General features: G+C 46.7%; 1 protein-coding gene across 1 annotated transcript; it reads right to left on the minus strand.

Moving 5' to 3' along the window:
* Positions 1–37,043: 37,043 nt before the first annotated feature.
* On the minus strand, positions 37,044–40,630 carry LOC144805692 (uncharacterized). The gene has a single exon (XM_078672199.1). It carries the CDS (start codon positions 40,045–40,047, stop codon positions 38,305–38,307), a length of 1,743 nt encoding a protein of 580 aa, XP_078528325.1. The 5' UTR covers positions 40,048–40,630; the 3' UTR covers positions 37,044–38,304.
* Between the last annotated feature and the right edge of the window lie 31,459 nt (positions 40,631–72,089).

Here is a 72,089-nt window from a genome sequence, read left to right on the forward strand (position 1 = left end):
ATCTGGGCTCCTGATGAGCCTCTGGTTCGCTGCCACCATTAGGACTCCCTGGCGCACTCAACTGCAATGCTTGCAGCTCCATTTCCTTGAGCTGCAGCTCGTGCGCCAGCTTCCTTTCCTCCAATGCTAATTTCTCTCTCTCCAAAGCAAACTGCTTATCTTCCCTTTCTCTCTCAAAAGCCAGATTCTTATCTTCCCTTTCTCTCTCCCTCTCGTGCTCTAACTTGGCAAGCTCCCACTTCAATCGTCTCTCCTCCCTCCTGTCCTCGTACTCCTGCGGTGACACACTCTCCCTAGATACACTGCTTCCTGACCCGGAACGTCTTCCTGGCAATATATTGTCTGACGTGTCAATGTTGAGCAGGCCTGGGTCTTCCTGAGTGTCCGCCTCCCCGTGTGTGACCTGTTCCCCATCCTCTTCTTCCTCTGGGTGGGCCCTTACCCATGCCCTCAAGGCGGTACGGAGCTCTTCTTTTACAGCTCTCGTCCCCACAGGCACCACCATCCCCTGACAAAACTCCCTTAACAACACTACAGTGTACCTATTAAGGTCAGCCAGCTGGAACTCCATTCTGTCAGGTGAGGACCTAGATAACCTGGAAGAAAAATTCTAAGATGTGGGCAACAATGCTGGTTCAACACACTTTGCTGCAGGCTAGACAGTGGTGGGCATTTGGGTTTGCTTGAAGCACGACAGGTGTCCAATTAATTGCAGCACACTCTGTCCCACTGGAGGGTGTTAGGTAGCTACAGGTCCTCCTGGATCCCACCGCTCGCCAACAATGTAAGAACTGGGACCACCAGTTCTCCGGGGGGTAGCATGGCTCGAGCAGGAAGGCAGCCAGGGGCTTGCGTGTAAAGCAGCCAGTTAACACACACATCCAATGAAACACACAGTGGCGCAATAATGGAGACCACACCAGTAGTTGTATTTGAAAGAAATCAAGATCTTTTATATAGGCTTTCAAATAGAGCGATGCAATAGTAATTCATTAGTATTTCAGATAAGCATTTCATTAAGACATTTCATGAATCACGTTCAGATTGCATTTCCTGTAAATGGGTGAACATTTCATTAAGCATTTCAGTAAGACTTTTCATTAAAATAATAACCAGCTCATCTAAGCAATGAAACATTAACTAACCCCGCCTGTCGCATCAGACTCTTTGGCAGGCAAAGGGGTAATTGTATAAACCTGGAGGATCCTACAAGAAGCGACTATAGTATTGCGTTTAAGTAACACATCAAACCTCTCATGGACGCTTTTCCTAGAAAGTAATAAAACATTCCAGCAAGTCTAACAAGGAACGTCAAAGAACACAGCCTTTAGTCATCAACCACAAGCCTTTCTTCTTGTGAATACAGATCGGTTTGCGACCCAGATCAGATCATCAGAATATTATGGAAGTCCACCTCTGCAAGAAAATTCAGTACAGTGAAATGACTCTCCCTCTCATTAACAGGCTGGTAAATATGGTACACTTTAAACATATCAGGCTTGTAAATACGGTACACTTTGAACATATCAGGCTTGTAAATATGGTGCACTACGATATAATGAGGAAAGTGTCTGACCCTCCAGCCTCCAAATATTCGAGGCACATTCAGAAGGGGGCCAAAAGGACCCAGTCTCAGCTAACCCCGGGGGAGGGGCGACATCGGGCCTCACTCGGCCTACCGCCCTCCTCCCCAGGGGGTTACCTTGTGTTCTTCGGCCCTACGGGGCCCTTGCAAAGTGTCCGCTTCGGGGGAAAGGAGCTCCGGCCCTGTGCGCCTCGGGGGCAGTTCTGGAGCCCCGGCGCCGGGGCGAAGCTGGACCAGCGTTTGGGGCGCCAAGCGGAGGGGGCTCTCAGGCTCAGCGGCCCCCCATGTAGTGAAGTGCAGCTCTCTTTGGCCGCCGAGCCGTGTCAGCGGGGCCCGCGGTGACGGCCAATGAGGGAGCAGTGTGGGCCGGGCCGCGGGACCAATCGCGGCACAGGGAGACGGGGGCGCGGCCAATAACGAGGCCGAACGCCCTCGTCACGTGATGGAGGCAGTGACTTGGCTTCAGGCCTAACGAGGCCTGACTGGACTACGCGGCGGCCTTCCTCATGCTCCGGGGGCCGCCGAGGGACCTCCCCTTAGTCGGGTGGGGCCCGGCCACACTGCGGCAGCCCTCTTCTGGTACCGGGGGCCACCAAGGGGTATCACATCGCTTCCGTGGGCTGCGGCGGTGATTTGGTGCGCTGAGCAACAGCGCCTGAGGGGCAGTCTCGGCTGGGCAGAAGGAGGGGGCCACTGGCGCCTCCAGGCCCGGCGGGACAGCGGCAGACAGCAACAGGCTATCGCAGCGCTCGGGGACAGCAGGTGAGCGCTTGGGGGTAAATGCAGCGCCTCGCTGACAAGATGATTCCTGAGGGGGAGAAGCGCTTTAGAATACCAGTGCCTCACAGGGGGCTTCAGCACTAGAGTCTCGAGGGCAGTTAGCTCAAGGCAGGCAGGATGGGAGCAAATTGTAGTGCTTGGCCCACAGTTCAGTCAGGGGGAGACAGGTAGGCCCAGTTGTAGGCAGTGGATGCGCAGGGCAGCACAGTGCAGTACCTGGTCCCAGGAAGCAGGTTTCTTGGCACTTGGATGGTTCTGCGCCCTTAGTTGCTTGTTTCTTGAAGTGGAAGGGGGGGGGGGTGATGGGTTGAAGGCTTGAAGAATTTCTCCTCAGTCACTGCAGATGGGCCCTGGGGTTCCCTACCACTGGGCCAGATCAGAGGGCTAGCTTTGGACACCTCACCCAGCTTAAGAGGCAGCACCTTAATCCTGTCACTGCCAGTAGCATAGGTTCCTCACTAGGCCCTCCCGCCTAAAACTCCTGCGTGGGTTCCCCAGGTCAGTGATGCCCCAACTGACTAGAAAAAGTTCCCTCCCTTGCTTATATATGCCCAGGTCAGGTGACCACTCTCTAAGGCGGGAACAGTCAGGTCCGCCTTTCTTCTGGAAGGTTCCAGGAGCTTCCCCACTCTAACTATGGACAGGGGCTGGGTGGCTGGTGTTGCAACATTGTATGGGGACCCAGCCTGCTCCTGGCAACTAGGGTGCTACACTAAAAAGACCTCGCTGCAGTAGCAGGGGCCAGTGCCATCCATGTTGGAAGTAGAGAGCACCTGCACCCTAACACAGATTAGCTATGAAAAGGTGCCCGAAGACCTAAGGGACAACAAAAAGAAGGTGGGAAAAATGAGGCAAGGGCAAAAAAATCACGGGGAAAGACCACCCTAAGGCTGACAGGTCTAACAGATCTGATGTCATCTGCGGCTTTGATCAGCGCAGTCTCCGTACCGTGGAATCGGCGGAACCCAAATTGAGTATCATCGAGTAAATGGTGTTCCTCTATGAAAGCAGATAGTTGTAAATTCATTGCTTTTTCGGCCACTTTGGCCAGGAATGGAAGTCTTGCAATTGGCCTGTAGTTTTTCAATTCATCCTTATCAAGGTGAGGCTTCTTTAGTAATGGTTTAAGGAGTTTTTTTAGGGCATCTGGATAAATACCTGATCTGAACATGGTGTTGCAGATTAGAGTAATGGCAGGTATAAGCACATCGATAATAGGTGGAAGAATTTTAAAAGGACAAGGATCAAGTGCAGAGCCTGTTTTGATCGTGGTGATGATTTTCACAGTTTGAGCGTTGGTGATATCTGTAAAATGAGTAAACTTGGGTGCAGAGTAAGTCGAGGTATGGGTAATAGAGGGGGTATTAGTATTATTTGAGAAAGCCGAGAAGATGTCATTGACCTTCGTGAAAAAGAAGGTAGCCAGGGCATCGCAAAGAGATTGAGAGGGAGGTGGGTTCAGATCAGGGGAGTAACTGTAGTGTAGCTCCTATTTTCCCAATAGGCTCTGCGCATTGGAATAGTACCTACAGCAGTAAAGGCCTAGGCCAGACGTTAACTAGGGCTACTACTGTCGATACTAGACTTAATTTTTGGGTTTGCCAGCTAAGCTCAGAGTTCGCTAGAAACTTTCTCGAATGTTCAAGGAAGGATTAACTCCCCTGATTAGACAAGAAGGGATTTAGTTTCTGACAACCATAGAACATGACAACTTTGCTCTCCCCTAATCAAGAGTCAATCTCAAGAGTCGTGTGAGCACAAGGCAATTATTTTACTCAGTCAGTACGTGCATTCTTAGTCTCATCAGAATGTAGAGAAAAGGAAGAGACGGGCGTGTTCAATAAAAGATGTTATTTATTGATCAGTCTCTTTTCTCGTACAAGAGAAATGGATCGATATTATTGCGATACTTATAGTTAAGTAAAGTGCATACATTAGAAGCAATAGTATAAAATAATACTGTAAAAACATTGATATGGTTTCTGAGCCATACGATGTTTAAAATGATTAAAATATATTTACATACACATATACATTTGACTAAACGTACTCAACTGGTGTTTCTAAATACGCCTACCCTGTGTACCTGACCTAAGTCTAATGCGTGGGCGGGAATAGAAAGTTACAGTTTAAGTTAAGTTTGTTTTTGCCAAGTGAATAACTAAAGAATTCTCTGTGAGGGGTTATTCAGTTCTGTACCTGGAAGTTAGGATGAATGAGGAATGGTATCTCTTTCTCTGCTCTCGATATTCCAGGCTGCCTGCGAGGGCTGCCCAGAAGCGCCGGTGCTGGGTCTCTCGGCTTGAGATAGCAGCGCGTCTCTCAGCGCGTCAGGAAGGCGGGGCTGCTGCCTGTGGGGTCTGCTTCTGCTCTCGGCTTCGGCAAGTATGGCTGCTCCGTCTTGTCACCACGCGTGTGTTTGCATAGGGCAAGGTCGGCAATATTTATACCTTAAAGGTGCCGAGATTGACGTAAGGATGGACATAGGTACGTCAATAAAGATGTCATACGACTTGCTCGTTAGCACATTCTTTTGCAAAAGTTCTCTGTGAAATCAAAACAATGGCCGCACGGATTTTCCAGGTTGTCATAGGTTTGATTTGTTATGAGAACGTCGTATGCCTTATCAGGGGCTGGAGGAATGTCGCTTGTCTAATTAGATCTCAAGCGTTATGACCTAATCAGATAACACGTTCCTGTGCCGTAGTGTGACTGCGTCAGATAACGGTATCTGCATCATGGGGGATTTCTTGCCTCATGGGCTGACTGTTAGTTAACTTGATAGTTAGTTTAACCAGAATAGGGTCAGGAATAGGGGGATCGATTCAGGACCTATAGAAATACACGACACCCACTCCACGCTAACTATGGTCATATCTACTAATCTATGCATAGTATAACATAGTACAACATACTATAGAGTATAGTGTATACCTTACCACCCCAAAATACATAAATGCATTTCGAAATTTTCAAATATACTGAAAAATTGCAGTCATATATATTGTATGCACTTAAGCTATGAATTAAATGCAAAAGTAAACACGCATTGTAATGCATTATTGCTTTTTGGTATATGAGAAATACACATGAAATGGCTCTTAATATAGCTATACAGAAAGGAAGGTCGAGACCATTTCATCACATAATAAAATATTTGTGAACATACCAGCGGGCAGCTAAAGTCTATATATAGTATCTAAAATAGAAATCTTAGTTCTCTAGGAATAGTTTCTTACTTTAAGCAGAAGATCAGTGTCCCGGGGAAAAAATATATAGAAAAATATTTTAAGGGCTTGCTGAAAAAAGTTGCTGTCCGTGAACTGGATTGTAATTGTTCATGTGACTTTATTTTTAAAGTTGAAGGCCGAATTCAGGGAACGCCGTGTGCGAGTTTACTCAAAAGTCTCTATTTCTGTTCCGGAGAGAACATCATATCATTCAGGCTTTCGAAAAAACTGTCAACAGCTTCATGGGAAAGTTCCACTAAGTCGGAAATAGGGGTAACCATGCATTCATGTGCACGATTGTCTCCATTGACATTCTGATTTGCATTGCTGACAGAAGGTCGTACCTGTTCGATGTTGCTTTCATCTTGAACTTCACTACTCTTCAATCGCAGTGGTGAAGATTCCAGGAATGCCGTCATCAGAATTGGCAGCCTTTGAGGGCAGCACAGTGCGTGAACCTTGGTAGGAACCAACAGTGTATCTGCATCCACCGGCGCATCCGATTGTAGCGTCAGACAGGTGTCTAACACGCATTCTTCTCCGCATAGCAGACACCTTAGTACAGGTAAAACACACCTTTGCCACATTGGTCGAAATGATAGAAACCAAGTCATGTTTAGGTCTCTAAGCCGGGAGAGTCCCAGGATTTTTGATATCCGGTCCCGGTATCCAATGGCTAGGATCGTATCTTCCATTGTCGCGAGAGTTTGATCTGTGACATGGGTTGCCATAACGAAAAATAAGGACTAGGAATAGGATTCCTGCAATTAGTCCCAGGATCAGGGGAAGTCCGCCAAAAATCGAATGGACGAAATCTGGAAAAATACCCAGTATGGCTTTGAATGGTGTTAATGCCATCGAAAATACTGTCTTAAATACCTTTGAGACCCCAGTGGTATCAGAAATATTTAAGATTTCGCTCAGGATTTCCGCGAAATGTACGGGGGAATTAGTTGATAATAATGTATGTATCTCTGCAGTCGTCCTTGCGACTTGTAGATCATACGTTTCTTTAGATGACGTGAGCCTTGTAGGCGTCTGAAGAAGCACTGTTTTCATTCTGCTTAAAGTGTCTATTCGAATAGAAGTAATTTTCAAACCGGGCCATGCCCTTGCCTCCCTGTCTGGTAAGGAGCTGGGGAACAAAGAACGTCCACAGCACTTGACCTTCGCCGTCGTGGTGACGAGATAAGGAGTCCCGGGCATAAGACTACAACATCTGCGGTCTACAATAAGAATGTAACTCCCATTATAGAGTCTTTGAAAGAATGGTTCTATTTCAGTTGCAGGTGCGCCTTGCTGGTGACATGAAAGGTTGTATGAATTCCCTTCACAGGCTCCGTGCAAACTAATACCGTTACACAGAAGCGTGCCGCTTAGTGACATAGCACAATTGTTGCCACTAAGAAACACTTTCTGTCCTTTGTTACTGACACATGCATGTGAATAGGGCAGGTTCCAAGTTGTTTTAAGGTACCCCTTTCCCAATTTCTCGTACATGCCAGCCTGTATATATTTTTGGCAGTATTGAAACCTGAAGGTTGAGATTGGAATATTTATGATTCCGTGGATTATCCATTCACTGACAGGTCGTTCTGACATTGTCATTGGTAATCTTTCTAGTTTTTCAATGCTCAAGATTGTATAATCAGCACCCTTCTGCGCCATACCGATTTGTCTATCAGTAAGGTTAAAGATTTGGAATAGTGACGTTGTGTTGATTAAACGCCAAGGCACATAGCCTGAACGCAGATTTTGTAACGTCCAGCCAAGCTGTACAATAGAGCGCAATTGTGACTGACCATGTTGTAATAACAGTAAGTCTTGCGATAATATATCGATTGCTGAAGACACAATGCTGTCCAATGAAAAAATTCTGGAGGACAGAGTCATTAACCCATTGTCCACTACAGAAAGTGATTTTTCCAAATTAATACGATCAATTTCACGTATTCTCTCTGCTGTTTCAATTTGAGTAACCTTCCAGGCCTCATTGTATGCTGCATATACAGAGGCTGCTATGAAACGCTTTTGACGCTGTTTGCGTGGTCCCAGTATGAAATCACGCAAGTCAGCACCATCAGTAAGTAAAGTTAGGTGTTGCTTAATTTCAGGCAGTGTGGAAGTTTGTAGCCATTGAAGGCATAATTTGCCCACACTGTAGGTTGTTATTATCCCTGGGTGATGTCTTTGGGGATATCTAGGGTCTGGCCTGGTCATTTTGAAACCCTGTGTTTTATTCAGGAATCTATCTTGACAGTTATTTGTATCTGTGGGCCAGATCAACCATTGTTTCCAATCAGGATGTGTTCTGTTTTGGTTAAGTATATGGTTTATGTCTATTCCTTCATCTGTATCAGAGTTATTGCTAAACATTGTTGGCTTTGGAATAGACAGGTTATTTAAATCTTTGATTTTGGCTAAGCCAAGACAGGTGGTTTGTTGAACAATGTCATTTAAAAATATCATTTGTTCTGGGATCATGCAGGCTCTAAACAAAGCTTCTATACCCTGTACTTGCCATTCTTTTGTGCCCCAAACACTTTTCAAATCAACATTTTTGTCCCAATAATCAAATCCAAAAGTATTCATTTTTTCAAAGAATGAATCTGAATATATCAATTTTGTGTTGGTTATCATGGTTTTCATCCCTGTCTTGTTTGACAATTTGTAATAAAATGTTTCAGCATTAGTTATGTTAAAACCTGAAAAATATGAATATTTGTCATAAACGGTTCTAGAGCTCCCTTTTGGCGGTGTAGCACAATGTTCCCATTGATTATAATTTAAAACATTTCTAGGTTGTGCAGATTTATGCAAGAAATGGTTACCATAATGGTTATAGCAATACATACTATCATAATTTGTAGAACCTTGCAAATAATCATGTTTTGTAAATTTAGCAGACATTACTAAGTCAGACATCATATTGTTTATACTTTCAAAGTCCCAATCATCAGCAAATGAGTTTGGTTTTGCAAAGTCACTCAAGGAGATCTTGATTTGGTGTGGATCTCGACCGGACCATAAATTTCATAGTCAGTGTTGTCCCAGGCTACCCCACCAGGTATTGGAATTGCTGTGAAGTTGGCTGAAGAAAGTTCTGAAGAAAGTTCTCGTTTCTCGACGTGTGAAGATGTGTGTGGTTTGAGGACCAAGTTGATGTTCTGACTTGCTGTGTCCATTTTAGCATATTTTCCCTCAATGAAGCGTCCCAAGGTAAATACCATGATGAGCCAAAGTATGAGGATAAATGCACCAAAACCCACCCAAAATTCAATCCATGGAGTAACCAGATATGTTTCTTTCAGTTGTTTCAAAAGTTCCTTAGCTTTGTATTTAAAGGATTTTGATGATGGCTGTGTCTTTTGTTCGCTGAAACCTTCAGAGGAATCATCGAAGTTGATGAAGTAACCAGATGCAGTTCTGTCAATTGTTCCAATTGGTTCAGGATTTTTGTTTCTTGCATTTTCACTTGGAACTTCATTGTAGATTGGTGTTTCTCTGCTAAATGTCTTTATTTGGGTTTTCAGAGGTCTGAGTTCTATTGCATTGTTGCATAGTCCTTGTTGTTCTTCTTTAGGCGTTTCGAATGTGATGAGCCTCTTTGTTAGGACCTCTGTACTGGTAGCAAACCTTGGTGTTCTGCTACTTATTGGGAGTCCACTTGGCCTACTGTTTGTTATCGGCCACATGTTGTGGTTTTACCAGGTCGATGGATACAACTCGGTTCTCCTTTTTTCCAGCAAGTGGCGGTAGTACAACTGATCTTGTCCCGTTGACAGACAAGACAGGAACTGCTTTTCTGTAAGAAGGCCCAAATTCCTTCTTTACCGCGATCTTCTCCCTGACTAGATCCCCGACTTTTGGAATCCAGACAGGTCTTGCTGGGACAGGTGGTGATTCTTCAGTGGTTGTTGGCTGTTGTTTCAACTGTATGTTGCTCAGGTCTTTTCTTGTTTTGTTTAAGTCCTGCAAAATAGCCAAACGGTCTTTGACATCAAAGGTTTTTTCTATTACCACTGAAGTCTGACTATCAAGGTCAGAGATCAACATCCTAGTTCCGAATAATAATTCGTACGGACTGAATCCCTTCAGAGAATTTCTTGGCAAGTTATTTAGACTACGTTGGACACTTATTAGATGTTTGACCCACCCAGCTCCCGAACCTAATGTCCTTTCCATTATAGATTGCTTTCTGCCTTGGTTTTTTTCTTTACACCATCCCATACCCTCAGGAAGGAAGTGAGAAGATTCCCGCTGGGCTGTGCTCATTTGGCCATTCTTTCCCCCCCCAGGCTGGATTGCCTGAGTGAAAAAAAAAAAAAATGGTCGAACGTAGCATGCTCTTAGCGTATATGCCATTTAGACTCGCAAATCTTGTATAACAGTCCGGACGTCAGCCGAGTGCTGTGGATCTACATTATAAGTGGAACTAGCCTGTGTATGTTAATCGCAAGCCATTCTTTTTGTTGGTAATATTATCTGCCTTGATACGACGAGGTATTAAACTGCTTCTCTCCCCACTGCGATCTCTGTTGCAGTTTGGGCAGTTTTTTACAAACATGGTGTAGTGCAGGCTCATGCCTGGCCACCAGTACCGTGATTGTAATTCTTCCAGAGAATCTTTTAATTTAAGGTGTCTGAGACCCTCGCCCATGTGTGCGTCTGCGATTAACAAGTGTCTCCTGTCCATGTTTGGAATCACTCTATCCCCCACTCCAGGGATTCGAGCAAAAGGGACGGAGTTTGCATCGATTATGTATGTATAATTGAGTGGATAGTTGATCGGTAACGCTGAGCAGTCGCCTTTTGATGACGTTTTCACCGCCAGCATTGTTTCACCGTCAATGTATTTTAATGTACGCTTTTTTCGATCTACGGGAGCCGATTTAGTGGCTGCCGCTGCGGCTGTTTCAGCCAATGAATTCCCTACAACGTGAACGCCATCACGTTGATGACTCAGTGAGTGAGTCACGTGAGTCTTTGGTAGTTCTTTTTTCAAAAGAGCTACTTGTTCCCAGAGAAGTCTCTGCTTTATTGGTGCATCTGTGTCATCTTTGTAACTGTTCTGAATCCATGTCTGCAAATCCTTGTTATATGCTTTGACGCAGAAATATGAATCTGACACTATAAGCGTCGGGAATTCGTGATCCGCATTATCTAGCGCCATTTTCAAAGCTATTATTTCAGTTTGTAGTTCTGAATTAGTTTCTACTGAGTGTGATTTTGTTAATAGAGGTTTTAATATACCTCCGCGCCACACTTCTTTTGTGATCTCACATGTGGGATTGTATGCATGTTCTCCCCAAACGGAGGGTTGAGCATGTCCGTCTGTATAGATTACACAGGCGTAATGTCGTAGAGGCAGAATGTCGATTGGCAGAGGATACGTCTTTTCATATTTTAGATTTTTTAATTCTTCTACTTCTTAAAAGACTGTCAACCAGGCAATACTTGATAATTCATATCCTCCGTACTGGATTTTCAGATGGGCAATTCTGGATTTTTTGAAGTTGAATTTGTAACCCTCTGCAGCGAAACCAAGTATTATGGTGTTCACTCTTTTCAAGTGAGTCTCCAAGTCATCATCTGTTAAGTAAATGTCATCGACATAAGATAATGCTTCATCATCATATAGTTGTAGTAATTCTGTTACTCTTGCTGAGAATACCCCCGGGCTGTTCTTGTACCCCTGGGCTAACCGACAGAATTGTTTTTGAGTGCCATTTACTGAGAAAGCTGTTAAATATCTGCTCTCTGGTGCTATGTTTTGACAAAAGAATCCATTGGAGATGTCCAAGGTTGTTTTGTATTTTTTGCGCACTATGTTATTCATTAGTGCAGCACTGTGTGAGTTTTGCACTGCAAAAGTTTTGCAACATGTGTTAAGGTGTCGGTAATCCAAAACTAGACGGTATGAATTGTCTGGTTTGGAGACCGGAAACAAAAGATTGTTCATTTGTGAGGTGCAAGTTTCAATCACCCCCTGGTATTCTAGCTGATCTAGTATTTCATTTACTTGTTTTTTAGCTTCTTGCTTAATTGGGTACTGCCTTCGTGCAGTTGGTTGTGATTTTAGCTGGATTTTGTGAGGAGGAGAGTCCTCATCCCATCCTACATGATTTTTGTATAAAGCAGGTGCTAAGGCCACTGCCCACTTTCTAGCAAGTGTGTATTTTTTATGAATCGGTATTTGATTCGAGAAGGCAGGCATAATTACTTCTTCGCCATGAGGGCACTCCTTGACAAACTCTGGTGGCCAGTCTTTTTCAGCTAGAAGGATGTCATAGCCCTTGGATAGGTTATCCCAAAATAGTCCCCTTATTTTCCTAGTCTTATCTCCCTCTATACGTAATGTTATCTCGTATATTTTGTGGGGCTTGCTAACTCTGGTATCTGCAGTTTCTACTTGAAGGTATTCATTCGTGTCCACTGTCTCCAGATGATTCATAAGGACTTTGCGAGCTATGCTCACCTCTGCTGCGCTGTCTAGCATTGTCTGAGCCCACTCTCCGTTTTTCAGTTGTGTCCTCAGTATTCTCGGCATTGTTAACTACCTTGATACTGGCTACCTTCTTTTTTGGAAATTGTGATTTCTTTTTCAGTTGAGCAGGTTCCTTGTCTTTGGACTTGGCGTGCTCTTCTGATCGTCCTCTTCTTTCCGATTTCTGCGAGGAATTCTGAAAAGATTGAGAGGGACGTGTATCAATGTCTTGATATCTATCAGGTTTTTTAATATTATCCCTATTTCTAAGGTTATATCTATTCCCAGAGGGTTCACTCTGGGGTGACCTTTGTCTCGGGTTTGGAGATTTCTCTCTTCGCCTAGGAGACCTTCCTCTGGACTGGAATTTCTTTTCTTTAGGATTGGATTGTTTGTTCCCATCCCAGTTCTTTTTTGGTGAATTATTATTATTATTAAAAAACATTTTTTCTGGACTTGTAGTCAGTTGCGGTTTTACTGGTATTCCACCTAGACTATCTCTGCCTAGTTCTTCATAGGATTTTTCTATGATTCTGGCAATTTCAGCTGGTTGGTCTGCTATATCTGTCTCTTTTAACCTCTGGCGGATCGCCACGTTTGCTGCTTCACCCTTTATGTTGGCTAGTAATATAGCCGAGACCTGCTTGAAGTCTTTCAGTAATTTCATACCAAGAGTTAAAGCAGGTTCTGGACCGTATTCATCTTGAATTTGTTTAAGCACATCTGGTATTACCGAAATGGATGGAACACCGTGCGTTTTTGTATAGATGGAAGCAAAGACTGTACCCCAAGTGTCACAGTCCTCAATGTGTGGTGCGATTCCCATTGGGAGACATATAGTCAGAATCCTGTGTTTTTCCAGCGGGGTGGTGTCGGGAAACACCGCCTCTATTTGGGTAATTTTCTGTGCCAACCAGAATGGTATCTGTTCCCGTTTAGCTGGAACTTTACCTAGGCAGGATTGGATGTTCTGTGGTGTAATTTTATTTGTGTTCCCCTGGTGAGGGGTCAGCTGTGGAAGTTTAATCGCTGGCTGAATTGTTGAAGTCCGCATTACATACTGAACTAATTGTCTGTGAATTTTTAGTAGTTGTTTTAGCTGTATTAACAGCTCTGCTGCAGGCATTCTTTCGATGTCTGGATGTGGTGTGTATCCGGCTAAGACCGGCCACGTTGCTCCTGGTCTTCCTAAAGGACCGAGCCTTGTAATGTGATTGTTATGTATTAGGGCGCCATCAAATAAGAGCAAATGCTCTTGGAATTTGAGTGGTACTTCCACCTCCTCGAAAGGAGTGTACGTTTCAGGAGGTTCCTCTACTTTGTAATAGTGGAAGTACTTTGTTACAGCATTTGCTGCTGGAAAATGTATCCATGTATAGTATACCTCTGTCTGCCGATATTCGTGTGCCTCAATTACGAATATGACTGTGCCACCTCTAGGTGTGAGTCCATTTTCTATAAGTTTTAAGGTTATAGATCTCCTTTTAATGACCGGAATGAGTATTATATCCGCGTCTGCTGCTTGCATGGTAGCATCAGCATCTGCTATTTCAGTAGCTAATCTAATTGCCTCTCTTTCTCCATCACTGTCTCCCATTTTACTGACAGGATGGTATTATTTTTATTTGCAGATCAGGTTTCTTATGGAAACAGAGATTAGATGCACAATATTCTGGAACTGTTTTATCCTTCAACGTTGACTAGACCAAAAACCATACATAGGAGTTCCCTCCTGCGAGGTTTTGGAGGATATAATAACCTTTCACCCACTCCAGACGTCTTTTGAGTATTTGGGAAAAGGGGTCTGAGTGAGAAAGCACGACTGAGTTACTCTAAATGTCTTACGTTAGTTTTATCGCACTTTCCAAACGCGTTGGGCGCCATGTAGTGTAGCTCCTATTTTCCCAATAGGCTCTGCGCATTGGAATAGTACCTACAGCAGTAAAGGCCTAGGCCAGACGTTAACTAGGTCTACTACTGTCGATACTAGACTTAATTTTTGGGTTTGCCAGCTAAGCTCAGAGTTCGCTAGAAACTTTCTCGAATGTTCAAGGAAGGATTAACTCCCCTGATTAGACAAGAAGGGATTTAGTTTCTGACAACCATAGAACATGACAACTTTGCTCTCCCCTAATCAAGAGTCAATCTCAAGAGTCGTGTGAGCACAAGGCAATTATTTTACTCAGTCAGTACGTGCATTCTTAGTCTCATCAGAATGTAGAGAAAAGGAAGAGACGGGCGTGTTCAATAAAAGATGTTATTTATTGATCAGTCTCTTTTCTCGTACAAGAGAAATGGATCGATATTATTGCGATACTTATAGTTAAGTAAAGTGCATACATTAGAAGCAATAGTATAAAATAATACTGTAAAAACATTGATATGGTTTCTGAGCCATACGATGTTTAAAATGATTAAAATATATTTACATACACATATACATTTGACTAAACGTACTCAACTGGTGTTTCTAAATACGCCTACCCCGTGTACCTGACCTAAGTCTAATGCGTGGGCGGGAATAGAAAGTTACAGTTTAAGTTAAGTTTGTTTTTGCCAAGTGAATAACTAAAGAATTCTCTGTGAGGGGTTATTCAGTTCTGTACCTGGAAGTTAGGATGAATGAGGAATGGTATCTCTTTCTCTGCTCTCGATATTCCAGGCTGCCTGCGAGGGCTGCCCAGAAGCGCCGGTGCTGGGTCTCTCGGCTTGAGATAGCAGCGCGTCTCTCAGCGCGTCAGGAAGGCGGGGCTGCTGCCTGTGGGGTCTGCTTCTGCTCTCGGCTTCGGCAAGTATGGCTGCTCCGTCTTGTCACCACGCGTGTGTTTGCATAGGGCAAGGTCGGCAATATTTATACCTTAAAGGTGCCGAGATTGACGTAAGGATGGACATAGGTACGTCAATAAAGATGTCATACGACTTGCTCGTTAGCACATTCTTTTGCAAAAGTTCTCTGTGAAATCAAAACAATGGCCGCACGGATTTTCCAGGTTGTCATAGGTTTGATTTGTTATGAGAACGTCGTATGCCTTATCAGGGGCTGGAGGAATGTCGCTTGTCTAATTAGATCTCAAGCGTTATGACCTAATCAGATAACACGTTCCTGTGCCGTAGTGTGACTGCGTCAGATAACGGTATCTGCATCATGGGGGATTTCTTGCCTCATGGGCTGACTGTTAGTTAACTGTAAAAAGTTCAATCGGGTCGGGGACAATCGATATTTGCCCGGCGGTATTGCCTCTGTGACCCTCTAGTTATTAAATCAAATGAAGAGGCAGGCGCTGGAGACTGGAAAGCAGGAAACAAGGTTTTTTTTATTCTCTCCGGAGGAGAACACAACGAAACGGACAGAAGGTATCGTTCTGAGGTGCTCTAACTGTATTCCTCAGGCCTGGCCTCTTATACACACATTTATGACTTTATTGTAGTTTACACATACATGTTAAAGCTTTGATGTACGGAAAAGACATTCTCGGAACTCCCCTTTGGGCCCGTTCCCACACACATTTACAGTTGAAGTCCCCACCCTAGTCACAACAGGTGATGAGCATCGCGCAGCTGGATAATCCGCCGATTCACGGAATGTGGGGGGTTTGATCGGATCTCATGGGGTGGGGGCTTTGATCAACCCGGGGATTCTTTGATGGGGGAAGCTTTCTATTGTACGGGGAGGGGCAAGGATGGTATCGGCAGAGCTGGGTGTCGGCTTGGGAACGGGGAGGACAAAACGGGCACACGGGGAAAAAGGGGGTTTGCATCTAAGGGCCGGAGATCATGAAAGGAAAGCAGGGAGGTGTCGCGCTGGGAACAGGATGAGGGCCTGGGGCAGAGCAGCACCGAAGAGGGGTTTATGACTCAAGGCAGGTGCAAGCAGGGGGTGGTCAGCGTGCAGGCTTAGCGAAGGCAAAGGGCTATGTCAGGGGCCAGCGGCATGCAAAAGGGTTTGTTCTGATCGGGGCATCTTAAAATGGCGGGCGCGCACGACAAAAGTGTGGCATCAGGGGAAGAGGCAAGATGGCGCAGATAATGTTCACCAAAACGTACTAATTTTCAACAGTCCTCCCTTTAACATATTCAAGACATCTTGCTGGTTCATTTTCTACTCGGGTCTATTGTGGTGGGCATGAGAAGGAAAACGGTAGGAACCCTAGATGAAAAAATTGTAAACAATACATTTTGAGATTTCTAGTTTTTAGGGGGTGGGCCTATTTGATAAACTTTGATAAACTTGTTCAGCAGGAAAGTCATAGGAATGTAATACAAAAAACGGTTCTGTAGCGAGCAGCAAGTACATATCATAACGTGAACTGGCAGGTTATTACATATTTCAGATTCGGATTGGAGCAGGATCAATACAATGGCGGCTGGGAGAGAAATGAGGCATAGCAAAAACGGTGATTGTGGATGTCAAATGTTCGAAGTTTTACGAGTTCTCATTGTTCTTTGTGGTCTTTCGTTGGCGCTGTTGAGCACCGGCGGTGGAGCTACGAGTCCAGCTCTGTTCTAAGTTCTGCGTTGCAGGGCACGACCCTTTCCTCGCGTTTCTGGTCGGTAAGGTCCTTTTCGCCCTGTGTCCTTTGAGGTGATTGTCAGAAAGTTCCGATGGAAGAAGAGCGTTCAAAACAGTCCATAGGGTAGGTCAGAGGAAAAAGGGGGATGGAGCAAGGCAAAATTGGGAACAAACTAGGGGAACGAGAGACTTCAAATAGGCGGGCGTGTGACAGAATTCAGAGAGCGGGGACTTGTCGACAGGCACTGGACGTCGAGCAGGGGCATCAGGTCGACCCTTTCTTTTCATGCTGTCGAAAACAGTGCCTCGTCCTGCAGCTCTTTTCTGTCGTGGTCTCGCCTTGGCTAATGTCGCAGGTGTTCCTTAGTCTGCAGTCAGGCCTCGTGCTCCCACATCCGGTCCTTCTCTCCTCCAACAGCAGTACCCTTAAACAAGTTTGAAAAGACAGTCTTTAGAAAATTTGCAGATGGAGATAATCAAAAAAGTCTATTTCTCTCCCAGCTCCAGGCAAAGAATGAAAATGCTCGTTCTCACAACTGGCATATGAAATGACCGGTGACGGGCCTGTTGGATTTACTTATGACTTTCCTTCATAATTAGTTCACGACAGTTCATCTGATGGTGACCCACCTTCGTGAGACGAACCTGGCGAAGATATGCTGTTCTCTAGAGTTTTACATTTACAAAGGGTACTGTGAGTCATCAACATGGTACTACACAGGTATTTTGCTGAGAGACGAACATGACTAAAACATCTCCTTTCTATAGATGCATCCTGCTTTTAAACTACTACGGGGTTCATTTCGGTTATTTCTTTACCTTGGGCTAATCTGTTAACCTTGTAAAACATCATTCTGGATCCTACGTAACCTTTTACAGCCCGATTACTTAATCAGGAAGGACAGGGGTTTTATGGGAAACAACCAGGGACATATACAGGGGAGGTAACGGGGGTGATCATTTTTTTTTTTTTGGCTTGGGTATTGCGACAATTCGGGGAGGGGAGGGTCGCGTATTCTGAGGTCCTTGTTTTATACTATAGGAGCCGTTGACATGTAGTTCCCTTATTTCGGGTCAGATTAGGGAACCTCTGTCGTCTTACCTGTCCTTTCCCTTACGGCCCAACCTTGGCTCATTGACTTCTAGCGGAAAAGGAGAGGTAATGACGCGGCCTCAGGGTGATCGTATTAAAGACAAGTTTTTGTGCAAATACTGACGGTATTTGAAGCCAATTAGGTGGTGTGCTAGGGGTGGCAGTCTGCCAATTTCGGGGCTAACCACTCAGAAGAGTGGGAGTGCAAAAATAGGGAGAGAGAGAGAGAGAGAGAGAGAGAGAGAGAGAGTGAGAGAGAGAGAGAGAGAGAGAGAGAGAGAGAGAGAGAGAGAGAGAGAGAGAGAGAGAGTGCAACGGCAGGCTAAATAGTACACGTGCAACAGAGAGGGTGGCAGTGTATTCAAGAAAGGCTATTTAGTGCATTACACAGTAAAGGGCATTCGCGGGTCTGCGTTAGGATCTTGTAATCATGCAGTTTGAGCATTAGACAGGGTAGAGGGGACGCGCCTTGAGAAGAAGGAAAGAAGAAAGGAGGTACCATTTTGTCGCACTTCTCGCATTCTCGGTCCTTCGACCAGTTGGGTCGACGCCTCAGTCACACACACACATTCCCCCATAGTTTCGCATCATACGTGACATGGGTTCATTCGTCCGGTCTGGTTTAAGGGTGATCACTTTGTATCAGGGTTGTGCTAATTTTTCGGGTTTGTTCGGTACATGAGTAGTCTGCAGGCATGCTTAGACGCCACCTTGCGGCGCTAGTCCGTTTCGTGCATTAGACATGGCAAGGTTTCGGATCTTCGCCACACCTCGGCTGTAATCTCTGATGCAACCTGCAGAGGGAGGAAAAAAGGGGGGGGGGGGTGGGAGACAGCATTCGCGCACATTCAAATACATGGATTCATAAGTCCTTTACTTACCTCTTACTCGTCTTTCCTCCTCGGGGCAGGGTCCCTGGGGATATGATTTCTGGAGTCGAGGGGGGGGGTAGTGTGTTCATATAGGTCGTGTGCGGGGAAACGTAAAAAGGAAACCAGAGGTGCCTAGTGCGAGGTATCTAGTCAAAAGGATGTATCTCACTATCGGGGTCCTTAAACCTCTTTCAACGCTGTGGCGTTCTAAGGTTCTTCGGTTCTTGGGTCCCTGATACTTTGGAACGTGGTACTTTATAATATTTACATTATTTTATTTCTCCCTCCTTTTACATTCCCTCATTTACACCGTTCGTTTTACCCATCCTTGGAAGTCAAGGTCTTCCTCTACGCGAGAGTTCATGGGTCAGTTGCGTACTTTGAAGGCGGAGTGTCGTGTTGTTGATCCGATCCGTCCTCCAGGGCTGGGTAACCATCTTCCTTTAACCTTAAAGAGAGAGCAGAGTAGGGTGCACAGAAAAAAAAACTTTCCCACCGATCCCACATTTTTTTAAACTAAAGCATGCAATACCCGTCCATAGTTTCAAAGACTTTATTTTGCAAAATCATTTCAGCATATGGATTATGAGGGTGCGGTCGTATTTGGCCGGTCGTGGCAATGGCTAAAGTGCATACAGTGGGGGGTTTCGCTTGCAGCAATAAAAACATCGGAAAGTCTTACTCGTTCATTTGTAAGTAACTAAAACGTCTATTAATTGGTTGGGGGTTCGGGGGCATTTATTTTCCTATATGCATACCGTACGTGAGCGTCGTAAATGAGGTTTACATCAGTTATAAAAATATAATACATTGTACATTTGTAATCAACATTTGCAACGGGGATCCTTTCATACTGTTCGTCGTGTGAGTTCTCCTTGTCTTTTCTAGCCAAGTGTACAAAGGATCATATAAAATCTCAGAACATCAAGTTTATATTAGTGCGAAGGAACACCACGAGGTGTTCGTAAGTTCCGATTGATACCAGCGCCATTTTGGGCGGGGCCGGCACAGTCCGGAAGCAGCATCAGGGGGAAATGTTTCCATTACTGGCAGTTTGGACCAGAGTCCTTTTCGGCAGTTCTAGAATTCACGCTAACAGAAGGAGTGGCAATGTCATGTTTGTTTCGTTGGCGATCAAGGCAGCCGTCCCTTACCGGAAACCTGCAAAGGCCGAAGGTTCCGCCGGGGACCTTTGTATGATCTTCAAGACTGCGGAGATGCTGTCGGAGATGGGGGCTCGTGCTCCATGGGACAAATGTTCGAGTTATATGGCTGGCCAAAGTTACTCTAGTGGCCGGGGCCCGCCTTCCAGCGGATCCAGACGCCATTTTGAGGCCCTACAGGGGCCACTCTCGTCGAGTTTGCAAGAATGGAAGAGATCCTTCGGAGTGAAAGGAAGAGGTCCCTGTTTTGTGTAAGCGGGACGTTCAGCTGGGGTGCAGCTGTGATGCCCCCACCTGGGGGGGGCGAGGGAGACTCGTTCACATCGTCTCCTTCTCCCGGTGCACTCCATGCCGCTCCTTTTCATCACCCCGCATGAAGGTCTCTCCACATCCGGTGTTCCCCAAGTGCCACCATTGTACGTTCGGTGCTGCGCAAGTACTGGGGTGCCACCATTGTACGTTCGGTGCTGCGCAAGTACTGGGGTGCCACCATTGTACGTTCGGTGCTGTGGAAGTATTGGCACCATCGCCTGACTGGGGGTGTTCGGCGTCGGGCCGGGGGCTGGGAAACCTCCTATCGGTGGAGGTGGGAGAGGCTCGTCCGCGTCGCCTCTCCCTCCCAGCCCAACTTGGACAAATTGTTGTGGAGGTACGTGCAGGACATCCCGCCGTCCAGGACTGCTGCGGCTGTGACGGAAGAGAAAAGGAAGAGGTGCCTCGTTCTCCTCTGGACATGTGGCGGGACTACCTTAGTCTTTCCAGGCCCGTTGCGGCCGGCCAAGGAGACATGTGGCGGGACTACCTGCAAATGCCCAGGCTGCGGGCTCCTGCCTCTCCTCCGGCTCCCCCATACGTTAAGATTTCCTGACCAAGAGTTGGCGGCCGGGCTCGCCTTATATGGGTTGCCGTTGGTTGGGCGTAGCCGTAACCCTGCCCTACTTTGGAAGGTTCCAGAATGGGGGGGGCGAATGTTCTGTTTGACTTTCATTTTCTACAGTTTATCGTTATTATTCCTTGTTTGTTGTGTTAAATTAAAAGTTCAAGTTCATTAATGGTCTACGGATTTTGTTTTACCATTTCTTTCTTTCCAGGTTGCTTTTATGCTAAGTTTCTGCTAACAGAGGTCGAGTAACACGGAAACACGTGTAGAGGGATGACGCAGATTTGTACATAACATACACACAAACTCAGACGGGGGACAGTACAAGTACGACATACAAAGACCCAAGACAAATATAAAAACAGTTATTGGTCATAATTATCTCTTTCCGTCTGTGAATTTTAAACGAGGCTGGGTTCCCGTCTTGACATTGCCCGACCTAGGAGAACTTGAGCATGCCGCTGAGATTTTCCTGGCGAAATCTGTGCCATCGGGCATAATCAAACGTGGTAGTTCTGTCTGGTCTGTCTATGTAAGTCGGGTTCTTCTTTGTCTCGCGCCTTTTCTCGTACTGTCGGTCTGTCGTTTTTGTCGGCCCTTTGCCTTTACTCACGCTCAGTAGAGTCGGGCATTGGGCTTTCCAGTGTCCGACATACCTACAAAAAGCGCATTGGTCTGACCCTAAGTCTGGTCGTCCTTTGCATAGTGTCGGGGGATAAGTTGTGGGTAGCGGTGTCCTGGGGTTGTCCTGTCGGTATATTTCTCTACTTGGTTTGTCCTCGTCTTTTCTCTGTCGTTTCGTAGCCTCTCTGCGCCACATACCGAGACTGTCGAGCATAATTGGCGTTGTCTTATTATTTCGAAGGGCTATTTCTAACGTTTCTATTTTATCAAGGTCAAAGGATCCTGCCAGTGGCCACTGTTTGTCTTGGCTATCTTCGGTATACCTGTGCCATAATTTATTATAAGCTATGGTGACTAACCCATAGTTTATGAACATGTCCTTATTAGGGGTGCCTTCTAGTGGAGCTATATGGTCCACCTCTAACACCCGGTCCGGGCTAAACAGGCTATTTATCAGTGGGGAGAAGACAGACATGACGGCTCGTAACGAGGGACTAAAAAGTCAGCACTGCCTATCTTATCACTAGGTGCAAAGACTAGACAGAATATTTCTATTCTACGTTGTTTGCAGGTAGTGAATACCTCATGGACCAATAAAACCAAAAGACCAATAAATAACAATGGGGAGAATGAGTAGGTCCGCAAAGATCTGCGTTACCTACCCTTTTCACTATCTGCAAAAAGGGTGGTCACTTCCCTGTTTGCAGACAGGGAATCTCCAGGAAACAATATTTTTGCGAACAACAGTTCAGTTTCAAGCAATTATTAAGTGGGGGAGAAAGAAAACAAGCACGGCTGCTACCCTACCTATCCTCCACTGCTTGCAAAGAGAGAGAGCCTGTTGTTTCTCTGTTTGCAGACAGTGAATCTCCAAATAAAAAAAATAAAAATAAAAAGAGCAATACTAGTATTTTGAACAATCAAGCAATCAAACAAATTTTTTTCGCAACTTGTCGTGGCAACACGACCTTACCCGGACCATGTGGACAGTTTCTTGTCTTCCGAATCCAGCGCCCGATCGTCCTCTTTTTCTCGTATTTCTCACGGCACTCCTGATGGTTCCCAGTCAGGACCGTAGATCACTCGAGAGAGGTCTGTTCGGAACTAGTGAAGTTCGGATGATCGGCTGCCAGACGAGGGTCTATTGGGCAAGAGCTCTCCCGATCGTTGCAGTCGTTCACTCTGTCGTCGGGACCTCTCCCACTGGATCCACGAGTCGCTGATGGGCCCCACGCTTGGGACGCCAATTGTAAAAAGTTCAATCGGGTCGGGGACAATCGATATTTGCCCGGCGGTATTGCCTCTGTGACCCTCTAGTTATTAAATCAAATGAAGAGGCAGGCGCTGGAGACTGGAAAGCAGGAAACAAGGTTTTTTTTATTCTCTCCGGAGGAGAACACAACGAAACGGACAGAAGGTATCGTTCTGAGGTGCTCTAACTGTATTCCTCAGGCCTGGCCTCTTATACACACATTTATGACTTTATTGTAGTTTACACATACATGTTAAAGCTTTGATGTACGGAAAAGACATTCTCGGAACTCCCCTTTGGGCCCGTTCCCACACACATTTACAGTTGAAGTCCCCACCCTAGTCACAACAGGTGATGAGCATCGCGCAGCTGGATAATCCGCCGATTCACGGAATGTGGGGGGTTTGATCGGATCTCATGGGGTGGGGGCTTTGATCAACCCGGGGATTCTTTGATGGGGGAAGCTTTCTATTGTACGGGGAGGGGCAAGAATGGTATCGGCAGAGCTGGGTGTCGGCTTGGGAACGGGGAGGACAAAACGGGCACACGGGGAAAAAGGGGGTTTGCATCTAAGGGCCGGAGATCATGAAAGGAAAGCAGGGAGGTGTCGCGCTGGGAACAGGATGAGGGCCTGGGGCAGAGCAGCGCCGAAGAGGGGTTTATGACTCAAGGCAGGTGCAAGCAGGGGGTGGTCAGCGTGCAGGCTTAGCGAAGGCAAAGGGCTATGTCAGGGGCCAGCGGCATGCAAAAGGGTTTGTTCTGATCGGGGCATCTTAAAATGGCGGGCGCGCACGACAAAAGTGTGGCATCAGGGGAAGAGGCAAGATGGCGCAGATAATGTTCACCAAAACGTACTAATTTTCAACATAACTTGATAGTTAGTTTAACCAGAATAGGGTCAGGAATAGGGGGATCGATTCAGGACCTATAGAAATACACGACATAACCAGCTAGCTGCTTGGTGGTATCGTAAAGTTCCTTAGAGGAGTTTTTTGCTAGCTCTATCCATTCACTAAAGTACTTTTTCTTAGCCTCACTGATCATGGTTTTATATTTGACCAACGTCTCCTTGTAGCTAATTCTGTTGTCTTCGCTATAGGCCTTCTGTGAGAAGTTGGCCTGGTAGGGGATGTTTCCAATTCTGGAACCACCTACTACCTGACCAAACAATCCCCTTATGGTGTCTGGTTGTAAGTCAACCTTATTAGACAAGCTATCCTAGTGGTAGCATGGACTAAGCAGCCTAAAGGCTTAACTTAAGAGGTCGTGTTAAGCGAGCTGTTTTACCACATACAATCCTGTAATACCAAATGAAAGGACACCACACAAGTATATATTATAAAAATATATGTGTTTATTACTAAAAACAATCCCCAGTATTCTTTATGAATAAAGGGGCACAAGCGTTAAATCAAAAGCACTGTTTAAACATACAAAGTTGCACAATTATGGATGAGGGCAGGGGGCCACTCAAACCATATACTAAACAAGTGGTATAAGAGAGGCCACTCGAACAGTGGTTAGGCCTAGGGCCTAGGGAATCGCTGGGAGCAGTCAGGACAAGCAATGCTGAAGTCGGGAATGGCCCTCGGGATTCGGGAGATGTGCGGAAAGCGCACGCATGCACCAATGTTAACCAATGGTGCGTAAAAGTCAAATAGTTAAAGTTTAAGGACACTTCCGCTGAACCTAGAGGAACAAAACTTAACACACAGACCCTAGAGGTGTGCACCAGTGTGGGAACACCGGCGGAGCAAAGTTACCTCACCCACAGGAAGTGGGTGCACAGGGTCGAAGTGGCGTCGGGTTTTGACACGCAGGCTCTTGGTGCTTGAAGCTGAAAGGGCTGCAGGCAGGGTGAAGACGAAGTGTCCGGTGGAGTCCAAGGGTGGACTCAAGTTGTAGAGTACCTGAAAGCAGAGGGGACAGAGTCTGGGTCACTCAGCAGTGACCAGGGTGGAACCAGGACGGAACCAGGCAATGTCGGGCGCAATCAGGTGGTCGTCGAGGCGCTTCTCTTCGCTGTCACGTGGGCTCTGGGGCATCTGCGACGTCCAGGAGCAGGTCACGATCTGTCCCACGCAGGCTCTCACCGTCGGTGCAGTCGGCTTCCGGTTTGGAGCAAACAAGCCTTGGTAAGAGCAATCCACGCGGGATTGGAAGATGGCGTCTCACTCGGACCAGGAAGGTCAGAGTCGGGGCTCCCTTTCAGGGGAGCTGGTGTGGATCTGGAGCAACCAGAATCACGAGTCTTCTTTTGTAGTTCGTCGGCACAGGGACCACAAGCCAGCTGGCAAGTGACCGGGCCAACGCGTTGAGCCAAATCGTGCCAAAGGGCCCCACGCAGCACTCGTCGAGTGTGGAGGGCTGAACTTCGGCTCAGGGGTAGCTCAGGGTGGGGGCTTCTCAAACCCCGGAGTACAGCTTCGAGGGTCACTCGTGGGCTGCACGGTCAGCGTCTCGTGGTCACTTCAAGATGGCGTGCCCCACGCTTCCGGTCGCCTCCACGGGTCTCAGCTTTGCATGGACTGTGGATCGGGCTGTTAGAAGCTGGGCAGGCTTGATCTCGTCGATCTCAGTCGCTCGAGTTCCGGCGGGAACTGCAACTAAGTAGACGTCGAGGGCTGGATGGTGCCTGCTGCTGCAGGGTGGTCACTCCTTGACCACAAGGGAGATTCTTCGGGCTTCCACGTTGAGATGGAGGGCGAAGGGTCCAGAATATCGTTTCAAATGTTTCTTCCAGGAAATCTGATGTGCATTGGCACTGCTCCCACTCTTATTCGAATCTGGTGGGCGTGATTACCTGCTAGGTCCCCTCCTATGGGTGGGACCCAGGAAGTGGGTGGATACACCCCCTTCCTTTGATCCAGGCCGCCCTGGCACGAGGGCTGGAGTGCCCCAGAACCGGTTTGGCCGGATTATGCAAGGGGCAGCCTTGTGCGCCCCAGGCAGTGTCTGGTTTCTTTCAAACCTCCCTGCTACAATACACTATCTCCTGTCTGGAGGGCGGTGACACCCTCCTGTGACAGGAAACCCTTTGTCCAGGACCCCCTTGACTGGGTTTCGGTCAGCTCCAGGGGTCCAGACATTTGTCTGTGGCAGAGGCATCCATTTTGTGGATCTTAAGGCCTTTGGAGAAATCAACCGCATTAAAGTGAAGTAACATGTCTTACCCCTCTAGAGGGGTGGAATGCCATCCCCGTCGCCAGAACTGGCGAGGGGATGGTATTCCAAAGCGTATGACACCTTACACGACATGTTTTGATAAAGCCAAACCAGAGTTGCTAAATAACCGCGAGGATTATAAGGCACTTAATAGTATATGGTATGGCATTATCCTGAAACAGCTTAGGGATTTGTTCCCGACGGCTGCAGACAGGCTCAGCTCATGCTAGAGCTCCATCTCACATAAAAACCATGCACCCAGCCTCCAGGATTGGTGAGGCCTGTCTATAGGAGTGGCTCACAGGTTTACATGTGTCCAGATATAGGTTTAGACATAGGTATACTATATCTAAGCAAGGGGTGTGTACACCACCTTACCCCAGCTGAGTGATCAGCCAGTTGTGTCAATTTAAGAACCAGCCAGGGGTGGCAAAAGATATGCTGCAGCCCCTGGTAGGCCTTAGTGGCTCCTGTGCCCTGTGCACCTATAGTGCATTCTACAGGGGCTGACAAGGAGTCCATTTCCAATTGGTATGTACCTAGGGTACATGGAATCCATTTTACAGAGAGAGCAGATGGCCTGGGGCCCTGATTAGCAGGGAACCAGGTCAACTAAGTCAAAAAACCAGCTAAACACAGGCAAAAAATCTGGGGTAACCATAGTCAGGTAGCCACCTTCCTACATAACCCCCCCCCAAACGAAAGGAGATAAGGCTATCCTTGGCCAGGTAAGCCTATATTGCCTGAGTGGCCATATAAGGAAGTACCTGCACTAGCATGGGTACCCCCTGTCTCATGGTCCACTAAGCAGTCCCTCACCCTTTGGGTATTAGAGGGTCTCCACCATAGGGAATCACTACCTTGGGTGTGTTTATGCAAAGTTAAAGGCTGGTTTGGATATGGAGTATTGAAGCGAGGCTCTACTAATTTAGGGCTTAGCTTCCTCCCATTATCTTCCACCATGTGTGCCTTTCTCTCTTTAACTGAGTCGCACTGTGCTCTCAGGGTCAACCTCTGGCTACCTAAAGCTGGAGGCTGGGCCCCTCGGTTTGGCTTGCTGGAGGGACAGTTCAGGTTTGGGCCCCTTGGGTCCCAGGTTTGGCTGTGCCCAACAGAATCCATCTGTGGGAGGTCCCTAACTGTTTTTAAGGGGGCTCCCTCAGGAGTTTTTAAAGTTTTCACCTTACTAGGGCTACTAGTTTTGGTGCACCTAATCTTTTGATGGGGGTGCTTTATTTGACAGGGGGCCCTCTGGGTCTCACTGTCCTTCTTGTCCTCTGCAGCCCTGGGCTGGCTAAGGCAAGGTAGAGAGGGGCAGGTTACCTGCTCCAGACTGGGTCCCACCTGAGAAGGGTCCACTGACATCAGAGGTTCTGTCAGGCTAGGCCCAACCACCTCTGGGGCAGCTCCTTCATCAGGGGTAAGATCAGTTCCCTGAGGAGGCTGATCCTGTCCTAAAGTCTGGTGAGGGGGAGATTTCTCTTCCTCCTCCATGCTCTCAGTTTGTGTGGAGTTATCCATCATTTCAGGTTTCACAACACACATGTCAGTTTGAGTTTGGGCTGTGGCCATCACAGCCCCACCAACCTTTTCAGGAGGAGACTCAGTTTGGGTTTCTGCTGTTATCATAACAGCTTTGCTATTCTGTTCAGGAAGAGCTTTTACTAAAGATGGGGCAGAGAGTTTCTCAGCCCTACCAACCTTTTCAGGAAGGACATCTTGGATTGGGGCTGTAGCCAGTACAGCCTCACTAACCTTTCCATGGGAATTCACCATTCTAGAATGGGTTTCCTGTTCAACCTCAGCCCAGGCTGAGATTTCTAAATCATTACCCAGTAGACAGTCCACAGGCAAGTTTGGTGACACTGCCACTCTCTTTGGGCCAGTGACACCTCCCCAGCTGAGACTTACTACTGCCATGGGATGATTTGTTTGGATGCCATCAATGTTTATTACCTGGTATGTGGCACCAGGTAAAAGTTGCTTAGAGGGGACTATGCCATCAGCCACCATGGTGATGCTAGCCCCTGTGTCTCTAAAAGCTTCAACTCTTAAACCATTGATGATGGGTTCTTGTCTATACTTGCTCAAAGTATTTGGGCAAGCAGAGAAGTTGGCAAACCCCATGCCAGCCTCATAAACAAGATCATTGGGTGATGGGGACCTGGATAGGCCAGGGTCCACCTGATTTCCAAAAGTAAACCCACCCAGATTCCTGGGTGTGCTTCCACTTCCTGGGGGATTACTGCTGACAGTAACAGGAGGTGTTGAAGCTGGCTTTGGAGGTATATTTTCTTTATTGTTATTCTTGGGACAACAGCTGTCTGTTTTGTAATGCCCCACCTGTTTACAGGGATAACAATAGGGCTTTTTCTCAGTTGAAGAAGTGTCTTGGGACCCACCCCCATCCTTGGAGTTTTGGGGCCCTGGGGAAGTCTTTTCTTTACTTTTATCCCCACCCTTATCTTGAGGCTTGGTAGACTCCTTCTTCTGGTTACTGTCCTGATTCTTAGGCCTAATCCTGGTTCTGACCCATTTGTCTGCCTTCTTTCCCAATTCTTGGGGAGAGGTCAGATCAGAGTCTACCAGGTGCTGGTGTAAGAGCTGGTTCTGACAATTACTTAGGATCTGCTCCCTCATAATCAAATTATACAATCCTGTAAAGTCATGTACTTTGCTGCCATGTAGCCAACCCTCCAGAGCCTTAGTAGCACAATCTACAAAATCAGTCCAGTCCTGAGTCTGTGTCTTCTGGGTGTCTCTGAACTTGAACCTGTACTGTTCAGTGGTTAAGCCAAACCCATCTATCAGAACACTCTTCAGGACTTTGTAATTGTTTGCATCCTCATGTCTGACAGTGAGGAGCTTGTCCCTCCCTTTCTCTGAAAAGGAGTACCATAAGATTGCTGCCCACTGTTCCTCAGGAACCTGCTGTACCATGCAGGCTCTCTCAAGAGCAGTCATCCATTTGTGGATGTCATCCCCTTCTTTGAAGGGGGGCACAATCTTTGTCAGGTTTCTACTATCATAGGACCTGGGTTTCTCTTTAGGAATATTGCTGCCACCAGTGGCATCTAAGCCACACAATTTCTGCTCTCTTGCCAAGGCAAGTTTAGCTTGAGCTAAGGTAAGCTTAGCTTGACTCAGGGCTACCTCCTCTCTCTCTATCTGGAGTCTGACAGCCCTCATTCTAGCCCTATGCTCAGCTTTCTGAGAAGCACTCATGCCTCTCTCTGATTCTCTGGAGGCACTAGAAAGATGAGAGTCCCCTGAGGGAGATCTCACTCTTCTGTTGCCTGGGAGAATCACATGTTGGGTTCTGGGGAGGTGCTGGCCCTCTCCATTCCCCAGTAGGTCCAAGTTGGCCTGGCTAAGCCTACCAACTGGAACCTGGCTACCCTGATCCTGTACTTCTAAGTCCTCAACTTCTGAGTCCTCATCCAAGTCATCATCATCCTCCTCTTCAGGGGGATCAACTGCAGGGGGGTTCCCTTCAGTTCCTGTATCTAGGGAAGCTGCTTTTGCCTTCTCTAAGTCATCCTGTTCTAGGAGTTCTACCAGGATTAGGCAGGTGGGGCTTCTGCCCCTTTTTAACCCTCTTGCTTTGCACAAGACAATCAAGTCTCTGCGGGTTAGTTTGTCATATCCAGAAGTTGCCTGGGTAGGGTCAACTGTCACAGGACTAGACCCTGAGGCCTTTCCTGTGTCGGACATGGTTACTAGTGAGGTGTAAGTGGTGCACTTACCTACACTAAGTGTTTTCCTACTGGACCTTGCTAGTGAGTTGTAGTCAGGGGTGTGCTACTCCCTTCAACCTACAACTACTAAGTTCAGTAGAACTTAATATGCTAAGCTTTTGATTTTATATGTACCTAGAGGTACTTGATGTGATCTTTCAATTTGATATAAAGATTGCAATGGTAAAACAACAGCAAGCTCAAATCCCACCGCTGCTCACCAATGTGAGAAGTTGGCCTGGTAGGGGATGTTTCCAATTCTGGAACCACCTACTACCTGACCAAACAATCCCCTTATGGTGTCTGGTTGTAAGTCAACCTTATTAGACAAGCTATCCTAGTGGTAGCATGGACTAAGCAGCCTAAAGGCTTAACTTAAGAGGTCGTGTTAAGCGAGCTGTTTTACCACATACAATCCTGTAATACCAAATGAAAGGACACCACACAAGTATATATTATAAAAATATATGTGTTTATTACTAAAAACAATCCCCAGTATTCTTTATGAATAAAGGGGCACAAGCGTTAAATCAAAAGCACTGTTTAAACATACAAAGTTGCACAATTATGGATGAGGGCAGGGGGCCACTCAAACCATATACTAAACAAGTGGTATAAGAGAGGCCACTCGAACAGTGGTTAGGCCTAGGGCCTAGGGAATCGCTGGGAGCAGTCAGGACAAGCAATGCTGAAGTCGGGAATGGCCCTCGGGATTCGGGAGATGTGCGGAAAGCGCACGCATGCACCAATGTTAACCAATGGTGCGTAAAAGTCAAATAGTTAAAGTTTAAGGACACTTCCGCTGAACCTAGAGGAACAAAACTTAACACACAGACCCTAGAGGTGTGCACCAGTGTGGGAACACCGGCGGAGCAAAGTTACCTCACCCACAGGAAGTGGGTGCACAGGGTCGAAGTGGCGTCGGGTTTTGACACGCAGGCTCTTGGTGCTTGAAGCTGAAAGGGCTGCAGGCAGGGTGAAGACGAAGTGTCCGGTGGAGTCCAAGGGTGGACTCAAGTTGTAGAGTACCTGAAAGCAGAGGGGACAGAGTCTGGGTCACTCAGCAGTGACCAGGGTGGAACCAGGACGGAACCAGGCAATGTCGGGCGCAATCAGGTGGTCGTCGAGGCGCTTCTCTTCGCTGTCACGTGGGCTCTGGGGCATCTGCGACGTCCAGGAGCAGGTCACGATCTGTCCCACGCAGTCTCTCACCGTCGGTGCAGTCGACTTCCGGTTTGGAGCAAACAAGCCTTGGTAAGAGCAATCCACGCGGGATTGGAAGATGGCGTCTCACTCGGACCAGGAAGGTCAGAGTCGGGGCTCCCTTTCAGGGGAGCTGGTGTGGATCTGGAGCAACCAGAATCACGAGTCTTCTTTTGTAGTTCGTCGGCACAGGGACCACAAGCCAGCTGGCAAGTGACCGGGCCAACGCGTTGAGCCAAATCGTGCCAAAGGGCCCCACGCAGCACTCGTCGAGTGTGGAGGGCTGAACTTCGGCTCAGGGGTAGCTCAGGGTGGGGGCTTCTCAAACCCCGGAGTACAGCTTCGAGGGTCACTCGTGGGCTGCACGGTCAGCGTCTCGTGGTCACTTCAAGATGGCGTGCCCCACGCTTCCGGTCGCCTCCACGGGTCTCAGCTTTGCATGGACTGTGGATCGGGCTGTTAGAAGCTGGGCAGGCTTGATCTCGTCGATCTCAGTCGCTCGAGTTCCGGCGGGAACTGCAACTAAGTAGACGTCGAGGGCTGGATGGTGCCTGCTGCTGCAGGGTGGTCACTCCTTGACCACAAGGGAGATTCTTCGGGCTTCCACGTTGAGATGGAGGGCGAAGGGTCCAGAATATCGTTTCAAATGTTTCTTCCAGGAAATCTGATGTGCATTGGCACTGCTCCCACTCTTATTCGAATCTGGTGGGCGTGATTACCTGCTAGGTCCCCTCCTATGGGTGGGACCCAGGAAGTGGGTGGATACACCCCCTTCCTTTGATCCAGGCCGCCCTGGCACGAGGGCTGGAGTGCCCCAGAACCGGTTTGGCCGGATTATGCAAGGGGCAGCCTTGTGCGCCCCAGGCAGTGTCTGGTTTCTTTCAAACCTCCCTGCTACAATACACTATCTCCTGTCTGGAGGGCGGTGACACCCTCCTGTGACAGGAAACCCTTTGTCCAGGACCCCCTTGACTGGGTTTCGGTCAGCTCCAGGGGTCCAGACATTTGTCTGTGGCAGAGGCATCCATTTTGTGGATCTTAAGGCCTTTGGAGAAATCAACCGCATTAAAGTGAAGTAACATGTCTTACCCCTCTAGAGGGGTGGAATGCCATCCCCGTCGCCAGAACTGGCGAGGGGATGGTATTCCAAAGCGTATGACACCTTACACGACATGTTTTGATAAAGCCAAACCAGAGTTGCTAAATAACCGCGAGGATTATAAGGCACTTAATAGTATATGGTATGGCATTATCCTGAAACAGCTTAGGGATTTGTTCCCGACGGCTGCAGACAGGCTCAGCTCATGCTAGAGCTCCATCTCACATAAAAACCATGCACCCAGCCTCCAGGATTGGTGAGGCCTGTCTATAGGAGTGGCTCACAGGTTTACATGTGTCCAGATATAGGTTTAGACATAGGTATACTATATCTAAGCAAGGGGTGTGTACACCACCTTACCCCAGCTGAGTGATCAGCCAGTTGTGTCAATTTAAGAACCAGCCAGGGGTGGCAAAAGATATGCTGCAGCCCCTGGTAGGCCTTAGTGGCTCCTGTGCCCTGTGCACCTATAGTGCATTCTACAGGGGCTGACAAGGAGTCCATTTCCAATTGGTATGTACCTAGGGTACATGGAATCCATTTTACAGAGAGAGCAGATGGCCTGGGGCCCTGATTAGCAGGGAACCAGGTCAACTAAGTCAAAAAACCAGCTAAACACAGGCAAAAAATCTGGGGTAACCATAGTCAGGTAGCCACCTTCCTACACCTTCCGCCAATGCCTCTCCTTGTTCCTGCAGAGTTGTTACTGGGTTCTTAGTTCTTCAGTGAACCAAGGTGCCGAGGGGGCGAGTCTGTTTCTGGTCGCCTGTTTAGTGGGAACCAGTGAATTAGCAGCAGTACCCAGCCAGTTGTGGAATTGCTTGGTGGCAATGTTGGGGTCTGCGGAAAAAATGGGGTTGGAATTACCAAGTAGCGTTTTCAGGCTAGGACTATCTATGTCATTCCAGGCTTTAAACGGTTGACGGGAATTGGCGAATACTTTAGCGGTGAGTGTTTCCTGGATGATGATGGAGCCTAAGATGGCGTAATGATCTGACCAAGTGAAAGGGAGGATTTGATTTATGTGGATATCCTCCAGATTGGAGAAGATGCCATCCAGTGTATGGCCACCGTCATGCGTAGGAGAGTTAACCAGAAGGGGAAGACCAAATGTCTTCATATCCGAGATAGGAGATAAAGTATCCCTATCCTCTAGTTTGTCTAGGTGAAAATTAAAATCACCCAAAACTGTAAAAGAGTCTTCCAGAGCCAGGGATTCCAGGATAGAACTCAAATCCGTGATAAAGTCTGATCGTGGTCGTGATCCAGGTGGTCTGTATACGAGGATCCCTTTGAAGTTGTTGGAAGGGGATAGCATGATTGCGAATTGCAAAGCTTCGCAGGAGGATGACGGGGTGGCAGTAATTCTCACATTAAGTGAGTCACGGGCGATAATCGCTACTCCGCCCCCTTTTTTATGCTGTCTATCGTGTCTATAGATTGTGAAACCTCTTGGGACTGCAATCACTAGGTCTGGGTCGGATGAATTGTCCATCCAAGTTTCGGTCATGAATAATATACCTAAATTCCTATCCTCTATCAAGTCTGCTATATCCTGTCGGTGTTTACCGAGCGAGCGTACATTAGAAAGTGCTATTGATATGCTGGTATGTGTATTTTTGCTAGCACTGGAGGGTGATTTAATGGCGAGGGGGACAGAAACCATACAATGAGGACAGAACTGTGTGAAAAGACCGGGAAGGGATATTGGGTCAAGCTTTCGACAATCGCAGTGATTGTGAGGACGCATCTCGAGCAGCTTAATATTAGAGTAGTGTAGACAAGTCGCTGGGTTAAGGGGACCAGGGGTGGTGGCCCTGGGCCCGGTCCAGGCGCGGACGGGCGCAGACGGGCTGGCCTTTGGCGCGCCGCCGGCGCGCCCGCTGCGCCCGCCCGCTGCGCGGATGGGGAGGGTTAATGTTTTTGTACATGTAAGGGGCGGGTTTAGAGGAGGGTGGGAGGCGTCCAACAACTGGACCGCAACCCTTCCTCCCAGCAAGATGTCTGAAATGGGTGCAGTTATGGTGGCAGCGCCTTAAATCGGCTGCGCCGTGCACAACAAAGGAATTGGCGGCTTCGGAGCGAGGCTAGTCTTGCGCCGAAGTGCAAAGAGGTAGCGTTTAAAATAGAGCTGTTAAAATATATACAGATTTTAAAATACACGTACTTCGTATTTCAAGAGCGTGCAGAAAGGCAGTGAACAGAAAAGAGCTGAGAGCCCCCGGCTTCCGCCTCAGGGGAGAATATGGCAAATATCACAGCTTTAGTATGTGACGCCCCTTAAATATACTGGGAGGGCGGGAGGCGTCCAACAACTGGACCGCAACCCTTCCTCCCAGCAAGATGGTGTCTGAAATGGGTGCAGTTACGGTGGCAGCACCTTAAATCGGCTGCGCCGTGCACAACAAAGGAATTGGCGGCTTCGGAGTGACGCTAGTCTCGCGCCGAAGTGCAAAGAGGTAGCGTTTAAAATAGAGCTGTTAAAATATATACAGATTTTAAAATACATGTACTTCGTATTTCAAGAGCGTGCAGTAAGGCAGTGAACAGAAAAGAGCTGAGAGCCCCCGGCTTCCGCCTCAGGGGAGAATATGGAATATATCACAGCTATAGTATGTGACGCCCCTTAAATATATTGGGAGGGCGGGAGGCGTCCAACAACTGGACCGCAACCCTTCCTCCCAGCAAGATGGTGTCTGAAATGGGTGCAGTTACGGTGGCAGCGCCTTAAATCGGCTGCGCCGTGCACAACAAAGGAATTGTCTGCTTCGGAGCGACACTAGTCTCGCGCCGAAGTGCAAAGAGGTAGCGTTAAAAATAGAGCTGTTAAAATATATACAGATCTTAAAATACACGTCCTTCGTATTTCAAGAGCGTGCAGTAAGGCAGTAAACAGAAAAGAGCTGAGAGCCCCCGGCTTCCGCCTCAGGGGAGAATATGGCAAATATCACAGCTATAGTATGTGACGCCCCTTAAATATACTGGGAGGGCGGGAGGCATCCAACAACTGGACCGCAACCCTTCCTCCCAGCAAGATGGTGTCTGAAATGGGTGCAGTTACGGTGGCAGCGCCTTAAATCGGCTGCGCCGTGCACAACAAAGGAATTGGCGGCTTCGGAGCGACGCTAGTCTCGTGCCGAAGTGTAAAGAGGTAGCGTTTAAAATAGAGCTGTTAAAATATATACAGATTTTAAAAAACACGTACTTCGTATTTCAAGAGCGTGCAGTAAGGCAGTGAACAGAAAAGAGCTGAGAGCCCCCGGCTTCCGCCTCAGGGGAGAATATGGCAAATATCACAGCTATAGTATGTGACGCCCCTTAAATATACTGGGAGGGCGGGAGGCGTCCAACAACTGGAACGCAACCCTTCCTCCCAGCAAGATGGTGTCTGAAATGGGTGCAGTTACGGTGGCAGCGCCTTAAATCGGCTGCGCTGTGCACAACAAAGGAATTGGCGGCTTCGGAGCGACGCTGGTATCGCGACGCTGGTATCGCGACGCCGGACGCGACCCCTGTTTCTTTTGCTGTTTCCCCTGATTTTTATTCTTCTAATTCTGTTTTGGAAAATTTGGATGGTTGTCTTTAGTAGACTTTGCTATCTGAGTCTGCGGTTGAGTTGCCGTTTTAGCAAAAGGCTTAACACCCAAACTATTGCGGCCAATGGTCTTATAAGCCTCCGCAATAATTCATGGTAACGCTCAGGGTTTGTCGACGTCTTGGACAAGGCGCAAAGCATTCGACACCTGAAAGTTAACCGCATCTCCCTTTACATTACAAAAGATGAGATCAGCAACTACGTCAAACACTCCAACGAGCCTCATTCTCAACTCGACAGCCGCCTCCGCACTGTGCTCATCCGGAACATGCTTGATCACAGAGGGCAAGACATTCATAGACAGCGCGCAGAAATACTTTGCATATTCTGCTGCAAATACTTTACCCCAAATCTCACAATCTGTTAACTCTGGCAATAAGTCTTTCTGCAAATTAATTGTGAGAATCCTGTGTTTTTCCACAGGAGTGGTATTAGGAAACACTGCTTCCAGTTGGTCAAATTTCTCAGCAAGACAATAAAGCATATTGTACTTAGTTTGAGGGTGCTTGCCCATTACCGAATTAACCAAATTAACCATGAATGGACTAATCTACATCCCGGCCGGTCCAACTTGTTCCGCTGCAAGAAACATATTGAACCAAAGCCCTATGTACCCCAACAAAAGAGGTATAAAGTTGACACAAGTCGTCAATCGGGGCATTGAGATAACGTGGATATGGTGTGAACCCGGCTAAGACTGGCCAAGTTGCTCCAGGAATTGACAAGCGACCTAACCGAACCGGAGTTACGGTGTGGGGGAGGGTGCCATACAACCAAACACGATGCTGCCATGGCGAAACTGGAATCTCTTGTGTCCTATATGGAGTATAGTTCACAGGAATCGCAGTGTGAGTGTATGTATGAAATGTATCCTCATCTGCATTTATTGCAGGAAACGTGACCCAAGAGTAGAAAAGCTCAAATGAGAACGCCGAATATGCACTCACCACAAAGATAACAGACATACCATCGTCTGGTACTCCAAACTGCGTCAGATGACGCCGGAGCGCTGTCCAACTATGCTGAGCTATGTCAATATCACCCATGAGGACATAGAGAAGAAAAACAATTTATATAAATTGCAGTACAACAAAGGGTAGTATTCAAAATGTGAACCTTTTCATAAATCTCATGCTTGAAGTAACCTATAACACATTCATATAGGTAGGTTAATCCGTCACGCATGTTAACAGGAAAAGGTGTTGAGGGTATTGTGGACAGATACGAGCACTAATCAAGACTTTGGGCGCCATGTTGCGGGAATTCTGCTCATGCACAGAACTATGCGCAGGAAACCAGGACCTCAGTGTATTGTGGTGTACCAAAAATCCACCTCAGTGCCCAGAACCCCTATCCGACTAGAAACAGTGTCTCATTCATTCTCCGTACTACAGCGAAGCTACCAATGAACAAGCGACTTTGGGACCTCTCAGGAATAGTGGGAATCAAGAACACTCTTTTGTTTTTATTCTCATAAATGTCCACAACGTGAGCAATCAGAGACACGGTATAGTTTAAAATGTTTATTTCAACTACGTGCTCTAAGATGCAGTATAATTGCTAACATAAGTAAAAAGATGCATAAAATCAATACAATCAACATTGTTACAGTTCCATAAAATACAGAGGGAGAAATCATATTATAATGATAGTGGAACCAGGTCTATAGCGCCTTGTGTACCACCCTCCCCTTGCTAGGTGCTAGGTATTATAATAATAGAAGATCTCTAGGTTAAAACCGGCAACCCCATACCTCCAAAGTCAGGTGAAGTGAATCGCATCCCAGATCAGCAGAGCTCTTTGTTGATTGAAAGGTTTTTCCCAAGTGCTAGACTCATGCATGCAGTGCAATATTAAAAGCACCTGAGTTTCAGAAATGAGCAGCTGTGTTCGTGTTGTGTTTAGAGCGTGGGCCGATCAACCTGCATCAACAGCATACATTGTTATTTTAACCTTGAACACTTTGTGCAGACTTGAGGTCGCAGTGTGAGTCTGGAGATGTGAAAAACAGATCGTTCTCATGTGAAGGAAAAGCAAGCAGTTTGTCTTTATAAAAACAGAGATGTAGTGTAGTGTGCAAAAGCAGCAAAATGGCGTTTTCGCAACTAACTCACTTATGCTAATATAGCAATGTGTGCAGGCAGAATCATATTCATCCCTACACTTTTACAGGTAGCATGAACAGGAACACTTGGATGTTTTTCTTTGCAACTCTTCATCGCCAAATAAAAACCACCAGTGCTTCTTTTCTTTTATTTCACATTGTGCTAGTCTCCCAGTAGATTTCCTGTTATATCACGTTTTTTTTTCTATGTGTACCGAAGTGAACAATCACTGGGAACAGACACTTTTATTATTCTACAAATCTTTGGTTTTCTTCTTTTCTTCTAGTCGAGTCTTCATTCATCTGGTATTTGAATAACACACATAATTATATATTTGTTCCTGTAATTCCTTCATCTCACAATAACTGCACTGTTCTGCTCCTGTATATGTCTTCAGATGAGTCAATATTATTGTTAATGTTCGTAAGTTCTTTCTGAATTCACTGCATCTCTAGGATTATTTCTAAGTGAGTTAAATGAAGGTGTGTGTTCGCTGAGGCTATGTAGGATCAGAAATTGGCAAAAGCTCGTCACACTTTTAGTGCAATTGTAAGGTTTAGCCCAGGTGTGTTTGCAATTGACAAAATCACTTCTGACATTCATTGCAATGCCCATTTTTACTCTGTGTGTGTTAGTTGATGTATCCGTAGGTTTAATAACTGACAGAAGATATTCACACATTCACTGCACCTGAAAGGATTTTTCTCTGTGTGCATTAACTGATGAATCCTTAATGCGAAAGATTTCCTAAAGGTACTTCTACACTCACTACAGTTGTACGGTATTTACAGAGTGTGTGCAAGCTGATGTCTACATAGGCTTGATAATTGACTACATTTCTTCACACATTCATTGCACTTGAAGGCTTTTCTTCTGCGTTTGCTCGCTGATGCCGGTTTAGGATTGATAATGGACTTCAGCTTTTCAAGCATTCGTGGCATTTAAAAGATTTGTTTGCCCTTTGTGAGCTCGCTGATGATTTCTTAATGCTGAAGAGTAAGTAAAACTACTGCCACATTCACTGCAATGGTATGGTTTTTCCCCTGTGTGTATTCTCTGATGTCTGCGGAGGTTTGCAATGTGACTGAAGCTCTTTACACATTCAGTGCAATGGTATGGTTTTTCCCCTGTGTGTATTTTCTGATGTACGTGTAGCTGTGAAATCTGATTGAAGCTCTTTGCACATTCACTGCAATGGTAGGGTTTTTCCCCTGTGTGTATCCTCTGATGTCTGCGGAGGTTTGAAATGTGACTGAAGCTCTTTACACATTCAGTGCAATGGTATGGTTTTTCCCCTGTGTGTGTTCGCTGATGTGTTTGGAGTTCTGCTAACGTACTGAAACTCTTGGCACATTCACTGCACTGGTATGGTTTTTCCCCTGTGTGTATTCTCTGATGTGTGCGGAGGTTTGCAATTTGATTGAAGCTCTTTACACATTCAGTGCAATGGTATGGTTTTTCCACTGTGTGTGTTCGCTGATGTGTTTGGAGTTCTGCTAACGTACTGAAACTCTTGGTACATTCACTGTAATGGTATGGTTTTTCCCCTGTGTGTATTTTCTGATGTACGTGTAGCTGTGAAATCTGATTGAAGTTCTTTGCACATTCCTTGCAATGGAATGGTTTTCCCCCTGTGTGTATTCTCTGATGTCTGTGGAGGTTTGAAATGTGATTGAAGCTCTTTGCACATTCCTTGCAATGGTATGGTTTTTCCCCTGTGTGTGTTCGCTGATGTGTTTGGAGTTCTGCTAACGTACTGAAACTCTTCACACATTCACTGCAATGGTATGGTTTTTCCCCTGTGTGTATTTTCTGATGTACGTGTAGCTGTGAAATCTGATTGAAGTTCTTTGCACATTCCTTGCAATGGAATGGTTTTTCCCCTGTGTGTATTCTCTGATGTCTGTGGAGGTTTGAAATGTGATTGAAGCTCTTTGCACATTCCTTGCAATGGTATGGTTTTTCCCCTGTGTGTGTTCGCTGATGTGTTTGGAGTTCTGCTAACGTACTGAAACTCTTGGCACATTCACTGCAATGGTATGGTTTTTCCCCTGTGTGTATTCTCTGATGTGTGTGGAGGTTTGCAATTTGACTGAAGCTCTTTACACATTCCTTGCAATGGTATGGTTTTTCCCCTGTGTGTGTTTGCTGATGTATTAGGAGTTCGTGTGACCGACAGAAGCTCTTCACACATTCACTACAACGGTAGGGTTTTTCCCCTGTGTGTATTCTATGATGTCTATGGAGGCTTGATAATTGACTGAAACTCTTTATACATTCCTTGCAATGGTATGGTTTTTCCCTTGTGTGTATTCGCTGATGTATTTGGAGGTGTGATAACTGACTGAAGCTCTTTACACATTCATTGCAAAGGTATTGTTTTTCCCCTGTGTGTATTCGCTGATGTCTTTGGAGGTGTGATAACTGACTGAAGCTCTTCACACATTCAGTACAATGGTATGGTTTTTCCCCTGTGTGTATTCTCTGATGTCTATGGAGGTCTGTTAACCGACTGAAGCTCTTTACACATTCAGTACAGTGGTATGTTTTTTCCCCTGTTTGTATTCGCTGATGCTCTTTTATGGTTTCTAATTGGCTAAAGTTCTTGACATATTCAGTGGAATTGCACGATTTTTCTCCTGACCGTGTTTCCTGAAGGGTCAGCATAGTTAATAAACTACTTGCGTTATTTTCACATTCCCTGTATGCGTGTTATATTTTGGACGCTTGATTTCCGATTTAACAATAAAATACAAGACTCACTAAATACCTGCCACATTCATAATATCAGTAAGGCTTCCTTGTGGGTGATTGCATCTTTAGATTGGATAATGGCTTCGCATGCTTGCGGGTAAAGCTTAATCTTTGTTCCGGTAGGTGCAAATTGGGACAATACTCTGTACTTTAGAGAGCAGAACTCTCCTTTCCTTCAGCCTTCAGTTGTTAGGCTCCACTTCGTTGTGCTTTTCCCTGGTGCCTGCGGTTTGGCTAGGAAGAGTTTGCAATACACCTAGAGCACTGAATGGTGGTCTGTTGCCAGTTTAGATAGAGAAGCACTGCTCTAGCCACATCATGATGATGAAGCGACTTGCAATGTGTACAGCTACTCCAAAGAGTGTCCCGGGGCAAAGCACAGGTCAGAAAAGAAAGTAAATCAGTTTGTTTCAAACATGGACAAAAAGCCAAGTTTTCAACCTTTTTTAAACATTATCATATTGCTAACAGCTCAACGCTGAAATGGGATTTTGTTCCAAGCTATGGATCCCAAATAGACACAAGACCTTCCTCCAACTCTCATACCGGCCTCATGATCAAAGCTGGTGTTGGACGCTTGTTTATACAGCAGTTGCCTTAATTTTGTAGAGGTCATTTCTTCGTCTTGGGGTGTCGAGGTGCAGAGCTCAGACTCGTACACTCACTGAATTGCCTTTGACTGCTTCTTCCTGGATCGGGCCTCTGCCTCTGATTGCACTGATGCTTTTGGAGCTCCTTATTTTTGATAATTTTTTCAGGTTTGATGTGTTATCTTCATTATTCATAATCAATCCGTGCCTTTAAGTCCTATTTTCTATCGGATGCAAAGAAATGCAATATTACTAAATGCAAATGTAAAGAATGTGAATACACAATATTTAACCAGCTGGATAAGACATCTCTTCTCTACCATATTTAAAATTTAGTAAGGAACATTTTACCATACATGGATATTTCAATAAAACTGTGGTTGAACATGTCACATTGTATTTACTTCTGAAAAGGCAGTGATTTACCATTATTGACAGAGTAACTTACTAAAGAAAGGGCAGCCACAGAGAACTCGTGCTACAGGTAGAGTTTTACGTAGATATACATGGACAAGATTTCATTTAAACAGAACAGATTGTGGAAAAAGAGAGGAATCAGGAAGCGCTGCTGTTAATTTAGTTTCAGGAAGTAGCTACCAAAGGTAGCTCTTCAGGAAGTGTATAACAAAGGTAACTCTTCAGGAAGTATTTACCCAAGGTAACTTGGAAGTGTATAACAAAGGTAACTCTTTAGGAAGTATCTAACAAAGGTAACTCTTTAGGAAGTATACATGACAAAGGTAACTCTTTAGGAAGTATATATGACAACGGTAACTCCAGACACCGTCTTCCACAATGCTTTCATGTTCACACTGGATCAGCTCAAATGCCAACTCCCGCCTTTACCTTGCAGCTCATTAAGGGCCTTACTACGAGTGCGACGGCCCTCATGATCGCCGCACTCACGGTGGCGGTCCAACTGCCACCATCCTGGTGGTCTGACCGCCTTATTATGAGTGTGGTGGTGGGACCCCCACGAGGCCGCCACCCCGCGAGGATCAAGGATCCCGCTGTGGCGGCGGTCTGCAAACACCCTGAATATGTTGACAGTGCCGATGCCGACATCGCCGAGCATATTACGGTCTGCATATCCACCGCCCTTTTCCCTGGCGGGACCCCACCATGAAAAGGGTAAAGGGCATGCAGGTAAGGGGGCCCTCACAGGGCCCCGGACGATTCTGCTCCTTGGGTTGCATGCGGGGGGCACATGTAGCTCCACTCCATGGAATTGCGCCCTTGTTCCTGCACAGTCTGGCATGCATGACATGGCGCAGGAACGTGCTGCAGGCACTCTTAAGGTGGTTATATGCTGTTTAGGCTCTCTAATGAGCCTAATACAGCCGCCGCGAGACCGCTGCTGCACCGCCCACCCACCCTGGATTTAGGCCATAATCCGGCGGCGGGCTCTCAATGGGCGTGGCAGTCTGCCTGGTACCTCCGCTGTGGTAGTCCCATTTGAAGACCGCCACACTCGTAATAAGGCCCTAAGTCACTTTCAACACATTTTACAGCCCTCCTGGCTCAAGCATTTCTGGATGCTTCTAACCTGGAAGACTGGAGCATTATCCCGAGTTGAGGTGGATTTTCTATCAGCGTAATATATATCCATCTCCCTTGAACTATTGACTGATTCTGCCCTGAAAGACAACTTAAAAAGTGAGTCTTTAGTTCTTCCTAAAGTAGGTAAAGTTAAGATCCTGTTGTATTTCAATCAGTGTGAGGGGTTATTTCCAATGGCCCGTCTTTATATTGTGCACACAGATATGGCAAACAAACATTAAATCATGACATTTATTATTCAACGATATCAGTCATTTATTCCTTATAGAGAATCCATCACAACCAATAATTTAACTGAAATATAACCCAATCCAACAGATGTGTGCATATTAATAATTGTTTTTATTTTTCAACATTTACAAGATATTTGACTTATTGTGGTCTGTCTGAAGGCCACAATGCTACTTTGAAACTCAACAGGGCTTTGGTAGAGCGAAAGGGGATGTCGATTGTTCACAGGTGAAGTCACATTCCTCCATTCCCATATTTCTTTTATCCAGGTATACCTCATTCCATGTCCTTCAGCTCCCCTACTCCCCTCGGTCTGTGTACTCACTCTTCAGGGTTCATTGTTAGCTGAGGCAGGAGACACACTTGAAGCATGCACACAGCAGATGCAGATAATGGCCTGATAGTAAAGAGGCCATGGTTGGCAGTACGGAGCTCACAAGCTTCATTTCAGAAGCTCACCTGGGAGGTACTAACTGAGGAGGTGCACAGGAAGGGACCTATGAGCTATAAACAGAAGAAGTAAAGAGGTAGGTGCTTCAATGCCTCTGGGACTATATCTGCTTCTAGGCCCTCTTCCTATAATGCTGGCTCTTGCTCCTTCTACAACACTTGCTGCAGACATAGGGCCTGATTTAGAGTTTATCGGACAGGTTATTGCTTCAAACATGACAGATCCCGTCCGCTTTATTACAACTGACACAGGATATAATGCACTTTTAATAGGGTGGACGGGACACCTGCCACATTTATGACAGTATAAACCATCCGCCTGAATATAAATCGGGCCCTTGGCGGACATTGTGTCCAGTGTCTTCTCACTATTGGAAAGCATCCATTGCATTAACGGCACAGTATTATCTCACCACTGCTGTGACTCGCAGTCATAAGGCCATTATGAATGGTCTAAGATGTGTGCCAGAATGCCTGTGAATAGTTTAGCAAGAATGTTTAGGAGGGAGATGGGTCTGTATGATGAGCAGGCCTAGGGGGTTTTCAGGGCCTGTGAATAAGTGTTATTACTGTTTCTCTCTTGGTGTCAGTGGGCTTGTCTGTGTCCCCAGATGAGTTGTTTGCAGCTTATCTTATTTATGCACAAAGAGTTGTAGTTTTTAGAGCTAAGCAACTCTTTCAACAAAGTTTGAAAACAAAACTAGTCAGATGATTGCTGCCAGGTGTACATGTTTTGCATGTGTAGAATCACACACTAGTAAACGCAGCGCACGCATGCTTCGCCTTGTCAGTTTGTGAATGACTGCTAACTTGTGAGTAAGTGAGCATTCACAGACGCCAATCTGACTCTTTATGACACTGGAAACAGTTAGAATTTCACTTTAACAAAATGCTGGAGTAACTCTCCATCCAGGGTAGGAAGAGAAATGGATCACCCCCTAAACGTGGTGGCGAGTAGTGCTATACGGTTTATAGCACCATTTATCTGGGGAAAACTGGGGGAATGGTACAACGCACTGGGAAAATGGCATGTGATGACAATGTGACATGACCTTCCCACTAAACCTGCTTTTACACTTTTTTGGGGCTGTCTGTGTCGAGTTTTTCAAGGCCCAGGGTTTAGTTTCAAGTCATAGTGCAGGATTAGACTAATTATAATGTCATACATTCTAACAAATGCCTTTACCACGTATGCCTTTACCACGTAACACCTTTACCACGCAGGTCTTTACCATGCATATGCCTTTACCACGTACCACCTTTACCACACAAGTCTTTACCATGCATATGCCTTGACCACGTAACACCTTTACCACGCAAGACTTTACCATGCATATGCCATTACCATGCAACAGCTTTACCACACAAGTCTTTACCATGCATATGCCTTGACCACGTAACACCTTTACCACACAAGTCTTTACCATGCATATGCCTTTACCACGTATGCCTTGACCACGTAACACCTTTACCATGCAAGTCTTTACGATGCATATGCCTTTACCACGTATGCCTTGACCACATAACACCTTTACCACGCAAGACTTTACCATGCATATGCCATTACCATGCAACAGCTTTACCACGCAAGTCTTTACCTTGCATATGCCTTGACCACGTAAGACCTTTACGACACAAGTCTTTACCATGCATATGCCTTGACCACGCACCACCTTTACCACGCAAGTCTTTACCATGCATGTGCCTTGACCACGTACCACCTTTACCGCGCAAGACTTTACCATGCATATGCCTTAACCACGTAACACCTTTACCACGCAAGTCTTTACCATGCATTTCCTTTACCACGTAACACCTTTACCGCGCAAGTCTTTACCATGCATATGCCTTGACCACGAATAATGAAAGATTTATAAAAATGGCCTTGCCGGTAAAGGGTCGGTGCCCTTGAGCCCACCCAGAGCACCCACATGATCATTGTTGGGGGCCAGGGGGGGTCTCAAAGTCCCCGTGATGCCAGCGGGAGCCAGCATTGTTCCTACCCGTAGGGAGCAGCTTAAAATCCTGTGCTCTACGGGCAGGAACAATTTTTTCATGTGTTTCTCTGCCCGCTTTATAAGCTGTGCATTGTGGGGAGTGTAAGTTAGAGTTAGCCCAGGTAACTACAACTGCTCAGTTTCTATGGTTTTGTGTGTGTAAAATGTGAACCTAAGGAAAACCCCTGTAGCCTTTGTTTTTTTCGTGTATTTCTAAGGTTTTTTATGCTATTTCCTACCTATATCGTCCCTGTAACCTTTGCTTTTTTCAGTGAAAATATCTATCTAGCTATCTCTCTCTCTTCGAGTCTCTATGGTTCGCAAGTAAACTTCCCCAAGGAACAAGGCTCTTTATGCCTTAATATCTTGGCGGGACAGTGTACTTTTTAGCAGCACATACGGGAGATCGCCGTTTCTCATAAAATTTTCCAAACGTTATGACATGGCCTAGAATATACAGGCACCTGTAATGCACCGGCAGCCTCTTGTACTTAGCTGTGTTCACATTCAGTCCTGGTAGGCACTGCCATGCTCCCCGATGGAACTTCCCGCCACTGAGGGGCTGATAATCATTTCCAACTCTAAAGCAGGTGTATTTCACGAGTAGATCAATATCCAAAGGGTCTTCACTCTTTCATACAGCATCCAGCAAGGCTAGATGACGGCAGTAGCCAGTGTGTCAGGGCCCCAAGTGAAAGGAAAGAAATGCCGTCTTCGGTCCCTGTTTGAACTGTGAAATACAGCAATAATTAGGGTTCAGTGGGCCCTGGTGCCACTGCACCTGCTGCACCAATGGAAGCTATGCCTCTAGTTTACGTGTTGTGTTTAAAAGTTGGAGTGGAGGATAAACAATCTGTGTTTGAGATAAAAATAATGATTTACAAGTAATTTTTTACTCTGAAAATGGTATCCTACTAATTGATTGTGAATACATAGAAAATTGAGTGGGTGCTAATGTAATTTACTGTAATCTACATTGATAAAGAGAGAACGAGTGCTCCCACAAAGAAATACACATATAAAGAGATGCACAGACCCACAAACACACACACCACACATGAACACACAGACACCTAACAACCCATAAACACATAAATACAAATAGAAAAACATACCACCCACAATCAGATATTCAAATAGACGCACACAAGCATGCACACATAAACAAACACACAGGCTACAAAACACTCACACAGGTAAACCTGCATACACCTCATTGACACTGAAGTAAATAGGTAATAATGAGGCACTGGCAGGCAGAAGCGTGGCAGTAAGATTGAAGGGGGTGAGCTGTAGATTTTCCATGAATGGAGACAGCATATATATGATGTTAAAACACATTATACAACAAGCAGGGTGCATGAGAGGGGCTAACGGGGCAGTGGAAAGGAGACACATGCGGAGTGAGAGAACACACGTTATTTTGTAATACAACCAACATTGTAGAAGACTTTCAAAACAGAAAGTGAAAAGTGTGTGCGCGTGTCTGTGTCGGTGTGTCGATAAAAACTCCTGTCGAAATGCGACAGACATCTCACCATACCCGACTGTAGGCACCTGTGCCCAACTATTTAGCTGAAATACATTGACTAGTGAGATGTAACGCCCCAAATACCACCCCTGGATGCTGCGCCCCTGCTGGCATGGCAGAGAATGACACCGGTTAGGGAATGAAGTAGAATTCCAAGTTCTAGGGTCTCTACAGCAGCACAGAAGATGGGAGCCTAACTTGTCCTAGTGCTCTGGGGGTGCCGTTCCCACTAAATCTTCAGCCCGATCTTGCATGGCCAGGGATTAGGGATAGCGACGCGATAACTTACGACACACAGTGGGTCGATAGCAGGCTGGAAGCTCTGATACCAGCTACTGTTTAGCCCACTGGGCAGACAAGATGACCATGTCCCAAGAGGGGCTACTGCCCGCTAGATTAGTATTCCAGGATCACAGACATGATCACATCCGTCCTCAACAGCCCCTCGACAGAGATCACTGAACCACCTGAAAGGAAAGATGACCTGAGGCCACAAAGTGATTACTGCGCTTTTTCTTTGGAGAGATGGCAAGGGAAAGATGGCAGTAGGAGCATGGCTGTGCTTCGCCGCAGCCATCTATAGTACATCCACAGATACCGTGGTTTCACATGCAGGTCTGCTTAATCAACTGCAGATCCCTGCCAAAACATGCAGACGCCATGTTTTTAACCGAAACTTGGTTAAAAGAAAGTTCCAACCCCGATGTAGGTCTGGCCATTTTGGATGGTTATAGTATGGTAACAGCTAATCGTGCCGGTAACAGGCGGGGGTGGGTTGGCAGTAATACTTAGAAAGGATTGGGAATTCCCGTAAAAATAAATTGAGTTGGCAGGATCTTTAGAGGCAATTTCCTTTAGTATTAGATTATCTCCTACTTTCTCTTATGCGGGCCTGTTCATCTACAGACCCCCAGACTCCCTGCCCTCTCATTGGACGGAGTTGTTTGATACGATTGCAGACTTACCTTAAAATACTCTAATTTCCTAGTTCTTGGGGCCTTCAGTGTCCATATGGATAAGGATAACTGTCCAATGGCCCTCCAACTGGCTGTCACTCTCAACGGGCTAAATCTAGCACTAATGGTGACTGCACCTACCCACGCAGCCGGCCACACGTTGGATCTGATTTTCTCCAACGACCTTACCATGAAAGTGCTATATCCTTTACCGATGACCTGGACGGATCATTATTTAGTTCCCTTTACCCTCCCTAGTTTAGTCTGCACTAATCAGTCCAGTATGGAGGCTGAAGAGAGAAGAAATTGGAGGAAGGTTACACCCAAGCGTATGGGTCCAGAATGACAGGAAACGCTCCCATTACTTATAGGACATCCCAATCAAGATGCGTCTGCCTTTGATGATTGGATTATCTCAGCCCTTGATAAAGTAGCCCCCATCAAAACCTCGAAACCAGCTAGGAAAAAAACCTCAGCTCCATGGTTTTCACTCGAACTCCGCCAGGAAAAAAGCCTATGTAAGCGACTTGAGCGTCTATGACGGAAAAAGTATGAGCTAGAGGCTAAGAACACATATAGAATAGCATTAAAAAGATTCCACAGGCTAAACCGCAATACTCTGATGGAATTTTTCGCAGATCAAATAAAAGCCTCAGACAACTCTTCAAGAGAAGTTTTTAAGATTGTTCAGGGATTTCTGAAGCCACAAGCCTTAAAGAGCACGATTGCCCCTTCAGCTAGTCTATGTGAAGAGTTAGCTAGTTTCTTCCAGGACAAAATTCAGACTATCTACTCTTCTTTCCCCAAAATAGTTCCAGCAAGTCTCTCAGTCAAGACAGTGCCTATGATCCAGCATGTGGAGAGCAGATCGGAATTTCGGCCCTTTAGCCCAGAAGCCTCTATGCTGGAACTTTATAAACTTAAGTCCGGCTCAAGGGCTGATCCCTGCCCACCTAGGTTTTATAAACTTCTTGCTTTCAGGCTGAACCCCCTCCTTAATTTTATCTGGAATTCTTCTCTGAAAGAAGGCAACTATACTGCAAGGCGGAAAACAGCTTTTGAACAACCAATCCTGAAGAAAGAAGATGCAGACCCAGCAGACCTAAAGAATTGTAGACCTATTTCACTTCTCTCTGCACCGGCTAAGATACTTGAGAAGGAAGTTCGAAAACAACTGGCCGAATTCTTAGAGTCTCACAATCTTCTGCATGACTCTCAGTTGGGATTTAGGACTGAGACGGCCTTGCTTGAAGTGGCAGAAACTATAAGGGAAATGGTGGACCAGGGTAGCTGTGCGATGTTGGTGCTGCTAGGCTTGTCTGCAGCATTCGATACTGTGGCACAACAGATCCTCCTGGAAAGACTTGCGCTCCTGGGAGTGTCTGGGACTACCTTGAGTTGGTTCCGCTCCTTCTTGGAGAGACGGTCCCAAAAAGTGTTCTTACGACCACACCTTCCAGCCCCTTTGTGGAATCCCGCAGGGCTCAGCCTTGAGCCCTACCTCTTTAATGTCTATCTGGCCCCTTTAGCTCCAATCATTGAACACCTAGGGGTGAAGGTCATATAATATGCTGATGACACTCAGCTTGTGTTCTCCTTTAGGGAACACTCAAAGGCTGTGTTTATAAATTTTAAGCGGTGTATGCTGATAGCTGCATAAAGTTAAATGCAGATTAAACAGAAGTAATTTTTTTTAATCAATCCTCTCCTCCCAAGCCTGACCTTTGGTGGCCTTCAGAGCTAAATCCTCCACCTTCTCCGGCTACATCAGCTAGGAACCTTGAGTTTAGGTTTGATTCCAATCTAACTGGCAAATCTCAAATATGCCAGGTCTCTTCCACATGTTTTTGGAAGTTGAAAGCCTTGAGAAGATTTTTACATCTTCTGCTGATGGAATGTAGAAAGTCAGTGGTCCATGCATTAGTCATCACACAGATGGACTAGGCAAATAGTCTGTACTTGGGTATGCCAGATTATCTAATCAGGAAACTGCAGACTATACAAAATGCGGCAGCAAGGCTAATTAGGAAAGTGCCATTCCGCCACCATATCTCACCAAATCTCCGAAGCCTACATTGGCCGCCTGTCAAAAGACGAATTGAGTTTAAGGCGTTGACTGTGGCTTACAGAGCAATCAGAGGCTCTGGTCCACAATACCTTACGCAAAGACTTCGGAAATACTATCAAACGAGGGTCCTACGGTCAAAACACCAGGAGTTACTGGTGACTCCGCGTTTTAGGAAACTAGGACTGGTGGACGAGCTTTCTCTGTAAGAACAGCCTTGCTATGGGATTCTATGCCAGAACATCTTCGGAAGGCCAAGTTGGAACGATTGTTTAGGAAAGCATTGAAAACATTTCTTAAGCCCACCCAATCACCTGGCCATGCCGCTGCTGCTGCTGTTCGCTCTGGGACACCTCCGTCGGAGGTAGCCGTGCGCTTTATAAACTGCATTAATAATAATAATAAAAATAACATAGCTTTAACTATACACAAGGACAGAGCACAGAAGTCGCCGTCACCAGCCATAGTTCCTCCTGAAACCCTCGTGGTCCGTATTCAATGGGCGGGAAGCGCAGTGGGGGTGACAAGACGGAAACGAGGAACAGCAGTAAAAGTACGAGAGAGAGGGAAAGCCAGGAAGAAGAAGTGCGAGGGAAGGAAGAGAAAGGGCACCTGGAGAAGGAGAGATCCTTACATTTCCCTCCCGGCACGTAAGCATGTGGCCTGGGAACTGACCTCATCCTGGTTAGACTACTGCAATGAGCTCCACTTGGCTATCAACAAGACTGTAATAGCCAAACTGCAGCTGGTCCAAAATGCAGCGGTAAGATTGATTCTTGATATTCGTAAATCTCAATCAGTTTTGGCAGAGACTCTGAAGCTCCATTGGCTACCTGTGACAAACCTATTACCTTCAAACTTTATGCATCATTCACAAGGCACTGCATAACATGGGGCATGGAGATATTAAAGACATGTTTCAATTATATATTCCCTCCAGAAAGCTTCAATCCTCAAGTCAAAATCTTGTAATTGTTCCTAAATACCAAAAGGCAAGTTGGGGAGTCCAGCGCCTTTTCTGTGGCCATATTCAAGCTATGGAACTCTCTTCTCCATTCCATCTCCAGTCTTCAGGCTCACACCCTATGTCGTAAGGCCTTACAACTTGACTTACTATTCTGTCATGGATGCTTTTAGGGCTTAAGAGCATGGAATTTCTATTTCCATCTTTTTTTCCTTGTTTAGGACTAACTGCTATCAGCGCCTTGACGCCTTTGGGCATTTGTTTGCGCTCCATAAATCCCTTTCATTTCATACAACGTTAGAGAGACGTCAAGACGAACAGGAAAATGGAAAAGTGAAGGGGGAGAATGAGGAACACCAGGAGAACGCCAGGCGTAAACAAACTATTGAAGGGCAAGAAGAACAGATAACTGGACCAAAAATGGGGGCACTGACACAAATGTCTGTCTTATTAGCTGCAATAAAGCACTTAAAAAACATTGTGTGTTCAGAATGGGGGGATATGTAAACTGAGTTCTCTTTGTGTTGTTGTTGCAGTTATTAAAATGATTTCAGTTGTTGGTGTTATTATTGTTGATGTATAATTATTATTGCGTACACTAGGTCTCGCAGGAAGAATCAAAGCACTACTCCTGGATACCACTGAAGGCTTCAGGAGCACGCGACAAACAATGCTCTGTCTCATGCCCCGGTGTGAGCAACACTCATGGATAAACTGTAACAAAAGCAATGCAAGCATTGGATAAATGCTAGCGCGGTACAGTATCTTGCAGCCACTGAAGAATACATGGCTCAGCAGTCTGGCTGCAAAAACCCTAAGGAGGCATGCATGACTCAGCAATCAGAGCAAAAATATATCTGAAGAATGCATGGCTCAGCAGTCTGTCTGCAAAAACCCTAAAGAGGCAAGCATGACTCAGCAATCAGAGCACAAATAAATCTGAAGGATGCATGGCTCAGCAGTCTGTCTGCAAAAACCCTAAAGAGGCATGCATGACTCAGCAATCAGAGCACAAATATATCTGAAGAATGCATGGCTCAGCAGTCTACCTACAAAAACCCTAAAGAGGCAAGCATGACTCAGCAATCAGAGCACAAATAAATCTGAAGGATGCATGGCTCAGCAGTCTGTCTGCAAAAACCCTAAAGAGGCATGCATGACTCAGCAATCAGAGCACAAATATATCTGAAGGATGCATGGCTCAGCAGTCTGTCTGCAAAAACCCTAAAAAGGCATGCATGACTCAGCAATCAGAGCAGAAATAAATCTGAAGAATGCATGGCTCAGCAGTGTGCACTATCACACTGTTGCGACGCATGCAGGCAGCAGGATTCTAGCATCACAAATATACTCTATGTAGGAAGATTGAGAGGCGATTTCTTTGCGTGCATGCACAAACTTAGGCTGTGCAAAGGTTGTGCACGGCTCGTCTGTGTGCACACAACTGCGATGCAGAGGATACAAACACAGCAAGCATAGCTCAACAGTCTTGTGCACAACTGCGCTGTATTGGATCCATGCAAGATGTGTGTGGGGGGGTGTGGTGTGTGTGTGTGTGTGTGTGACTGGCACACGGCTTGAAAGCAGCATGGCACAACAGTGTGCACTATTGTACTGTGTTGTAGTGCACAACTGCACTGGACAGCAAACCAGGTAGGAGTTAACAGTGTGCAGAACTGCACCACACAGGAAGCATGCAAGGCGTAACTTTACACTCACTTAGCACAGCAGCCTATATAAAGCATGATTGATTGAATAGAGATTTGTAAAGCGCTACTTTGCCCGAAGGCGTCAAGGCGCAATTGTACTGTGTAAAAAGAAAGCATGGCTCAGCAATATGCAAAGATTATTTTCACACTAAGCATTTAAGGCCTAACACTATGCACAACTGCACCTTAAACGAAGCATACAAGGCAAGAGAGTGTTGCACAGTTGGTTATAGGAGGCATTGAGGGCACACTTTTTTGTACAAAATTGTCCCGCAAAGGGAACAAAATGTAGCTCAGCAGAGTGCACAACTGTACAGTATCTTAAGCATGTCTGGTTAAGAAAGGTGCAGAACTCACCAGTGTATAAAGCACGAAAGGCGCAGCAGAGGGCGTGTGCGCGTGTGCAATTGTACCGTATAGAAAATATTTGTGGCTCATCAGTGTGGGCACAACTGAAATGAAGAAGAAGCACGCGTGGTTCAGCAGTGTGCACAACTACCCAGTATATGAAGAATGTTTGGCTCAGCAGTGATTGCCCCATTACAGTGCGTAGAAGTATGCAAGTTCAGCCATGAGCGTCTGACTGGAAGCATGCAATGCTCAGCAGAGGGGTTACAATAGTGGTGTTTAGGGATGCATGGCTCGCCACAGCGCTAAATTGCACTCAAGGAACCATGTATTGCTCAGCAGTGTGTACTACAGCAAAGTACAGTGAGCATGCAAGGTACTGCAGTGTGCACAAGGGTACAGTAAATGAAATGAGCTTGACTTTTATAACAAATAATCAAACAAATATGGAGAGAACACACGGTTTAGTAATGCATGCATGATTAAGTAGCTACTGCTGGTTATAGCAGAAATGTCACAGCCAACCGTGTGTGACTACCCAGATCCTAGATGCCTTGGAAACATGTACTGCTCAGTACTTAATTTCGTTCCTGTGTGTGTCAGCACAAAGATTATGTGTGGGATGCTAACCTCTGTGTTAGTGGGATGTGCATGCACCGCTACGTGGCCCACGTCGTCACTTTGGTTGCTAGAAAGCATACACTGCTCTCCTGTCAGTTCGCTGACCCTGTCCACGCAGGGATTTACTTTGCACTCAGACAGCGGATCTAACAGAGCAGAGAGGTCACTGCAAGCCCTAAAAGCAGCAAGCCCCTTTCACCTCTGTTCACATACACAAAAACAAGTACTTCCCCCCCTAAGTACATGGTTATTGAGAGTGCCAGCCCAAGTGCCCTGTCTGGGCTCTGCCATAATCACATGCAGACCCGGGGGGCTCCCAATTACCTGGGGGCTCCCATGAAGCTCAGCATGTAGAGGGGGCCTAAGGGCTGAAGCATGGCTGAAGCGGGGCTGTCCGCTGACCATGGAGGAGAGAACTGCAAGGTGCTGCCGTGAGACGGTCATGCTGCTAAATCTTTTTCTTTTTAATTATTTAAAGACTAATCAATGGATTTGCACCAAATTACAAAATGAGATCTTTCTGGTCCAAGCTCTAGCTTGCTGCCAAATTTAGTGTAATTCTGTTCAGCAGTCCGGCCTGTATTCATGTCTAAAACCCTTATGGGAAATTGCATGGGAAAAAGGCATTTTGGGACCACCATTTTTCTCGGCCTCTACTGATGAATGACCCCAAAGCTTTCCAGACAGCAGCTGAATTGAATGCTAAACTAGCTTTAAAACTTTTTTAGACTTGTCAAATGGAGCCAAAGTTATAAGCAAAACAAAAAAAACTTTTCCTACGGAAACTAGGTCCTAACTATAACTACCGACTGGTGACAGCTAGTATTACATATATATGTAATACATACATTGTGAGCATTGTCTTGCACACAGGGGGTCCGTCGACACGTAGAAGGGATCTAACCCGCAGTGACTAAGGTGCATTGGGTATTTACACCTACTCCACGCAGTATACGGAATACACATGGCGAATGAAATGTTAAAGGACAGCAAAGCCTTGTCTCTTAGAATCTTTAAATCAAACTCAGCTGTGAGAGGAGACGGCGCCACCGATGTAAGTGATGCCAATTGCACAACCGGCACTTTGAAACAATGAGGAATTACACTGGAAAAATTGTAGAAATATGGAATCAGTCGATGATGGGAAGCCACATCGCTTCAAAATTACCTGGATGTAAACAGGATAATGAGAGGCCTGAGAAACTATATAATCCCCACATTGGAAAATCCTAGACCTGAGCTACTGAATATTGGACAAAAAATACTAATGCATGCTTGAATACCATGCTCAGAATCCTGATCAAGAGTGCATGGATAGAGCATACGGTACTAACAACTAAAATAAAGGGCATAATGGATGAATTTGAGAATGAAATAGATCAGGAAGCTTTGATAAAGCCAGACAACAAATTGCTAAAGTTATAACACTGTGTGCAATGGAGTATCGAGTATCAGAATCAGGCACGGACCAGAGCTCTGAACTCGGATCATTGGCAGACCTGAGAAACAAGATGGCACCAAAAATTTATTTTTCCGAGAAACTTCGGATGCTACAAAAAGAAAACGAACACTCATGTCAGTCAAAACAAAGTGGCAGAGGAAGGGGCACAAAAGTGAAAGCCAGAGAAGCAGGAAACAAGGGAAAACAAACAAACAGCGGCATGGGAATACGGGGCCAGCATGGAAAGAACAAGTAATGGCAGTACAATCGAAGGAAGTAACGGTAATAAACCTCTCTAAAACACAATTCTCACCCGAGGACATTGAGACTCTTAAACTTGGACTATCCTTTTGTCCTACATCACAAGTAAATTATGCACAATTAAGGATTGATTTATTTATGTTTGTTAGGAAGTTGAAATTGTACAAAATGCATGCATTACGTCCAAACAGGGAAACAATTGATGTGACAACAATAACCACTGCCCTTACAATACCAGACCTTGAGATATTACAAACACTACACAGTTTAAAAGGAATGGAAGAGACCACAATCATATCTAGTAATTCCAATGACTCTCTAGATCCCACTAATATTTACTATATTAACAACATCCTTGGTATCGACACAGGGGGAACTGAGGGGACGAATTTTAGAATGCCATCTAGATCCATACCCCAACTACCCCAAGACAATATTGACGTATTCTCAGACACAGTTGCAGTGGACATTTTGAAACTAAGTAGAGAACACTTGAAACAGAGTAACTTGAACAAGAGACAATGGAACACATTAACTGAGTTACAGAACGATCAGACAATAGTAATTAAACCATCCAACAAGGGGGGCAACATAGTGATAATGTGTAGAGAGAACTATGTAAAATAGGGACTCAGACAGGTGAGGAATAGCACCTGTTGCGTTAGAACTGACAGGGAATATTTACAAAATGTAATTACACACTATAAAGAAAGACTACTGGAGTGGCATGAACACCAACTACTCAGTTGCGATGAGCTACAGTTCCTATAAAATGAAACACCTACCAACCCCACACTCTACCTGTTACCAAAGGTACTTAAGGATGCACTAAACCCACCAGGTCGTCCCATTGTTTCCTAAAAAAATAGTATATTTGAAAATACCTCAATCTATGTAGATCTTTTTCTGGCGCCATATGCACAGAATTTTGATTACTAGATTAGAGCTACGCAAGACTTCATCCAAAAATCCAATAATCTGTGTTGGGACAAGGAATGTTGGCTAGAGTGCTTAGACGTGGAAAGTCTGTACACTAGCATTAGGCATCAAGATGGAATGAATGCCTGTAAATACTTTCTCAGAATGAGAGATGCTAAGGTACTACAACACACACAGATGATCATGGAAATGATCGAAACTTGTCTAAAGGAGAACATTTTCCTCTTTGAAAATACATTCTATAAGCAAATACAAGGAACAGCCATGGGGACATGCTTCGCCCCCAGCTATTCCAATCTTTTGGTGGGCTGGTGGGAGTAGCACGTCCTATGTAATCAAGATCAGAATAGATTCATTGGTCAAATCAGTGTGTGGCTCAGGTATATTGATGACGTCTTCCTCGTGTGGGAGGGGAGTGAGGAAGACCTTAAAATCTTTTCATCTGTCATCAATAACAACAACATCAATCTGAGATTCACCATGAATTACAGCCAGGAAACAGTGGATTTCTTTGATATCAAAGTTTCACTCAAAAATGGCACACTCCAGACTGATCTCTACAGGAAGAACACTGCTGGCAACTCGATCCTCCTTGCGAATCTATAATCCACCAAGCTACTGCTGGAGTATCCCCTCTAGCAAGTTTCTCAGAGCCAAAAGAAACAGTAGCACCAATGAAGGCTATAGGAGAACCAAACAGGAGATGCTAGATCGCTTTAGTGCCAGAAAGTATTCTAAGAAAAGCTTTATAAAAGCTAGCATAAGGGCTGATGAAAAATTGAGAGATTAACTTTTACAAGGAAAACCACATATATCAAGGGAACCTGACAAAGAACCGATACGATTTATCACCAAGTTAACAAGTCAGACAAACAACGTACGCAAGATCTTAAAGAGTAGATGGGCAATACTAACACATGATACCACCTTGAGTCTGAAGAGAGGCTAATACACCCAACATCACTTTTTAGAGAAATCTCTCCATAAAAGACATGTTAGTACACAGCCATCTCACAAGTAACAGATAAACTTGGGTGCAACAGAGTTGAGGTTTCAGAAAAAGCGGTCACTGCAAGGCGTGCAAATTCAGCACTAGCGTCTATGAGATTACCCTAGACAGGATTAGAAAGAAACACTGTATCACTAAAACAAACACATGCGAAACAAACTGTGTACTATACGTAATCATCTGCCCATGTGACAGATGGTATACAGGGTCGACTACCTTTCCTATACAAAAGAGTATACTCGAACATTGGCCTGCCATCACAAATGCAGACATGAGCTACAGCACAGCACGACACTTCAGGGAACACCATGATGGAGATTGGACCAAAGCCAGATTGTTTGGCATTGATACTGTTGTGAAACACCCTAGGGGTGGCAACAGAACGACTGCAGTACGCAGAATGAAATATAGGTACATATTAGAAGCAGGAAGTCTCGCTCCACATAGTATGAACCAGGACGAAGAGCTTTACACACATTTGTAAATTAGAAGCTCCTATGTGTAACTCATTTTTCTTGTCTTTTGATGATATTTCTAATGGTCACAAATGTATATAGTTCTTTCTGTAGACATATCACATTCATCATCGATAATATTTTCTCCTCTTATAATGGTTTTCCAAGATGCAACACAAAGAAGGCTGTACTAAGGTTGTACTTACGTTACGCTGGTATACTAAATCATTCTTTTTCTCCCTTATAGATATTTGGAAGCTTCTATGCTCATCTGCTGGTAGCGTTAAGGAGACTATAGAAGGCGACCCCCATGTGGCAACACCTTTTTTTATTCACTGAGGCGGAAGTACGATTTAGTTTAATTTGGGTACTATACCCTGAAGCACAGCAGCGTCAGTTTTGAATTAGTGCACTAGACTCTACTAAGAAATTGTTTATCAAAATAAAAATATCATTCAGAAATAAGCCAAACATAGCTGAACAACTGTCATAGAAACTGTACTATACCTAATATATGGTGGCTAAAGTCAATATTATTGGTAAAACTTAGTTTACTAAATAACTGCTTTTGTTCGTCATTGATACATTTTTTGTTGACAAAGATTTGAGGAGGAATGACAGAATGTGAAGTATTTTTTTATGTTTACTTGAACGCGTTTTTGCACGTTGTATAAATGCAATGAACATAGAGAAAAATGGGTTATGTGAAAAAGTTCGTCAGATCGAAACGCGTCAGTTTCGTTTAACAAATAAATACCAGTGATAAAATACTACTGCATTGGTGTGGCTGTTTTCTCAGGAGTGACAGGCAAGGCAGAATACATGTGGAGCATACATATATATATTCACTGAAAAAACTACAGGTTACAGGGACGTTAGAGTTAGGTTCAGATTTCACTGGGTCAAAACATAGAAATTCAGCTGGTATAGTTACCTGAGCTAACTATAACTTATGCCTCTGCAATGCACTGCTTATGACCTCACATATTGCATCACTCATGACATGGTCAGTGCCATCACTAATGACAACATCCACAGAACCCCTCACACACCCACTCCTACCCCATAGAACCTATCATAGACCCAATCCCAACCCCACATAACCCCTCAGATACCCTTCACAGACCCATACCAGTACTCACACAACCAATGACTCATCCAAAGAGCCACTCACAAATCCACTCACTCATACAGCCACTTACATACCCACTAAGTAATCCATACAGCCACTCAAGCTCCCATTCACTCACCAATACAACCACTCACATTAACATACAGACAGATACTTACACACCCACTCTGTAGGAAGGTGGCTACCTGACTATGGTTACCCCAGATTTTTTGCCTGTGTTTAGCTGGTTTTTTGACTTAGTTGACCTGGTTCCCTGCTAATCAGGGCCCCAGGCCATCTGCTCTCTCTGTAAAATGGATTCCATGTACCCTAGGTACATACCAATTGGAAATGGACTCCTTGTCAGCCCCTGTAGAATGCACTATAGGTGCACAGGGCACAGGAGCCACTAAGGCCTACCAGGGGCTGCAGCATATCTTTTGCCACCCCTGGCTGGTTCTTAAATTGACACAACTGGCTGATCACTCAGCTGGGGTAAGGTGGTGTACACACCCCTTGCTTAGATATAGTATACCTATGTCTAAACCTATATCTGGACACATGTAAACCTGTGAGCCACTCCTATAGACAGGCCTCACCAATCCTGGAGGCTGGGTGCATGGTTTTTATGTGAGATGGAGCTCTAGCATGAGCTGAGCCTGTCTGCAGCCGTCGGGAACAAATCCCTAAGCTGTTTCAGGATAATGCCATACCATATACTATTAAGTGCCTTATAATCCTCGCGGTTATTTAGCAACTCTGGTTTGGCTCTATCAAAACATGTCGTGTAAGGTGTCATACGCTTTGGAATACCATCCCCTCGCCAGTTCTGGCGACGGGGATGGCATTCCACCCCTCTAGAGGGGTAAGACATGTTACTTCACTTTAATGCGGTTGATTTCTCCAAAGGCCTTAAGATCCACAAAATGGATGCCTCTGCCACAGACAAATGTCTGGACCCCTGGAGCTGACCGAAACCCAGTCAAGGGGGTCCTGGACAAAGGGTTTCCTGTCACAGGAGGGTGTCACCGCCCTCCAGACAGGAGATAGTGTATTGTAGCAGGGAGGTTTGAAAGAAACCAGACACTGCCTGGGGCGCACAAGGCTGCCCCTTGCATAATCCGGCCAAACCGGTTCTGGGGCACTCCAGCCCTCGTGCCAGGGCGGCCTGGATCAAAGGAAGGGGGTGTATCCACCCACTTCCTGGGTCCCACCCATAGGAGGGGACCTAGCAGGTAATCACGCCCACCAGATTCGAATAAGAGTGGGAGCAGTGCCAATGCACATCAGATTTCCTGGAAGAAACATTTGAAACGATATTCTGGACCCTTCGCCCTCCATCTCAACGTGGAAGCCCGAAGAATCTCCCTTGTGGTCAAGGAGTGACCACCCTGCAGCAGCAGGCACCATCCAGCCCTCGACGTCTACTTAGTTGCAGTTCCCGCCGGAACTCGAGCGACTGAGATCGACGAGATCAAGCCTGCCCAGCTTCTAACAGCCCGATCCACAGTCCATGCAAAGCTGAGACCCGTGGAGGCGACCGGAAGCGTGGGGCACGCCATCTTGAAGTGACCACGAGACGCTGACCGTGCAGCCCACGAGTGACCCTCGAAGCTGTACACCGGGGTTTGAGAAGCCCCCACCCTGAGCTACTCCTGAGCCGAAGTTCAGCCCTCCACACTCGACGAGTGCTGCGTGGGGCCCTTTGGCACGATTTGGCTCAACGCGTTGGCCCGGTCACTTGCCAGCTGGCTTGTGGTCCCTGTGCCGACGAACTACAAAAGAAGACTCGTGATTCTGGTTGCTCCAGATCCACACCAGCTCCCCTGAAAGGGAGCCCCGACTCTGACCTTCCTGGTCCGAGTAAGACGCCATCTTCCAATCCCGCGTGGATTGCTCTTACCAAGGCTTGTTTGCTCCAAACCGGAAGCCGACTGCACCGACGGTGAGAGCCTGCGTGGGACAGATCGTGACCTGCTCCTGGACGTCGCAGATGCCCCAGAGCCCACGTGACAGCGAAGAGAAGCGCCTCGACGACCACCTGATTGCGCCCGACATTGCCTGGTTCCGTCCTGGTTCCACCCTGGTCACTGCTGAGTGACCCAGACTCTGTCCCCTCTGCTTTCAGGTACTCTACAACTTGAGTCCACCCTTGGACTCCACCGGACACTTCGTCTTCACCCTGCCTGCAGCCCTTTCAGCTTCAAGCACCAAGAGCCTGCGTGTCAAAACCCGACGCCACTTCGACCCTGTGCACCCACTTCCTGTGGGTGAGGTAACTTTGCTCCGCCGGTGTTCCCACACTGGTGCACACCTCTAGGGTCTGTGTGTTAAGTTTTGTTCCTCTAGGTTCAGCGGAAGTGTCCTTAAACTTTAACTATTTGACTTTTACGCACCATTGGTTAACATTGGTGCATGCGTGCGCTTTCCGCACATCTCCCGAATCCCGAGGGCCATTCCCGACTTCAGCATTGCTTGTCCTGACTGCTCCCAGCGATTCCCTAGGCCCTAGGCCTAACCACTGTTCGAGTGGCCTCTCTTATACCACTTGTTTAGTATATGGTTTGAGTGGCCCCCTGCCCTCATCCATAATTGTGCAACTTTGTATGTTTAAACAGTGCTTTTGATTTAACGCTTGTGCCCCTTTATTCATAAAGAATACTGGGGATTGTTTTTAGTAATAAACACATATATTTTTATAATATATACTTGTGTGGTGTCCTTTCATTTGGTATTACAGGATTGTATGTGGTAAAACAGCTCGCTTAACACGACCTCTTAAGTTAAGCCTTTAGGCTGCTTAGTCCATGCTACCACTAGGATAGCTTGTCTAATAAGGTTGACTTACAACCAGACACCATAAGGGGATTGTTTGGTCAGGTAGTAGGTGGTTCCAGAATTGGAAACATCCCCTACCAGGCCAACTTCTCACATTGGTGAGCAGCGGTGCGGATTTGAGCTTGCTGTTGTTTTACCATTGCAATCTTTATATCAAATTGAAAGATCACATCAAGTACCTCTAGGTACATATAAAATCAAAAGCTTAGCATATTAAGTTCTACTGAACTTAGTAGTTGTAGGTTGAAGGGAGTAGCACACCCCTGACTACAACTCACTAGCAAGGTCCAGTAGGAAAACACTTAGTGTAGGTAAGTGCACCACTTACACCTCACTAGTAACCATGTCCGACACAGGAAAGGCCTCAGGGTCTAGTCCTGTGACAGTTGACCCTACCCAGGCAACTTCTGGATATGACAAACTAACCCGCAGAGACTTGATTGTCTTGTGCAAAGCAAGAGGGTTAAAAAGGGGCAGAAGCCCCACCTGCCTAATCCTGGTAGAACTCCTAGAACAGGATGACTTAGAGAAGGCAAAAGCAGCTTCCCTAGATACAGGAACTGAAGGGAACCCCCCTGCAGTTGATCCCCCTGAAGAGGAGGATGATGATGACTTGGATGAGGACTCAGATGGTGGGGACTCACAAGTACAGGATCAGGGTAGCCAGGTTCCAGTTGGTAGGCTTAGCCAGGCCAACTTGGACCTACTGGGGAATGGAGAGGGCCAGCACCTCCCCAGAACCCAACATGTGATTCTCCCAGGCAACAGAAGAGTGAGATCTCCCTCAGGAGACTCTCATCTTTCTAGTGCCTCCAGAGAATCAGAGAGAGGCATGAGTGCTTCTCAAAAAGCTGAGCATAGGGCTAGAATGAGGGCTGTCAGACTCCAGATAGAGAGAGAGGAGGTAGCCCTGAGTCAAGCTAAGCTTACCTTAGCTCAAGCTAAACTTGCCTTGGCAAGAGAGCAGAAATTGTGTGGCTTAGATGCCACTGGTGGCAGCAATATTCCTAAAGAGAAACCCAGGTCCTATGATAGTAGAAACCTGACAAAGATTGTGCCCCCCTTCAAAGAAGGGGATGACATCCACAAATGGATGACTGCTCTTGAGAGAGCCTGCATGGTACAGCAGGTTCCTGAGGAACAGTGGGCAGCAATCTTATGGTACTCCTTTTCAGAGAAAGGGAGGGACAAGCTCCTCACTGTCAGACATGAGGATGCAAACAATTACAAAGTCCTGAAGAGTGTTCTGATAGATGGGTTTGGCTTAACCACTGAACAGTACAGGTTCAAGTTCAGAGACACCCAGAAGACACAGACTCAGGACTGGACTGATTTTGTAGATTGTGCTACTAAGGCTCTGGAGGGTTGGCTACATGGCAGCAAAGTACATGACTTTACAGGATTGTATAATTTGATTATGAGGGAGCAGATCCTAAGTAATTGTCAGAACCAGCTCTTACACCAGCACCTGGTAGACTCTGATCTGACCTCTCCCCAAGAATTGGGAAAGAAGGCAGACAAATGGGTCAGAACCAGGATTAGGCCTAAGAATCAGGACAGTAACCAGAAGAAGGAGTCTACCAAGCCTCAAGATAAGGGTGGGGATAAAAGTAAAGAAAAGACTTCCCCAGGGCCCCAAAACTCCAAGGATGGGGGTGGGTCCCAAGACACTTCTTCAACTGAGAAAAAGCCCTATTGTTATCCCTGTAAACAGGTGGGGCATTACAAAACAGACAGCTGTTGTCCCAAGAATAACAATAAAGAAAATATACCTCCAAAGCCAGCTTCAACACCTCCTGTTACTGTCAGCAGTAATCCCCCAGGAAGTGGAAGCACACCCAGGAATCTGGGTGGGTTTACTTTTGGAAATCAGGTGGACCCTGGCCTATCCAGGTCCCCATCACCCAATGATCTTGTTTATGAGGCTGGCATGGGGTTTGCCAACTTCTCTGCTTGCCCAAATACTTTGAGCAAGTATAGACAAGAACCCATCATCAATGGTTTAAGAGTTGAAGCTTTTAGAGACACAGGGGCTAGCATCACCATGGTGGCTGATGGCATAGTCCCCTCTAAGCAACTTTTACCTGGTGCCACATACCAGGTAATAAACATTGATGGCATCCAAACAAATCATCCCATGGCAGTAGTAAGTCTCAGCTGGGGAGGTGTCACTGGCCCAAAGAGAGTGGCAGTGTCACCAAACTTGCCTGTGGACTGTCTACTGGGTAATGATTTAGAAATCTCAGCCTGGGCTGAGGTTGAACAGGAAACCCATTCTAGAATGGTGAATTCCCATGGAAAGGTTAGTGAGGCTGTACTGGCTACAGCCCCAATCCAAGATGTCCTTCCTGAAAAGGTTGGTAGGGCTGAGAAACTCTCTGCCCCATCTTTAGTAAAAGCTCTTCCTGAACAGAATAGCAAAGCTGTTATGATAACAGCAGAAACCCAAACTGAGTCTCCTCCTGAAAAGGTTGGTGGGGCTGTGATGGCCACAGCCCAAACTCAAACTGACATGTGTGTTGTGAAACCTGAAATGATGGATAACTCCACACAAACTGAGAGCATGGAGGAGGAAGAGAAATCTCCCCCTCACCAGACTTTAGGACAGGATCAGCCTCCTCAGGGAACTGATCTTACCCCTGATGAAGGAGCTGCCCCAGAGGTGGTTGGGCCTAGCCTGACAGAACCTCTGATGTCAGTGGACCCTTCTCAGGTGGGACCCAGTCTGGAGCAGGTAACCTGCCCCTCTCTACCTTGCCTTAGCCAGCCCAGGGCTGCAGAGGACAAGAAGGACAGTGAGACCCAGAGGGCCCCCTGTCAAATAAAGCACCCCCATCAAAAGATTAGGTGCACCAAAACTAGTAGCCCTAGTAAGGTGAAAACTTTAAAAACTCCTGAGGGAGCCCCCTTAAAAACAGTTAGGGACCTCCCACAGATGGATTCTGTTGGGCACAGCCAAACCTGGGACCCAAGGGGCCCAAACCTGAACTGTCCCTCCAGCAAGCCAAACCGAGGGGCCCAGCCTCCAGCTTTAGGTAGCCAGAGGTTGACCCTGAGAGCACAGTGCGACTCAGTTAAAGAGAGAAAGGCACACATGGTGGAAGATAATGGGAGGAAGCTAAGCCCTAACTTAGTAGAGCCTAACTTCAATACTCCATATCCAAACCAGCCTTTAACTTTGCATAAACACACCCAAGGTAGTGATTCCCTATGGTGGAGACCCTCTAATACCCAAAGGGTGAGGGACTGCTTAGTGGACCATGAGACAGGGGGTACCCATGCTAGTGCAGGTACTTCCTTATATGGCCACTCAGGCAATATAGGCTTACCTGGCCAAGGATAGCCTTATCTCCTTTCGTTTGGGGGGGGGTTATGTAGGAAGGTGGCTACCTGACTATGGTTACCCCAGATTTTTTGCCTGTGTTTAGCTGGTTTTTTGACTTAGTTGACCTGGTTCCCTGCTAATCAGGGCCCCAGGCCATCTGCTCTCTCTGTAAAATGGATTCCATGTACCCTAGGTACATACCAATTGGAAATGGACTCCTTGTCAGCCCCTGTAGAATGCACTATAGGTGCACAGGGCACAGGAGCCACTAAGGCCTACCAGGGGCTGCAGCATATCTTTTGCCACCCCTGGCTGGTTCTTAAATTGACACAACTGGCTGATCACTCAGCTGGGGTAAGGTGGTGTACACACCCCTTGCTTAGATATAGTATACCTATGTCTAAACCTATATCTGGACACATGTAAACCTGTGAGCCACTCCTATAGACAGGCCTCACCAATCCTGGAGGCTGGGTGCATGGTTTTTATGTGAGATGGAGCTCTAGCATGAGCTGAGCCTGTCTGCAGCCGTCGGGAACAAATCCCTAAGCTGTTTCAGGATAATGCCATACCATATACTATTAAGTGCCTTATAATCCTCGCGGTTATTTAGCAACTCTGGTTTGGCTCTATCAAAACATGTCGTGTAAGGTGTCATACGCTTTGGAATACCATCCCCTCGCCAGTTCTGGCGACGGGGATGGCATTCCACCCCTCTAGAGGGGTAAGACATGTTACTTCACTTTAATGCGGTTGATTTCTCCAAAGGCCTTAAGATCCACAAAATGGATGCCTCTGCCACAGACAAATGTCTGGACCCCTGGAGCTGACCGAAACCCAGTCAAGGGGGTCCTGGACAAAGGGTTTCCTGTCACAGGAGGGTGTCACCGCCCTCCAGACAGGAGATAGTGTATTGTAGCAGGGAGGTTTGAAAGAAACCAGACACTGCCTGGGGCGCACAAGGCTGCCCCTTGCATAATCCGGCCAAACCGGTTCTGGGGCACTCCAGCCCTCGTGCCAGGGCGGCCTGGATCAAAGGAAGGGGGTGTATCCACCCACTTCCTGGGTCCCACCCATAGGAGGGGACCTAGCAGGTAATCACGCCCACCAGATTCGAATAAGAGTGGGAGCAGTGCCAATGCACATCAGATTTCCTGGAAGAAACATTTGAAACGATATTCTGGACCCTTCGCCCTCCATCTCAACGTGGAAGCCCGAAGAATCTCCCTTGTGGTCAAGGAGTGACCACCCTGCAGCAGCAGGCACCATCCAGCCCTCGACGTCTACTTAGTTGCAGTTCCCGCCGGAACTCGAGCGACTGAGATCGACGAGATCAAGCCTGCCCAGCTTCTAACAGCCCGATCCACAGTCCATGCAAAGCTGAGACCCGTGGAGGCGACCGGAAGCGTGGGGCACGCCATCTTGAAGTGACCACGAGACGCTGACCGTGCAGCCCACGAGTGACCCTCGAAGCTGTACACCGGGGTTTGAGAAGCCCCCACCCTGAGCTACTCCTGAGCCGAAGTTCAGCCCTCCACACTCGACGAGTGCTGCGTGGGGCCCTTTGGCACGATTTGGCTCAACGCGTTGGCCCGGTCACTTGCCAGCTGGCTTGTGGTCCCTGTGCCGACGAACTACAAAAGAAGACTCGTGATTCTGGTTGCTCCAGATCCACACCAGCTCCCCTGAAAGGGAGCCCCGACTCTGACCTTCCTGGTCCGAGTAAGACGCCATCTTCCAATCCCGCGTGGATTGCTCTTACCAAGGCTTGTTTGCTCCAAACCGGAAGCCGACTGCACCGACGGTGAGAGCCTGCGTGGGACAGATCGTGACCTGCTCCTGGACGTCGCAGATGCCCCAGAGCCCACGTGACAGCGAAGAGAAGCGCCTCGACGACCACCTGATTGCGCCCGACATTGCCTGGTTCCGTCCTGGTTCCACCCTGGTCACTGCTGAGTGACCCAGACTCTGTCCCCTCTGCTTTCAGGTACTCTACAACTTGAGTCCACCCTTGGACTCCACCGGACACTTCGTCTTCACCCTGCCTGCAGCCCTTTCAGCTTCAAGCACCAAGAGCCTGCGTGTCAAAACCCGACGCCACTTCGACCCTGTGCACCCACTTCCTGTGGGTGAGGTAACTTTGCTCCGCCGGTGTTCCCACACTGGTGCACACCTCTAGGGTCTGTGTGTTAAGTTTTGTTCCTCTAGGTTCAGCGGAAGTGTCCTTAAACTTTAACTATTTGACTTTTACGCACCATTGGTTAACATTGGTGCATGCGTGCGCTTTCCGCACATCTCCCGAATCCCGAGGGCCATTCCCGACTTCAGCATTGCTTGTCCTGACTGCTCCCAGCGATTCCCTAGGCCCTAGGCCTAACCACTGTTCGAGTGGCCTCTCTTATACCACTTGTTTAGTATATGGTTTGAGTGGCCCCCTGCCCTCATCCATAATTGTGCAACTTTGTATGTTTAAACAGTGCTTTTGATTTAACGCTTGTGCCCCTTTATTCATAAAGAATACTGGGGATTGTTTTTAGTAATAAACACATATATTTTTATAATATATACTTGTGTGGTGTCCTTTCATTTGGTATTACAGGATTGTATGTGGTAAAACAGCTCGCTTAACACGACCTCTTAAGTTAAGCCTTTAGGCTGCTTAGTCCATGCTACCACTAGGATAGCTTGTCTAATAAGGTTGACTTACAACCAGACACCATAAGGGGATTGTTTGGTCAGGTAGTAGGTGGTTCCAGAATTGGAAACATCCCCTACCAGGCCAACTTCTCACACACTCCTATCCCATAGAACCTCTCATACACCCAATCCCAACCCCACATAACCCCTCACATACCCATTCACAGACTAGTACCAGTACTCACACAACCAGTGACTCATCCAAAGAGACACTCACAAATCCACTCACTCAGATAGATGCAGCACATTCCTGCCCTTTCACTATTGTGAGAAGTTGGCCTGATAGGTGATGTTTCCAATTCTGGAACCACCTATTATCAGACCAAACAATCCCTTATGGTGTCTGGTTGTAAGTCAACCTTATTAGACAAGCTATCCTAGGGGTAGCATGGACTAAGCAGCCTAAAGGCTTAACTTAAGAGGTCGTGTTAAGCGAGCTGTTTTACCACATACAATCCTGTAATATCAAATGAAAGGACACCACACAAGTATATATTATAAAAATATATGTGTTTATTACTAAAAACAATCCCCAGTATTCTTTATGAATAAAGGGGCACAAGCGTTAAATCAAAAGCACTGTTTAAACATACAAGTTGCACAATTATGGATGAGGGCGGGTGGCCACTCAAACCATATACTAAACAAGTGGTATAAGAGATGCCACTCGAGCAGTGGTTAGGCCTAGGGCCTAGGGAATCGCTGGGAGCAGTCAGGACAAGCAATGCTGAAGTCGGGAATGGCCCTCGGGATTCGGGAGCAGTGCGGAAAGCGCACGCGTGCACCAATGTTAACCAATGGTGCGTAAAAAGTGTAAAATTAGAGTTTAAGGACACTTCCGCTGAACCTAGAGGAACAAAACTTAAGTCACAGACCCTAGAGATGTACACCAGTGTGGGAACACCGGCGGAGCAAAGTTACCTCACCCACAGGAAGTGGGTGCACAGGGTCGAAGTGGCGTCGGGTTTTGACACGCAGGCTCTTGGTGCTTGAAGCTGAAAGGGCTGCAGGCGGGTTGAAGATGAAGTGTCCGGTGGAGTCCAAGGGTGGACTCAAGTCGAAGGGTACCTGAAAGCAGAGGGGACAGAGTCTGGGTCACTCAGCAGTGACCAGGGTGGAACCAGGACGGAACCAGGCAATGTCGGGCGCAATCAGGTGGTCGTAGAGGAGCTTCTCTCCGCTATCATGTGGGCTCTGGGGCATCTGCGACGTCCAGGAGCAGGTCACAATCTGTCCCACATAGGCTCTCACCGTCGGCGCTGTCGGCTTCAAGTTTGGAGCAAACAACACTTGGCAAGAGCAATCCACGCGGAACCGGGAGATTGCTTCTCACTCGAACCAGGAAGGTCAGAGTGGGGGCTCCTTTTCAGGGGAGCTGGTGTGGATCTGGAGCAACCAGATTCACGAGTCTTCTTTGTAGTTTCGTCGGCACAGGGACCACTAGCCGGCTGGCAAGTGACCGGGCCAACGCGTTGAGCCAAATGGAGCAGAAGGGCCCCACGCAGCACTCGTCGAGTGTGAAGGGCTGAACTTCGGCTCAGGAGTAGCTCAGGGTAGGGGCTTCTCAAACCCCGGTGCACAGCTTCGAGGGTCACTCGTGGGCTGCACAGTCAGCGTCTCGTGGGCAATTCAAGATGGCGTGCCCCACGCTTCCGGTCACCTCCACGGGTCTCAGCTTTGCAGGGACTGTGGATCGGGCTGTTGGAAGGCAGGCAAGCTTGATCTCGTTGATCTCAGTCGCTCGAGTTCCGGCGGGAACTGCAACTAAGTAGACGTCGAGGGCTGGATGGTGCCTGCTGCTGCAGGGTGGTCACTCCTTGACCACAAGGGAGATTCTTCGGGCTTCCACGTTGAGATGGAGGTCCAAGGGTCCAGAGTTTCGTTTCTAATGTTTCTTCCAGGAAATCTGATGTGCATTGGCACTGCTCCCACTCTTATTCGAATCTGGGGGGCGTGATTACCTGCTAGGTCCCCCCCTATGGGTGGGACCCAGGAAGTGGGTGGATACACCCCCTTCCTTTGATCCAGGCCGCCCTGGCACGAGGGCTGGAGTGCCCCAGAACCGGTTTGGCCGGATTATGCAAGGGGCAGCCTTGTGCGCCCCAAGCAGTGTCTGGTTTCTTTCAAACCTCCCTGCTACAATCCACTATCTCCTGTCTGGAGGGCGGTGACACCCTCCTGTGACAGGAAACCCTTTGTCCAGGCCCCATTTGGCGGAGTTTCGGTCCACTGCAGGGGTCCAGACCCGTGTCTGTGGCAGAGGCATCCATTTTGTGGATCTAAGGTCTTTGTAGAAATTAACCGCATTTAAGTAAAGCAACATGTCTTACCCCTCTAGAGGGGTGGAATGCTATCCCCGTCACCAGAACTGGCGAGGGGATAGTATTCCAAATCGTATGACACCTTACACGACATGTTTTGATAAAGCCAAACCAAAGATGCTAAATAACCGCGAGGATTATAAGGCACTTAAGAGTATATGGTATGGCATTATCCTGAAACAGCTTAGGGAGTTGTTCCCGACAGCTGCAGACAGGCTCAGCTCATGCTAGAGCTCCATCTCACATAAAACCACGCACTCTGCCTCCAGGATTGATGAGGCCTTCCATAGGAGTGGCTCACAGGTTTACATGTGTCCAGATATAGGTTTAGATATAGGTATACTATATCTAAGCAAGGGGTGATTACACCACCTTACCCCAGCTGAGTGATCAGCCAGTTGTGTCAATTTAAGAACCAGCCAGGGGTGGCAAAAGATATGCTGCAGCCCCTGGTAGGCCTTGGTGGCCCCTATGCCCTGGGCACCTATAGTGCATTATACAGGGGCTGACAAGGAGTCCATTTCCAATTGTGGTATGTACCTAGGGTACATGGAATCCATTTTACAGAGAGAGCAGATGGCCTGGGGCCCTGATTAGCAGGGAACCAGGTCAACTAAGTAAAAAAACCAGCTAAACACAGGCAAAAAATCCGGGGTAACCATAGTCAGGTAGCCACCTTCCTACATAACCCCCCCCCAAACGAAAGGAGATAAGGCTATCCTTGGCCAGGTAAGCCTATATTGCCTGAGTGGCCATATAAGGAAGTACCTGCACTAGCATGGGTACCCCCTGTCTCAGGTCCACTAAGCAGTCCCTCACCCTTGGGGTATTAGAGGGTCTCCACCATAGGGAATCACTACCTTGGGTGTGTTTATGCAAAGTTAAAGGCTGGTTTGGATATGGAGTATTGAAGTGAGGCTCTACTAATTTAGGGCTTAGCTTCCTCCAATTATCTTCCACCATGTGTGCCTTTCTTTCTTTAACTGAGTTGCACTGTGCTCTCAGGGTCAACCTCTGGCTACCTAAAGCTGGAGGCTGGGTCCCTCTGTTTGGCTTGCTGGAGGGACAGTTCAGGTTTGGGCCCTTTGGGTCCCAGGTTTGGCTGTGCCCAACAGAATCCATCTGTGGGAGGTCCCTAACTGTTTTTAAGGGGGCTCCCTCAGGAGTTTTTAAAGTTTTCACCTCACTAGGGCTACTAGTTTTGGTGCCCCTAATCTGTTGATGGGGGTGCTTTATTTGACAGGGGGCCCTCTGGGTCTCACTGTCCTTCTTGTCCTCTGCAGCCCTGGGCTGGCTAAGGCAAGGTAGAGAGGGGCAGGTTACCTGCTCCAGACTGGGTCCCACCTGAGAAGGGTCCACTGACATCAGAGGCTCTGTCAGGCTAGGCCCAACCACCTCTGGGGCAGTTCCTTCATCAGGGGTAAGATCAGTTCCCTGAGGAGGCTGATCCTTTCCTAACGTCTGGTGAGGGGGAGATTTCTCTCCTTCCTCCATGCTCTCAGTTTGTGTGGAGTTGTCCATCATTTCAGGCTTCACAACACACATATCAGTTTGAGTTTGGGCTGTGGCCATCACAGCCCCACCAACCTTTTCAGGAGGAGACTCAGTTTGGGTTTCTGCTGTTATCATAACAGCTTTGCTATTCTGTTCGGGAAGAGCTTTTGCTAAAGATGGGGCAGAGAGTTGCTCAGCCCTACCAACCTTTTCAGGAAGGACATCTTGAATTGGGGCTGTAGCCATTACAGCCCCACTAACCTTTCCATTGGAATTCACCATTCTAGAATGGGTTTCCTGTTCAACCTCAGCCCAGGCTGAGATTTCCAAATCATTACCAAGTAGGCAGTCTACAGGCAAGTTTGATGACACTGCCACTCTCTTTGGGCCAATGACACCTCCCCAGCTGAGACTTACTACTGCCATGGGATGATTTGTTTTCATGCCATCAATGTTTATTACCTGGTATGTGGCACCAGGTAAAAGTTGCTTAGAGGGGACTATGCAGTCAGCCACCATGGTGATGCTAGCCCCTGTGTCTCTAAAAGCTTCAACTTTCAAACCATTGATGATGGGTTCTTGTCTATACTTGCTCAAAGTATTTGGGCAATCAGAGAAGTTGGCAAACCCCAGGCCAGTCTCATAAACAAGATCATTGGGTGATGGGGACCTGGATAGGCCAGGGTCCACCTGAGCTCCAAAAGTAAACCCACCCAGATTCCTGGGTGTGCTCCCACTTCCTGGGGGGTTACTGCTGACAGTAACAGGAGGTGTTGGAGCTGGCTTTGGAGGTATATTTTCTTTATTGTTATTCTTGGGACAACCGTTGTCTGTTTTGTAATGCCCAACCTGTTTACAGGCATAACAATAAGGCTTTTTCTCAGTTGAAGAAGTGTCTTGGGACCCACCCCCATCCTTGGAGTTTTGGGGCCCTGGGGAAGTCTTTTCTTTATTTTTATCCCCTCCCTTATCTTGAGGCTTGGTAGACTCCTTCTTCTGGTTACTGTCCTGATTCTTAGGCCTAATCCTGGTTCTGACCCAC

This window comes from Lissotriton helveticus (genome assembly GCF_964261635.1).
Source record: "Lissotriton helveticus chromosome 1_1 unlocalized genomic scaffold, aLisHel1.1 SUPER_1_unloc_19, whole genome shotgun sequence".
NCBI classification, from domain to species: domain Eukaryota; kingdom Metazoa; phylum Chordata; class Amphibia; order Caudata; family Salamandridae; genus Lissotriton; species Lissotriton helveticus.

Coding starts and splice junctions, on each gene's coding strand:
- LOC144805692 (XM_078672199.1), bottom strand. CDS start 40,047: ATGCTGACCCTTCAGGAAACACGGTCAGGAGAAAAATCGTGCAATTCC.